The sequence below is a fragment of the Helianthus annuus genome, chromosome 15 (assembly GCF_002127325.2).
Source record: "Helianthus annuus cultivar XRQ/B chromosome 15, HanXRQr2.0-SUNRISE, whole genome shotgun sequence".
NCBI lineage: Eukaryota > Viridiplantae > Streptophyta > Magnoliopsida > Asterales > Asteraceae > Helianthus > Helianthus annuus.
In genome coordinates, this window is record NC_035447.2 from 98,272,985 (window position 1) to 98,328,937 (window position 55,953).

Sequence of the window (55,953 nt, forward strand, 5' to 3'; positions counted from 1 at the left end):
TGCAACAGACACCACAGTGGACGGTGCCGCAAGGAATGTTGTCAAAGATGTCTCAAGTTAGGGCACGAAGCTAAAGACTGCATGAGCTCACGACCTGCGAATCAGAATCAGCAACTCCCACCACCAGCTCCACAAAACCAGCAGCAGCAGCCACAGCGAGGAAACCGGGGATGTTTCCAGTGTGGGGCTGAAGATCATTTCAAACGTGATTGCCCTCAATTGAACCAGAACCAGAATCGCAACAACAACAATCACCATGGCAATGGGAACAACAACAACGGGGGAAACAACAACAACAATGGCAACGAAGCTCGGGGTCGTGCTTTCGTGCTGGGTCAGGGCGACGCAAGGAATGATCCCAATGTGGTTATGGGTCAGTTTCTTCTCGACGATATTTATGTTACTGTCTTATTCGATTCGGGTGCTGATACAAGTTATATATCTTTGAAAGTGAGTAAATTGTTAAAACGTACACCAACACTCTTAACCACCAAACATGTCGTAGAGTTAGCTAATGGTAAGAGTCTAGAAGCCACGCATGTAGTCAGGGGTTGTAATATTGTCTTAGCCGGCCAAGCTTTCTCCATCGATCTTATTCCCATGGTCTTGGGAAGCTTCGATATCGTTATTGGGATGGATTGGTTATCCCAACACCAGGCAGAAATCTTATGCAAGGAGAAGATAGTTCGCATTCCTCGTTCGGGCGAGGAACCTCTCAAAGTTCAAGGCGACAAGAGTGGTGTTGTGGTTGGCATCATCTCCTTTTTGAAGGCTCAGAAATGGTTACGAAAGGGGCACACCGCCAGTTTGGCGCTTGTCACTAATGCATCAGCGAAGGAAAAGAGACTGAGGATATACCAGTAGTACGTGACTTTCCTCAGGTGTTTCCTGAAGATTTACCTGGACTACCTCCTCATCGCCAAGTCGAATTTCAGATCGAGCTCGCTCCAGGAGCAGCACCCATAGCTCGAGCACCGTATCGTTTAGCTCCAACTGAACTGGAAGAACTGTCAAAGCAGCTACAAGAGCTCTTGGAAAAGGGTTTTATTCGTCCAAGCTCTTCGCCTTGGGGAGCTCCAGTGTTATTCGTGAAAAAGAAGGACGGTACCTTCAGGATGTGCATAGACTACCGGGAACTCAACAAGGTGACGGTGAAGAACCGTTATCCTCTTCTGCATATAGACGACTTATTCGACCAGTTGCAAGGGTCGAGTTACTACTCCAAGATAGACTTGAGGTCAGGATACCATCAGCTGAGAGTCCGGGATGAGGACGTCTCCAAAACAGCATTCAGAACTCGTTATGGCCACTACGAGTTTCTAGTTATGCCATTCGGACTAACGAACGTGCCTGTCGTATTTATGGATCTAATGAACAGGGTATGCAAGCCCTACTTAGACAAATTTGTGAAAGTTTTTATCGACGACATTCTGATCTACTCCAAGAGTCAGGAGGAGCACGAGCAGCATTTACGATTGATTTTGGAACTCCTTCGATCAGAACAACTGTACGCCAAGTTTTCAAAATGCGACTTCTGGCTTCGTGAAGTCCACTTTCTAGGCCACGTGGTGAACAAGGATGGGATTCATGTTGATCCATCCAAAGTAGATTCAATCAGGAACTGGCCTGCACCTCGTACACCAACGGAAATACGCCAATTCTTGGGTTTGGCGGGTTACTACAGACGATTTATCAAAGACTTTTCGAAGATCGCACAACCGCTTACACTACTGACACAGAAGGGTGTCACCTACCGTTGGGGTAATACACAGGAAACTGCTTTCCAGTACCTAAAGGATAGGCTTTGCAGCGCACCTATTCTCTCATTGCCAGAGGGCACGGATGATTTTGTGGTCTACTGTACGCTTCAATACAGGGGCTTGGTTGTGTATTGATGCAACGGGATAAAGTTATTGCCTACGCTTCTCGTCAACTCTAGGTTCATGAACAGAACTACACGACGCACGATTTAGAGCTGGGAGCTGTTGTTTTCGCGCTTAAGATATGGCGACACTACCTGTACGGTACCAAGTGCACTATTTACACCGATCACAGGAGTCTCGAGCATATCCTTAAGCAAAAGGATTTGAATATGCGTCAACGAAGATGGGTCGAACTTTTGAACGATTACGAATGCGCTATCAAGTACCATCCAGGCAAAGCCAATGTTGTGGCTGACGCCCTCAGTCGGAAAGACACTACACCTAAGCGCGTACGGGCATTGCAGCTCACCATTCAGTCTAGTCTTCCAGCACAGATACGAGATGCTCAGGTAGAAGCATTGAAACCAGAAAACGTAAGGGCTGAAGCCTTACGTGGCTCAAGGCAACGATTAGAATAGAAGGAAGACGGTGCATACTATGTAACGGGGCGTATTTGGGTTCCACTGTATGGCAACTTACGCGAGCTTGTAATGGACGAAGCTCACAAGTCTCGCTACTCGGTACATCCAGGGTCGGATAAAATGTACCACGACATCAGAACTACTTATTGGTGGCCTAGCATGAAGGCCCACATCGCTACCTATGTCAGCAAGTGCTTGACCTGTGCAAGAGTCAAGGCCGAGTATCAGAAACCAGCGGGCTTACTTCAGCAACCAAAGATACCAAAGTGGAAATGGGAGGAAATTTCCATGGATTTTGTTACAAGCCTACCTAGATCCCAACGTGGGAACGATACTATTTGGGTGATCGTGGATCGACTCACCAAGTATGCTCACTTCTTGGCAATCAAAGAAACAGACAAGTTTTCCACATTAGCAGACATCTACTTGAAAGAAGTGGTCTCGAGGCACGGGGTGCCCACCTCTATCATTTCGGATCGCGATGCACAATTCATGTCAGAACTATGGCAAGCAATGCACAAGGCTTTTGGCTCTCGGTTAGATATGAGCACGGCTTATCACCCCCAGACGGATGGGCAGTCTGAGCGCACGATTCAAACACTAGAAGACATGCTTCGGGCATGTGTTATTGATTTCGGCAACAGCTGGGAAAAGCATCTCCCTTTGGTGGAGTTCTCATACAATAACAGTTATCACACCAGCATACAAGCCGCTCCATTCGAGGCATTGTATGGGCGTAAATGCCGGTCACCTCTCTGTTGGGCAGAGGTGGGGGATAGTCAGATCAGGGGTCCAGAACTTATAGTGGGCACCACGGAAAAGATTGCACAAATACGACAACGCATGGCGGCAGCTCGCGACCTTCAGAAAAGCTACGCGGATAAGCGTAGGAAGCCATTGGAATTTCAGGTCGGGGACCGGGTTTTACTCAAAGTCTCACCCTGCAAGGGTGTGATTCGTTTTGGCAAACGGGGCAAACTCAATCCGCGGTATGTCGGACCATTCGAGATTATAGAAAGAATAGGCAAAGTAGCCTACAAGCTAAACCTACCGGCAGAACTCGCTGCAGTTCACAACGTCTTCCACGTGTCGAATCTGAAGAAGTGTCTGTCAGATGAGACCCTCATAGTTCCTTTAAAGGAACTCACTATCGACGAGCGGTTGCAGTTCGTCGAGGAACCAGTAGAAATCACGGACCGGGATGTTAAGGTCCTCAAGAACACTAGAATACCTCTTGTTCGAGTTCGTTGGAACTCCCGTCGTGGCCCAGAGTTTACCTGGGAACGAGAAGATCAGATGAAACTCAAATATCCCCAGTTATTCACAAACAGTACAACCACTTCTGAGGCTGAAGCTACCACGGAATTTCGGGATGAAATTCCAGATCAACGGGGGGAGGATGTGACACCCCAGGAAAACCAGTAAACAATACAACTTATCTAGCTTCCTCAGTGAGTACGTACCAAATTTCGGGACGAAATTTATTTCAAGTTGGGGATAATGTGACAACTCGTATTTTAGAACCGTCTCTTGTATTACGTGTTAACCTGTATGAACTCTATGTGATTATTTGATATGTTGATGTTAACGAATAAATGCTACATGTTATGCGAATGTATGTGGATATGTATACTTGTCACGCAAGCCTTTAGGGCCGCACACTCCATCTCTTGTTACATCCCTTTCTCGGCCCACTCTATACCACTCGAGACCAATAGGGCAACCCAAGTAAGGGTTCGGCCCACTCACTCCTTGTACGCATACATGAACCTTAGGGGGTTTAGTTTCTCTGGTAACTTGCAAAATACAAACACACACAAACCCTATGAGCTTTCTCTCTCTCTCTCGGACCCGGCGGCAACACCTTCTCCATCGAAGTCCTTTCGGATCACGGCTTCCATCTTGATCTAGTTACACACTTCACACAACCGGTTAGTGCTTTAATCAGTAGTTGCATGATAATGGATGTGTTAGCTAATATGATGATCTAGGGAGGCTATATGTTTGATTATGTTTGGTGTTCATAAACTCGGTCCACATGGGTAATTGATAATGTTCATATAATTTGGAATTTTGCATGATGTTAATCAAGAACAGATTGTATATTACTCGGCTGTGATATGTTAGATTAGACGATTTGTTGTATCGTGATATTGAATGCAAACCGGTAACCCGAGAGCATGAACCGTGTTAATATGGCTTAGTGTTATAAATCGTTGCTATGGTTTAAAGATGATTAGGATTGCATGCTAGATATTGAGACCACCGATTTGAATGGTTGATGATTACTGTTCTTGGTTTGATTATAATTAGAGTAATATGAATATGCATGATTGCCAAATTGAATGTTGTTTGATCTGATTTTGAAACTGCTAAACGTGTTTGCTGATGTTACGGAGATGATTGAGCTGTGAATAAGGAAGTTAGTTACACATACTTAGTCTCGACAAGGGATTTGCGAGTCGAGAACCCACTGTCTCGACTCGAGACCACAACACCGACACAAACAGCACAACCCGAGACCACGGTTGCGGGTCCGGTTGCGACTCGGGACCGTGTAGTCTCGACTAGTACATGATGACTCGAGACCTCCCCAGTTGCGACTCAAGATCTTCAGGCCAACACAACTCGAGACCGCACTGTCTCGACTCGAGATCTCTAGTCTCGACTCGAGACCATGAACACATGCACACCGTTTTGGACTTTGCACGCTATTACGAGCCCAACCGTTTGGGCCGCATACTTGGACCTTATTTACGTGACTGTTATTGATCTGCCATGATTATACGTGTATGCTATGGTCACTACTTGTGTACAATACGTGTAGAAGATACGTGCACTACTTGAATATGAACCTGACTTGTATGGTAACCATGGTAGGACGTGGTTGACCACCCTATAGCTTGATTGACTTTTCTGTGTATCTGCCGAGCAAAACCAAGGTGAGTTCACACAGCCAAGGCATGGGGTTCCCAGGGTGGGAATGGGATTAGATGATTTACTTGTACTTACCAAGCTAATGGAACTTTATGATATGGTCCTCGGGTGAGGAAGGTTATTGATAAGATACTGCTAGACTAGTGATACTAATAGAACTGATTTTCGCATACACGCCGGGGTTGGCTGCGATAATATGACTAATCTTCGCACACATGCCTGGGGTGGCTGCGAACCATACACTAAACTTCGCACACATGCCGGGTGGGCTGCGATACAAATATACCTAGTCTAGAATACTTAAGAAACTTCCCCTAACCTTCGCATACATGTCTTGGAGACCGCGATGCAAACTAATACGATATATGGGTTAACAAACGAACATAAAGCTTATCCTACTATTGCAATTACTGAACTATTAACTGTGAACTCGCTCAACTAGTTGTTGACTCTCTGCTGCATGCCTTGCAGGACCTTAGGTACTTATGGAGCTTGCACGGGAGGCACAGTCGTTGTGGACAGGGATCGTGAATACTATGTTGAACACTTATGACATCTCAAACTATTACTTATGTTGGGTTTACTTACATGCTTCCGCTACTTAAACAAAGTTTGGTTTGAACATCAATTGTATTGATTTGGGTTTTACGAAATACTTTAATTATTATACACTATCTTCAATATGATTGGTGGCTTGATCCTGGTCATGTCACGCCTCCAAGCGGTGGTACTCCGCGTGTGGATTTTTGGGGGTGTGACAGCACATGTGTTTCACCCCAAAACGTTTGAAAAACAGTAAAAGAGGGGACTATGTACTCACTTGAGGATGCTTAGAAGTCTTGAACAACAACCAAGTAAAGCTAGAGGGATCACGGAAATCAAACGACACCTAATATAGGTAACTACATAAATAACCGGACCTAAATCGGGAGATCGGACAGTATGAGGTTTCGTAAACCAAATGAGTATTGGAACTCATATGATATGGTTTAACAAATCCTACATACTAAAATGAAACCTAACCTAAGTGCTTACGACCCATTACGACCCGTTTAGGTAGCTTACGCTACTTTAACGCGTCGTTCGCGTAAAACGTGTTCGGACCGCCTAACTAGCCCTATGGCAAGTATTATATGCCTTAACATGTCTAATATTGTTGCTAAATCAGTTAGATGTCAAAAATTATGTTACATAGGCTTAAAATGAATTTTAGCTTAAAAAGGGCATTTTAGTAATTTTCCTAAGGCATATACATTACCTATCATACAACTATAAACGACGTGACCATAAGGTATAACCTCGGAAGGTTATTCCCTATATAACTATGGTCACCTAATGTGTTTGGTCGGATCCTAATGATCGACCAAATGGGTCGGGTTCGAAAGTATAAGCGATTGATTAGATCGCTTACCTTTACGACCCTAGACAAGCACAAATCTAAAAGTGACGAGCTAAACATGCTAGAACATGTTTAGTTAAGTTAGAAAATAGGTTTAGTATCAAAATAAATGGTTTTGATACCCTAGAGTAGTTTGGTTACAAAATACGCGAGAAAACGCATTTTGGCCGAAACTACGACTCGTCACTGAGCCTAGATAACGTGGTAATCAGTAGATATAGTCACTAGGGAATATAACCATCGTGATTACGCTCACGTTATGAAGTTCACACGAACTTCGCGTTGACCATAAACCGGTCAATGCAGAAAGTCAAACAAAGTTTTACTTTAACGCTAAAAACGTAAAAGAACAAAAGAACACTTACAGAAGGTCCCCGCAAGATTTGATCTGATTCACTCTCAGGTAGGAAGCATATACTTCCACTTAGAGAACATAAATCAGATCAAATTGTGGGTTTGCAAGTGAAAGGGCACATGGTATTTGGATACCATGGGCACTTGAAAACCATCAAATATAGCCCATAGATTGATCAAAAACCATTTGCAAATGTATGGAACAGCTGGATCAAGTTGGAAAACATTTCTGCTGATCTGGGACATGCTTACGGACCGCAAGACCATTCCCATACGGTCCGTAAGGACCTTGCAGGTCTGATACTTTCCAAAAATTGCAAAATGGTCCCTGCACTTGAGAAACATGCATTTCGGCCCATTTTTGACACGTTTAAGCCCCGTTAACCCCATTCAAAGCTCTAAAATGATGTTAAAGTATAGGGAACTTGAAATGTGCTAAAAATATGTCGGATGTTGGCTTGTTTGGTCGTACGGTTGCGTTGTTCGGTAAATTACGACGGAAGTCGTAACGAACGCAAAAACGATCCAAATTATGCGACGAATGGAATTTTATTATGCCAAACACTAAAATAAAAAATTTTAATGCTTACATAAATATTTGGATGTCCGGATATATTCAGAACGTAAGATATGCGCGAAAATGCAAACTTATGCACTTTTTGACGCTTTTGGTCCCTATTGATCAAGAAAGTTTATTTTTGCGCACCAAACACCTCAAAGCCTATTTATAATCTATTTAAAGGATATTTAGGGCATATTTAACTTATGATCAAGTTCTGGAATGTTCGTTACAGTATAAATCAACATACTTTCGCAGTTTGTCGAATTTAGTCCCTGTAAGCGAATAAACTTGATTTCGCCACACCAAACCCTTCAAAACTTATTTGTAAGTTATGTAAAGGTTATTAAGGTATGTTAAGCCTATATCACTATTCCGGAGTGTTTGTTGCATTAAACTGGTTATATTTACGCATCAGATCGCGTATAACCTTCCAGAAAGTGATTTAAAGCCCGAAATCGAACAAGAATTGATATATGCAAACGATACACATATTTTTACAAATTCCAAGTATGAAACACAATATTTCATTGATTTGGTATTTGTTTGATGGTTGCAGTGACACAGGTGTCACAGTCTCCCCTACTTTAGGAAATTTCGTCCCGAAATTTATTCGTAGGAGTCTGTCTGTGACTTTGTGTCAAATAACCACCAGAGATATGCAAGGCATAATCCTGTAATTTCCTTAACGGACATTCTTCAGAAACGAAAATGAACAGACGGAGTCATTTTCCTCAACGAGTACTCTTCAGAAGCGGAAATGAAGGAATAAACAAACTGAGATTCATTTCCTCAACGGACGATCTTTAGAAACGAAAATGAACAGACAGAGTCATTTTCAACGGGTGCTTCATCAGAAACGGAAATGAAAAGGATAAACAAACGGATATTCATTTCCTCAACGGACAATCTTCAGAAACGAAAATGAACAGACAGAGTCATTTTCAACGGTTGCTTCCTCAAAAACGGAAATGAAAAGGATAAACAAACGGATATTCATTTCCTCAACGGACAATCTTCAGAAACGAAAATGAACTGACTGAGTCATTTTCAACGGTTGCTTCCTCAGAAACGAAAATCAAAAGGATAAACAAACGGGTATTCATTTCCTCAACGGACAATATTCAGAAACGAAAATGAGCTGACGGAGTCATTTTCAACGGGAGCTTCATCAGAAACGGAAATGAAAAGGATAAACAAACGGATATTCATTTCCTCAACGGACAATCTTCAGAAACAAAAATGAACTGACAGAGTCATTTTCAACGGTTGCTTCCTCAGAAACGGAAATGAAAAGGATAAACAAACGGATATTCATTTCCTCAACGGAAAATCTTCAGAAACGAAAATGAACTGACGGAGTCATTTTCAACGGTTGCTTCATCAGAAATGGAAATGAATAGGGTAAACAAACGGATATTCATTTCCTCAACGGACAATCTTCAGAAATGAAAATGAAATGACGTAGTCATTTTCAACGGTTGCTTCATCAGAAATGGAAATGAATAGGGTTAACTCTAGACACATGACAAAACTTGCTGTGGTTTCTGTGCACTAAATTCCATAATTATGTATGCATCCATAATTACGTAATTCCTTGCATAGTCCGCACAGTGCATTTCATAATGTGTAGGGGAAGAAAATCAAACCTGTGATGAGTGTGGCTAGACTACCATAGGGTCCTTTTAATTAGATCGACAAATGATCTCTTTAATTAGACCACCAAGGAGTCTTTTCGGCTATATCATCACATGATATTCCTAACCAAATTTTTGGATAAATCTGTTTAACTAGACCACTCAAGGGGTCTAATTATGGAATAGTACTACATAACCCAAGGGACTTAACTACAACGTAGAAGTCCATTAAGGATTTAAGATAGTACCTTTGGATATCCTACTATGAATCCCTTATACGAAGATATGGAGGATTCTACGAGGATTTGGATAAAAAAAATTTGGATCACACAAAAACATAAAAAGGGAACACATAAGCACATAATCACATAATTGATTAACTTAACCTTAATTTGTTATTTTTGGACACGGATATTTAAGGCACACCAGGAATCCAATCCGTGGATTTCATTTGACACTTCAATCATTTTCAAGAATCTATCTATGAAGATAGGAAAATCTTAATAGGAATTCGGCTTTGTCCTTATTGAATCGTAATGTACGTATTGAATCATACAAAGAATTCAATTAAGGACTCCGATGAACGATACCAATCCATAAGGATCTAATTATGAGGATAGAAAGATCCTACATGGATTTTGGAATTTGTGTAACGAGAGGTGTTCCGACACCTTGCACTAGGCGTGCTTAAGTCGATACACAAGGTAGAAAGTTCATGAGGTTGAGGCGCTAGATATGCCAAGGCGACATATGAAGCAGAATTTGAAGGTTAGAACAGCAGCAAGATTCGTAACAGCTTTGCTTTGGATTGCAAAGCGGCACATGTTAACCAAATGTCCCCATCGTCCACTGTGGGTACATTTGAAACAGTGTATTTGATTCGGATGATGACGGTGGCATTGACGGTGGCATTGATTGCACCAAGGAGCAGTTCCCTTATACAGCTTCATCCTTGAGGAGAGTCATGGTGATAGCTAAATCAACGGTCCTCTGGAGTACGACGCCTATCCGCCGGGTAATTGCAGCACCTGGTTCGGACATTTGAGTGTTGTTGCGATGAAGAGGCATCTTGAAGATAATGGAAGGCATAGGAGGAAACAAGCGAAAGATAGTCAAAACAGAATGGCAACGCATGAAGATCGTGACCATTTGTTTGTTACCGAAGGCAAACAAATGAGACGGTGACTAATCAAAGTAAATGGGTCAATATAATGTATCGCGAAGACATGCTCTCCTATAAGTGGACACTCACCCCAAGAGTTCCCAGGTAAGAGTGACTGGTCCGATACTGCGGATTTGTACGAACACTCTAGCCTTAGACAGAAGACCCAGGGTACAAGCACCCACCCTTTCAGTTTGCACGTGTTTACATTAATGAGACCCAAATTTTGATGGGGTCTTGAAAGCTTTGAAGGTTCAAAACCTTATAATAAATCATCCTAGAACAGATGATTAGTTTTCAAAGCAGATTCAAAATTTATGTTCTTATTGTGGTTATCACTTAAGGATAAGTAACGGTATTTTTTAAAAATCTAAACACAAGATAACTTGTGTTAGGGTCCTAGGAAGGTTATAGTCTAGGTCAAAGCATTACTAATAACCTAATTCCCTATAACTATTGGCTCTGATACCAACTTTTATGTCACACCCCGACCACGTAAAACAACAAAACGTGGCAGAAACGTCAAGGAGTGTTGTAACAGAATCATTGTTTCACAACCATGGAATAAATAGTTTCGTTTTATTAAATCAAATGTATTACATTACATTGGAAATTGAAACAAAATATAAACAAATAGTCTTTCATTGTTATTAAGTCACTAAGGCCTCGTCCATCCCTATGTGAGCATACACCAATATCATCATCAAATGTCATCAACTATTGTACCTGAAACACATGTGAAAATACATCAGCATAAAAATGCCGGCGAGTACATAGATTTTGTATGAGTGTCAGATTCATGGCTCGTTTTACATGTTGCAATGCTTATTTAAAAACAAACCTTATTTTGAAAAGTATAGCATAGCGACATAATTAACCAACTCAAATCAAGTTGATTATAATTTATAAAAATCTCGTAGCCATGATCCTTAACTCCAAAACATTTGTTTACTTAAACCCAAATTTGAAATAAAAACTCGAATAATATATATATATATATATTGTTAGAAAAACCTTGTAGTATAACTTTGTTTAGATAACCTTGCCCAAGTGATCTAGATAACGCAACGATATATAACGTGTTAAAAGCACTTATATATAGGAAGTACCAGCGGTGTATCCACCATGCTTTTAGCACATTACACCCACCCCGTTACCTAATCACTTCCCTAACCCAACGGTTCAAACAGTTACAAACGGTTCATGTCAATCAACAGATACAAACGGTTCACACGGTTCAACAGTTACAAACGGTTCACATAATTCAATGGTTACAAATGGTTCACATAATCAAATGGTTACAACGGTTCACATAGTCAAATAGTTACAAACGGTTCAAAATGTGATTCAATGTGTCCATATGCTGGATGAGCATATGCAGCAAAATATAATGTAAAACAATGTACTAAGTATGCTAAGTTAACATACAAAGCAGAAAAGTCATGCAAATCAATGTGCTAGCATGTTAAGTAAACATACATAGCAAAACATAATGAAATCATGTACTAATAGTGTACTAATGAACATAGCAAGTATATGATATGAAAACATGAAAAGCACGAAAGTAACAAGTAGGCACATGTGTTTCACCCCAAAACGTTTAAAAAACAGCAAAAGAGGGGACTATGTACTCACTTGAGGGTTCTTAGAAGTCTTGAAAAACAACCAAGCAAAGCTAGAGGGATCACGGAAATCAAACGGCACCTAATATAGGTAACTACATAAATAACCGGACCTAAATCGGGAGATCGGACAGTATGAGGTTTCGTAAACCAAATGAGTATTGGAACTCATATGATATGGTTTAACAAATCCTACATACTAAAATGAAACCTAACCTAAGTGCTTACGACCCATTACGACCCGTTTAGGTAGCTTCTGCTACTTTAACGCGTCGTTCGCGTAAAATGCGTTCGGACCGCCTAACTAGCCCTATGACAAGTATTATATGCCTTAACATGTCTAATATTGTTGCTAAATCAGTTTAGATGTCAAAAATTATGTTACATAGGCTTAAAATGAATTTTAGCTTAAAAAGGGCATTTTGGTAATTTTCCTAAGGCATATACATTACCTATCATACAACTACTTAAACGACGTGACCATAAGGTATAACCTCGGAAGGTTATTCCCTATATAACTATGGTCACCTAATGTGTTTGGTCGGATCCTAATGATCGATCAAATGGGTCGGGTTCGAAAGTATAAGCGATTGATTAGATCGCTTACCTTTACGACCCTAGACAAGCACAAATCTAAAAGTGACGAGCTAAACATGCTAGAACATGTTTAGTTAAGTTAGAAAATAGGTTTAGTATCAAAACAAACGGTTTTGATACCCTAGACTAGTTTGGTTACAAAATACGCGAGAAAGCGCATTTTGGCCGATTTGGGACATGCTTACGGACCGCAAGACCATTCCCATACGGTCCGCAAGGACCTTGCAGGTCTGATACTTTCCAGAAATTGCAAAATGGTCCCTACACTTGAGAAACATGCATTTCGGCCCATTTTTGACACGTTTAAGCCCCGTTAACCCCATTTCAAAGCTCTAAAATGATGTTATAGTATAGAGAACTTGAAATGTGCTCAAAAATATCTCGGATGTCGGCTCGTTTGGTTGTACGGTTGCGTTGTTCGGTAAATTACGACGGAAGTCGTAACGAACGCAAAAACGATCCAAATTATGCGACGAATGGAATTTTATCATGCCAAACACTAAAATAAAATATTTTAATGCTTACATAAATTTTTGAATGTCCGGATATATTCAGAACGTAAGATATGCGCGAAAATGCAAACTTAGGCACTTTTTGACGCTTTTAGTCCCTATTGATCAAGAAAGTTTATTTTTGCGCACCAAACACCTCAAAGCCTATTTCTAAGCTATGTAAAGGATATTTAGGGCATACTTAAGTTATGATCAAGTTCCGGAATGTTCGTTATAGTATAAATCAACATACTTTCGCAGTTTGTCAAATTTAGTCCCTGTAAGCGAATAAACTTGATTTCGCCACACCAAACCCTTCAAAACTTATTTGTAAGTTATGTAAAGGTTATTTAAGGTATGTTAAGCCTATTTCACTATTCCGGAGTGTTTGTTGCATTAAACTGGTTATATTTACGCATCAGATCGCGTATAACCTTCCAGAAAGCGATTTAAAGCCCGAAATCGAACAAGAATTGATATATGCAAACGATACACATATTTTTACAAATTCCAAGTATGAAACACAATATTTCATTGATTTGGTATTTGTTTGATGGTTGCAGTGACACAGGTGTCACATGTGAAAACAAATTTTCAAGGTTCTTTTTAATAAAACCCATTTAATTATAAAAATCATTAATTTTAATAACCTTTTATTAACCAATTTTAATGATTTTGTTAAGAACCAATTTTAAGCTTGTTGTTGATTATTAGTTTTTTTTTGGGTAAAGGGTTACCCTGGTGATTCTATTAAAAACTGCAAATTAAGTACAAGTAGTGAGGAAGAGTTCCACACTAGTTCATATACAGGACATGCCCCATATATGTAAGCCATACAAACAAAAACCTATTCCATCACTTAACCTAGCCTACTATACATCACATAACGATATCTAGCAGACAAGACAAAACAAAAAATAACCAAAACATCATCCTCCATCATCAAAAATGAAGTTGCCACCGACCGACAGCCCCTTCACACGAAGCAGAATCAGACTATCCATTGGATAACTTTGTGGAAGATGTGCTTGCCTCTACTCTCGCAGACGAAGAAGTCATAAAATCATTCGTTTCATTATAGACTTCGCGAACCTCCTCATCTTCCGAGTCCAGCTGGTCCTTGTGAGCCTCGCTAGTTTGACCTGACTGCCCTCCATCCTTCCTTAAAACATCAAACGGATTTTTGGATATGACACTAGATGGAGTAGCCGATGTGTTAGTCCCCCCATGTGGTTTGGGTCCAAGCGGCCTATATTCAAACTTCTGCTTCTGTTTATTTATAGGAAACCCTGGTTTCCTAGCCATTTTCTTGCGATCTACATCCATAAACCCATCTTTATCAACAACCGGCTGATTTACTTGTTTTCGATTATTGTTTTTATCTTGTTGCTTCTGTCTGGTGACCGGCCCCTTAGGAGCCCTCCTAGTTTGTCTCGGGCATGTATCATCTGAATGACCAAACACCTTACATTGAGCACACCTAAGAGGACTCCATTCATATTCTACCAACAATTTTACTTTAATAAAACCTTCCCCCTCAAGCTTTTTTTTTTGGGTAAAGGGTTACCCCGGTGAATTTTATTACCATCAACAATTAAACAAGAGGGGGTCTTAAGCAACACCCTATTCTCAAGTATGACATGCCATACCCAAGTTAACCAAACAAAACAAGCCAAAGCAAACAAAGTCACTCGACAAACAACTTAAACAAGAAAAACAATCGACCAAAAACCACCACTCTTAGCCGCAATTATCATCAGTCACAAGCAGACCCCTAGGGAGGCTCCAAACTTGAAGAATACCCTCAACCTGAATGGACGCCCTAAACCGCAAAGTATGAAGCTTCAATCGAACCGTTGACAAGATGACCTCTATAAGCTGGGCCGGAGTGCGTTTCTTGTTTGAAAACAGACGTTGATTCCTCTCTTGCCAGACAAAATAAGCCGCTGCCCCAACAGTTAACTTGCCAATAACATGAAGAGCCTTTTTAGAATTCGATCGCTGAACCAAGTGGTCCAGTATTTCATCCAGCGAATTACGAACCTGCCCCATATTAGCCTTCTCCTTTACACCATTCCATATCTGAGTAGCATAAGAACACTCGAAAAACAGGTGATCGTGAGAGTCGGGACCAGCCGTGCATAGCGAACAACATAAAAGATTAAAATTCACGTTCCCCGAGGCAGACCATTTACTCATAACATCCTGCGTCTTCAATTTTCTGTTGACCAGTAGCCACATAAAAAATGAATGCCGAGGTATCGATTGGGTAAACCAAACTATACCAGACCACGGAACCTCATCATAGATTAAACGGATATCATCCCACACTATAGCAGCACAGTACTCCATGAGATCACCGGATCTAGTTCGCCACAAGACTTTATCCTGAACCGCCTCATCAAGGTTAACAATCGGCAAGTTTAAGAGAGCCGGAAACCTTTGAACCCAACTAGTAGGCCAACGCCACTCCCCTTGGTCGCACATATTCGCAACCGTCATGTTTCTCGTGAAGCCAGCATCACGTATCATCCTAGGGGTGATGAATGAACTTAATGGACAAACATTATCCCACTTGTCAAACCAAACAAGCGTTTTTGAGCCATCCCCCAGCTTTACCCACACATGTTGTTGAATAATTGGCCTGAGATTCAACATTTTCCTCCAACTCCATCTGACATTACCCCGTAGCGGAATATCCCAAAAGCTTCTATCTTGGATACGATAAGCATGCATCCATTTCACCCATAGAGATTCCCTTAGCGTAAGCAGGCTCCATATATGAGCAACCATAAGAGCATTGTTCATATCTACAACCCTACGAACACCCAGCCCACCTTCAGCTTTCGGCTTACACACCCTACTCCATTTCACCTTCGCCTTTCCCTTAATGTTATTCCTTTGAGCCCAAAGGAACCTTCTCATTTTATCTTCTAGGTCGGAAATGATCCTTTTTGGTAAAATAAAAACTGACACCCAATAAATATGCATGATGACATAACTGACAGAATAAGTTGAAGTCGTCCAGCAAAAGATAAGGATTTCGTCTTCCAGTCTGTGATTCTGGATTCCAAATTTTCCACGAGCCTTTTACAATCGCTATACAAAAGACGCGTAGAAATAAGCGGCACACCCAAGTAACGCACAGGTAAGACACCTTCATCAAACGGAATAATCCCCCTTATGCGATCTTTAGTAGCATCAGATACGTTACCAAAGAAGACAATACTCTTACTCATACTCGGAACAAGCCTAGACATGCTTGAAAATGTGTTAATAGCTTGTAAAATAACACTTGCCGACTTGTGATCCCCACGCGCAAACAAAAACAAATCATCCGCAAAGCAAAGGTTTATAATACGCTGCTTCTCACATTTATGATGGAATTTAAAATCAGCAGAGAATGAAACCTTATGCTGCAAAATCAGAGTGAGAACCTCCATAACCAACGTAAACAAATACGGGGACATTGGGTCACCTTGACGCAACCCTTGCTTCCCACGAAAATACCCGTGTAAATTCCCATTAATGGCTAATGAGAAAGACGTGGACGTGACACAAGCCATAATCCATTTAATCATTTTACTGTCAAACCGAAACCCCATCAAAGTATGCTCAAGAAAATTCCAATCTACCGTATCGTAAGCCTTTTGAATATCCACTTTAAAAGCGCATCTAGGGGGCCCATGATTACGATGATAATTGTGCATTAGCTCCTGGTTAATAAAATATTATCTGAAATTCTTCTGCCAGGAACAAACGCCGACTGATTAATACTCACAATCTCAGCTAAGCCCTCCTTTATACGGTTTGTAATAATTTTGCTAATACACTTATATAAAGTGTTGCAACAAGAAATCGGCCTGTAATCCATGATCGAAGAGGGCGTACTGACCTTAGGAATAAGAGAGATAACCGTATGGTTTAATTGCTGAAGGAGCTCTCCATTATCAAAAAAATCCCTTACGGCATGACAAATATCATTACCCACAATATCCCAAGACTTTTTAAAAAAGACCGAAGTGTAGCCATCCGGACCGGGAGATTTATTACCAGCTATGGAGAACATGGCTAGTTTAATCTCATCATCAGTAACCTGCCTGACCATATTAGAAGCTTTCTCGACCGAAAGGACATTACTGAACAAATCCGGAGCCGGTTGCAAAAGATTACTCCCCACATGACCAAAAAAATTAGAATAATGATCCACCAAAACTTGAGGAACCGAAACTCCTTCACGAAGATTGCCACCACCATCTCTAATAGAAAAAATTCTACTACGATGGTTCTTAGCTTTGATAACATTATGGAAGTACTTCGAGTTCGAGTCACCTAACGAAAGCCACTCCACCTTCGACTTTTGTTTAAGAAATAAACTTTCATCCTTAACCGCCTCTTTGTATGCCTGCAATAAAAGATCATGTTGCTCTTTTAGGTTAGCATTTAAATGGTCGCCATCCAAAGCCGTTTGACAATCATCCAGAGCTTTCCTGGTCACCTTAACTTTCTCATGAAGATTTCCTTGCTAGAAAAAAAGTTTGCGTAGTGGAGTTTTGTAACACCCCCAAAATCCCACCTGCGGAAATCCCGCGAGGCGTGTTACGCATCAGAGTTCGAGCCACTAATCATATCGAACCAACAATTAATATTTAATTAAAACATTTGTTTCATTGCATAAGATAAATCCAAGTCAAGAGTTAAAACCAAAGAAAACATTCAGCAGAAGCATAAGGTGAATTGTTTAACAGCAGTTGCAAAATAAGTGTTTAAAAACCAATGCGTCAAATATCCAAGAGTCTCGATCCATGACTACTCCAGCACTCCCAGATAGCAAGTCCATATCAAACACCTAACGACCTGCAAGCATGCAGACAAGTGTGTCAGACGACGCTGGTGAGTTCAAAGTTTTGTTAACGCGTTTAGTTACCAGATGTGTGTTTACAATAGTTCAACGTTTTGTTTTGATGTTGTTATTACTCGCTTACCGTATGTGGCGACTAGATGTGAATGCCCAACCCCAATGCCTCCATTTAGGCATTGGTCATGATGTCAAGGTATCAAACAACCTTGAATAGATGTAAGGGGTCTTATATGTACACGATAAGAATGCCCAACCCCAATGCCTCTAACTAGGCATTGGTCATGAAGTCCAGGTAATTAGTTCACGCCCGTCCTTTCGGCCCGGTGTGAGGGTGCCAAACCTAATAGCGCTATCAACTAAATACCTCGTTGCTTCTTCAGCAACACGGTAGATGTACGGGGTCTTACATGATTTATACTGTGTTCAATAACCAACATCCCAATTAAACAGTTTACCCAGTATTCCCTTCAGAAACAGAAACGTTTACCAGATGTCCCAAACCACCGGGACGCATGCTTAGAAAAGTGCAGTGAACTCACCTTGGTTTGCTCGGTATACAGTGTTACTCGTTCCCTTTAGCCCAACAACCCTACCGTGGTTCACAATCTTATCAGTTTCGTAGTAAATTTCTTTACGACGTTTCACAGTTTATGTTTAACACAACGATTCATAATTCAGGTATACATATCACACAATGACACAGTTAACACATAAATCTAATTTCTCTCACAGCTTATCCCATTGTAAGTTCTAGTTTGAATTAAATGTGCCTCCCTAGATTCTGATGTAATTGGACCTCTCAATGTTGTATATCAATAATCACATACTATCATAATCTATTCTAATACATCAATGATAATAGTGCCAATTGCCTTAGTGTGGATAATGTCAATTTAATGAAACCAAAGACAATGGCCGACAAAATTAGATCTAGTGTTAAAGCTTCATTGGGCCTCTCAATTTTTATCACATGGCAGACAACACTCCATCCTAATTGGACCTCTAATTTGAGTCACAAATTTGTTTTTAGTGGAGCATATGATTTCTGATACATTTAATTTTTGAGGTATACATATAATCATATTAAGTCATTCCAATTTACATGATGTTTGTGAGGTGGCATAATAGCTGACAAAACTTCTTGACCTTCGTCGAAGGGATGGCCGACGAACTACATCTGTTTCGTCGAGTTTGTTCCATCGATGCCCTATCATTTGCTAACCCTACACAATACCATGTCTGCAACAGTTTCTAACCATGATAATGCGATCAATTGTAATCATCACCCACGTTCCACAAGTTACATCAAATTATATTTTAGTTTGCATCAGAACTTCAATAATTACTTACTGAAAACACTTAGCATATTATATTTATTCTAGGAACACATAAATAATCACATGATACTGAAAATCTCATACAAATGTGAACACAGTGGCCGACACTTCTTTAATGCTTACATGTTTCACAGTTCATGTGATTGGACCGATTTCTAAGGCTCACATGCTTGGACTTCATATGGCCGCCATTTATAACTTCAAGGTTAACAGTAAACCATCCACACAATTGTATTGGACCGATCAAATACTTTACACACAAATCCTCACATAAATTAGCGCACAAACCTCACAACCATGGCCGCCATCTATTAACGTTTTCATGATGCCATTGAACCGATTTTATATATTATTCAGGTAGTGGGCCGATTTCTATTATCATCATATATAATCACATGCAAAGAAACAACACAATAACCGCCATGTAATGATATAGGATATTGAGCCACAAATATAAAGCAAGTAATGATATACTAACCTAGATGTATAGTGACCGGAACAAGGGATCCGAATGATTAAGTGATGATGATAATTGCCGTCAGTTGCAGAGAGAGATCTAGGGTTTCTAAACCGTGACTACGTAACTGACTAGTAGGTTGTATAACATAATCAGTGGTTGGGCCAGCGAATCACTCTTGGGCCGAAGCCCATACCCGACGAAACGGGAAGGTAACGGCGAGACACAGATGTGTTTCGTCGCCTAGTGTCTCGTCGCCTAAGGTCTCGTTTCATTGAGTGACAATAGTTATGTTACATATTTACAACTCTAGGTTTCCGACCTTTAGTTAAAACATTATAATAGTATTTAATAATCGGTAACAACATTCATACATCATCTAGGTGCACGCAATACACATAACAAATCTTGAAAACACAACCAGCAGTCAAGTAACGTATTACAAAAAGGGCCTTGAAAGCTAGGGTTATCACATCATCCCCAACTTGAAAGAAATTTCGTCCCGAAATTTGATAGACCATCCAAACTAGCAAGGCGGTAACTTAGGATGACTGTGGATTTTCCACGGGTACCACATCATCCCCAACTTGAATAGGAATTTCGTCCCGAAATTCGCTAGTTGCAGCAGCCTTAGGGTTGTCTGACTTGGACTTGTCGTTGGGAAACAAGTGTGGATACTTAAGCTTCATCTGATCCTCACGCTCCCACGTGAACTCCGGTCCACGTCGTGAGTTCCATCGAACTCTCACAATTGGAATACGACTGTGCTTGCGAACCTTAACTTCCCGGTCCATAATCTCGATTGGTTCTTCAACGAACTGCAACTTGTCGTCTATCTTCAGCTCTTGAAATGGTACGACCAGTATTTCGTCCGAAAAACACTTCTTTAACTGCGACACATGGAACACATCGTGGACGTTACCCAACTCAGCAGGTAACTTCCACGTGGGTATCTCTGGCTGTTGAAGTAGACCCGAGGGCTTCTGATGCTCTGCTCTGACTTTAGCACAAGTCAAGCATTTACTCACGTACGTGGCGATTAGAGCTTTCATATTCGGCCACCAATACAAAACTTTAAGATCCTGATACATCTTATCCGATCCCGGATGAATAGAATATCGTGACTTGTGCGCTTCGTCCGTCACAAGCTCTCTGAGTTCACCAAACAGAGGAATCCAGACCCTTTTCATAAAATAATAGATGCCATCAGATCTCTGCTCAAGCTGCTTTTTCATACCTCTCAAACCCTCAGCTTCAATGTTTTCTTCCTTTAATGCCTCGGTCTGTGCCGTACGAATCTTATCAGGAAGGTTAGAATGAATAGTGAGTTGCAATGCGCGAACCCGTTTAGGCTTCGTCTCCTTTCGGCTAAGTGCATCAGCTACTACGTTAGCTTTACCCGGATGATACTTGATAGCACACTCATAATCGTTCAAAAGCTCTATCCAACGTCGTTGCCGCATATTCAACTCTTTCTGGTCGAAGATATGTTGAAGGCTTCTATGATCGGTGTAGATGGTGCATTTGGTACCGTACAGATAATGCCTCCAGATCTTCAACGCAAATATCACAGCCCCTAACTCCAAGTCGTGAGTCGTATAGTTTTTCTCGTGAACCTCCAACTGTCGCGAAGCATACGCTATCACCTTCTCGCGCTGCATCAACACGCAACCGAGACCCTGAATTGATGCATCACAATAAACCACAAAATCTTCGGTACCCTCTGGTAGAGAAAAGATTGGTGCGCTGCATAATTTCTGTTTCAAAAGCTGGAAGGCGTCCTCCTGTTTCGTTCCCCAAGAATAAGCAACATTCTTCTGAGTCAAGGAGGTAAGAGGTTGAGCAATCTTTGAGAAATCCTGAATAAACCGACGATAGTACCCCGCAAGACCCAGGAATTGTCGCACCTCCGAAGGATTCTTCGGTGCCGCCCAATTCCTAATAGCATCGATCTTGGCAGGATCCACATGTATTCCCAACTCGTTGACAATATGTCCTAGAAATGCACTTCTCGAATCCAAAAGTCGCACTTGGAAAATTTCGCATACAGCTGTTCCCTTCTCAAAAGTTCCAAGATGAGACGTAGGTGACGCTCGTGATCCTCCCTGTTCTTGGAATAGACTAGGATGTCGTCAATAAACACTATAACAAACTCGTCGAGATAAGGCTTACATACGCGGTTCATGAGATCCATGAAAACCGCTGGTGCATTTGTCAATCCAAACGGCATAACCAAAAACTCGTAGCGTCCATAGCGCGTTCGAAAAGCCGTTTTGGGAATATCCTCTTCCTTGACCCTTACCTGGTGATAACCCGATCTCAAATAGAAACTTGACCCTTGCAGCTGGTCAAACAAGTCGTCGATGCGTGGTAACGGGTAGCGGTTCTTAATGGTCACCTTGTTGAGCTCTCGATAATCAATACACATGCGGAATGACCCATCTTTCTTCTTTACAAACAGTACTGGGGCTCCCCAAGGCGAAGAACTGGGTCGATAAAGCCCCTGTCCAACAACTCTTGCAGTTGATTAGACAGTTCCTGCAACTCACCAGGGGCCAACCGGTATGGAGCTCGAGCAATTGGGGCCGCCCCTGGCGCCAAATCAACCTGAAATTCCACTTGACGGTGAGGAGGTAACCCTGGTAACTCCTCTGGGAACACATCAGCGAATTCTCGCACCACTGGTAGATCCTCGATCTTCCTTTCTTCAGTCTGAGCGTTGGTAACTAACGCCAACATTGCAGGATACCCCTTTTGTAGTTACTTCTGCGCATGCATGGCCGAGATAATACCAACCATCGTCCCACTACGGTGTCCTTGAACTAATAATGTCTCCCCATCAGGGAGAGGGATACGCACAATCTTCTCTTTACACAAAATTTCTGCTTGGTGCTTAGACAACCAATCCATGCCTACCACTATGTCAAAACTACCGAGCGTAACAGGAAGGAGGTCAATGTCAAACACCTGACCCACGAGATCTAGTTTACATCCAAAAAGGACATTCGAGGCTTCTATCATTTTACCATCTGCTAGTTCTACTACTTGTTTAACTTCTAAAGGTGTTGGGGTTATCCCTAATCGTTGACTAAACTCTAGGGACACATAACTCCAATTGGCACCCGAATCAAATAATACAGAAGCAATACGATTGTTAACAGGAAACGTACCAGTTACAACGTTGCCGTCATTCCTGGCATCCCCTGCTCCAAGCTGGAATACTCTGCCTCGAGCACCATTTCCCCCATTGTTGCCGTTGTTGTTGTTGTTTCCAGCATTGTTGTTATTCGGGCGGTTGTTGTCGTTAGCGTTCTGGTTTAACTGAGGGCAATCCCGCTTAAAGTGACCCTCGTCACCACACTGATAGCACCCCTTCCTGAAACCCTGGTTCTGCTGGGGTGGTTGTCCCTGTTGTCTCTGATTCTGCTGGTTTTGTTGCTTCTGGTGTTTGGGCTGTGGGGCCCTACAATCCCTGGCCTCATGGCCCGCCTTACCACACCTGTTACACATCCGACTACACGACCCGAAATGATGGTAGCCACACTTGTTACATCGTGGCTTCTTCCCTGCATACGAACCCTGGCTGTGGCCACTTCCCTGGCCTTGATTGACAGAAGACGATTGGCTGATGCTGCGGTTGTTGTTGTTGTCTGGCCTTTTCTGAGTCTGACCAGCACTGGGTGCTTTGTCGTAGTCGCTCCACTTCCGTTTGTTATCATTAGCAGATGTAGTAGCAGTGGGTGCCGCAGCAGCAGTGGCTGAAATGCGCGGGGGTAACGAATTGCTCTCGACCTCTTGGTCCACAATTTTATGAGTCAGACGAACAATCTGTGTCAAATCATTGAGATGGGCTGCAGTGACCAAACTCTTCACACGCGGAGGCAACCCTTTGATGAATAACTCAATCCTCCGAGACATAGGCCGGGACAAGTTCGGGCACATGTCGGCCAGTTCATACGATCGCTTCACATACGCTTCGACTTCAGATCCAACCATCTTCAAGTCGTAGTACTCGTTTTCCAACTTCTGGACCTCGTCCCGAGGACAATACTCTTCCCGAATCAACTCTTTAAAGTCATCCCAAGTTGTAGCATTCGCTGCCTCGATGCCCAACAACTGTACCTGGGCATTCCACCACGTTAGGGCACCATCCGCCAAGGTACCCGCAGCATATTTCACCCTGTCCCCAGCGGGACAGTTACAGATGGCAAACACAGACTCTGCTTTCTCGAACCATCTTAGAAGTCCCACAGCCCCTTCAGTCCCGGTGAAGGTCTGTGGCTTACAGTCCATAAACATTTTGAACGTACACGCAGGCTGGTTAGGTTGGGGTTGCGCTTGCTGACCTAAAGGACGAAAGGGAACACATTATAGGAGTGAAAAGACATGTACGTGGTATAAGAGGAAAAAGTACTTGGTACATTCCGTACCAGCTTGATAGGCTGCTAAGGCTTCAGCCACACGGGTATTGATTAAGTCAGTCAACTCAGCCTGAGTCATGTTGATGTTGCCACGTCCGTGTCCTCGTCCACTCATGATTCTATATGTGGAGATGAACCGATTTAGAAATTCGAAACGAGATGGAAGTCAAGTATCATACTGATATCTATGTACTACCAAGTTTACACATAGTAAGGCAGAACCCTTCTCACGCTCGATAAGCCTCACTGGGACTTGCATGCACCCCACGTTATTATTAAGTGTGCACCCATAATAATAAGGCAATTTGCATGCTTATCTCAGTGCCTCTTAGCTTGCGCTCAAAGTTTCCCCCGTTCAAACAACACAACAGATGGTATCACAAGTCTATGGTTCGCATGGGTCGAAGAGTAGTGTCACACTATCAAGTCACTATGGTGTTAAATGTTTAAGTTCATATACGTTCTGAGTGTGTGACTGCTAAGCAAGTAGTGTATAAAGTGAGAGAGAGAGAGAGACGAACCTTGCAATCTGGAGCTGAGTGTCATGATCGATCTTCGAAGTTGTTTGGTTATAGTCTGGTTTTATAAAACGTTTTAAAACCTAGTTCACTATAACCAGTGGCTCTGATACCAAACTGTAACACCCCCAAAATCCCACCTGCGGAAATCCCGCGAGGCGTGTTACGCATCAGAGTTCGAGCCACTAATCATATCGAACCAACAATTAATATTTAATTAAAACATTCGTTTCATCGCATAAGATAAATCCAAGTCAAGAGTTAAAACCAAAGAAAACATTCAGCGGAAGCATAAGGTGAATTGTTTAACAGCAGTTGCAAAATAAGTGTTTAAAAACCAATGCGTCAAATATCCAAGAGTCTCGATCCATGACTACTCCAGCACTCCCAGATAGCAAGTCCATATCAAACACCTAACGACCTGCAAGCATGCAGACAAGTGTGTCAGACGACGCTGGTGAGTTCAAAGTTTTGTTAACGCGTTTAGTTACCAGATGTGTGTTTACAATAGTTCAACGTTTTGTTTTGATGTTGTTATTACTCGCTTACCGTATGTGGCGACTAGATGTGAATGCCCAACCCCAATGCCTCCATTTAGGCATTGGTCATGATGTCAAGGTATCAAACAACCTTGAATAGATGTAAGGGGTCTTATATGTACACGATGAGAATGCCCAACCCCAATGCCTCTAACTAGGCATTGGTCATGAAGTCCAGGTAATTAGTTCACGCCCGTCCTTTCGGCCCGGTGTGAGGGTGCCAAACCTAATAGCGCTATCAACTAAATACCTCGTTGCTTCTTCAGCAACACGGTAGATGTACGGGGTCTTACATGATTTATACTGTGTTCAATAACCAACATCCCAATTAAACAGTTTACCCAGTATTCCCTTCAGAAACAGAAACGTTTACCAGATGTCCCAAACCACCGGGACGCATGCTTAGAAAAGTGCAGTGAACTCACCTTGGTTTGCTCGGTATACAGTGTTACTCGTTCCCTTTAGCCCAACAACCCTACCGTGGTTCACAATCTTATCAGTTTCGTAGTAAATTTCTTTACGACGTTTCACAGTTTATGTTTAACACAACGATTCATAACTCAGGTATACATATCACACAATGACACAGTTAACACATAAATCTAATTTCGCTCACAGCTTATCCCATTGTAAGTTCTAGTTTGAATTAAATGTGCCTCCCTAGATTCTGATGTAATTGGACCTCTCAATGTTGTATATCAATAATCACATACTATCATAATCTATTCTAATACATCAATGATAATAGTGCCAATTGCCTTAGTGTGGATAATGTCAATTTAATGAAACCAAAGACAATGGCCGACAAAATTAGATCTAGTGTTAAAGCTTCATTGGGCCTCTCAATTTTTATCACATGGCAGACAACACTCCATCCTAATTGGACCTCTAATTTGAGTCACAAATTTGTTTTTGGTGGAGCATATGATTTCTGATACATTTAATTTTTGAGGTATACATATAATCATATTAAGTCATTCCAATTTACATGATGTTTGTGAGGTGGCATAATAGCCGACAAAACTTCTTGACCTTCGTCGAAGGGATGGCCGACGAACTACATCTGTTTCGTCGAGTTTGTTCCATCGATGCCCTATCATTTGCTAACCCTACACAATACCCTGTCTGCAACAGTTTCTAACCATGATAATGCGATCAATTGTAATCATCACCCACGTTCCACAAGTTACATCAAATTATATTTTAGTTTGCATCAGAACATCAATAATTACTTACTGAAAACACTTAGCATATTATATTTATTCTAGGAACACATAAATAATCACATGATACTGGAAATCTCATACAAATGTGAACACAGTGGCCGACACTTCTTTAATGCTTACATGTTTCACAGTTCATGTGATTGGACCGATTTCTAAGGCTCACATGCTTGGACTTCATATGGCCGCCATTTATAACTTCAAGGTTAACAGTAAACCATCCACACAATTGTATTGGACCGATCAAATACTTTACACACAAATCCTCACATAAATTAGCGCACAAACCTCACAACCATGGCCGCCATCTATTAACGTTTTCATGATGCCATTGAACCGATTTTATATATTATTCAGGTAGTGGGCCGATTTCTATTATCATCATATATAATCACATGCAAAGAAACAACACAATAACCGCCATGTAATGATATAGGATATTGAGCCACAAATATAAAGCAAGTAATGATATACTAACCTAGATGTATAGTGACCGGAACAAGGGATCCGAATGATTAAGTGATGATGATAATTGCCGTCAGTTGCAGAGAGAGATCTAGGGTTTCTAAACCGTGACTACGTAACTGACTAGTAGGTTGTATAACATAATCAGTGGTTGGGCCAGCGAATCACTCTTGGATAGAAGCCCATACCCAACGAAACGGGAAGGTAACGGCGACACACAGATGTGTTTCGTCGCCTAGTGTCTCGTCGCCTAAGGTCTCGTTTCATTGAGTGACAGTAGTTATGTTACATATTTACAACTCTAGGTTTCCGACCTTTAGTTAAAACATTATAATAGTATTTAATAATCGGTAACAACATTCATACATCATCTAGGTGCACGCAATACACATAACAAATCTTGAAAACACAACCAGCAGTCAAGTAACGTATTACAAAAAGGGCCTTGAAAGCTAGGGTTGTCACAAGTTTTAAGCAACCTAAGTTTCTTGACCACTTGGAACATACGGTACCCGGGAATATGACTACTCCAAACTTTCTCTACTTCATCCTGAAAACCCGTTTTATCCGCAACCAAATTTACAAACTTAAAAGGTTTTGGTTTGTCTCTCACCACATTAGGAAGCTTGAGAACACAAGGGCTATGATCCGACACCCGATACGGAAGAAAATTAGCGGAAGCAGCTGGAAAGGCATCGATCAAGCTGGCATTACCCAGGATACGATCGAGCTTTGTCACACCCCCAAAATCCACCCGCGGAGTATCACCGCTTGGAGGCACGATTGACCAGGATCAAGCCACCAATCATATTGAACATGTAAGTAATAAGTAATTCAACCAAACCAATATGAAAGGTGTTCAAAACTTAGGTATAATATCAATATTTAGCGGAAGCGTAAAAGTAAACCCAACATAAGTATAAGTATGAAATGTCATAAAGTTTAACAATACATTCACGATCCTTGTCCACAACGACCGCGCCTCCCAGTGCAAGCTCCATGTATTCCTAACGACCTGCAAGGCATGTAACAGAGAGTCAACAACTAGTTGAGCGAGTTCACAGTGGGTTATTTAGTAATAACGTTCGTTTCATAAACTGTTTGTTTGTTGAGTAACCCATGTATCATTTATAATTACATCGTAGCCCTCCAGGCATGTTTGCGAAGATTAGTAGGAGTTTTCCCATGTATTGTAGACTAGTTATGTATGTATCGCGGCCCTCCAGGCATGTGTGCGAAGTTTAGTATCAGTATCGCGGCCTTTCCAGGCATGTGTGCGAAGATCAGTATCAGGATCGCGGCCATTACAGGCATGTGTGCGAAGAGTAGTATCAGTGTCACTAGTCTAGTGGTATCTCTAAGTGACCTTCCCCAAATGAGGTCAGTAGTGCGTAATGCCCATAACTATGTAAGTACAAGTAATCAACCAAACCCCATTCCCTACCCCGGGAATCCCATGCCTTGTTAAGAGTGTGAACTCACCTTGGTTTACTCGGTATGTTAAGGTATGTTCTCACAGTTAATCAATCAAGTCCTAGAGTACACATGTGTACATAATCAGTTTATATTTTCTAAGCCCATGTATGCATATTCAATCACAGTGGTATTAAATCAGCAACCATGATTAATACAAAGCACGTATACGAGTTCATACAAGTTATGCCTAACATTTAACAGCAGTTAGCTAATTCAGTTAACACTTAACAGAGTTAAATTAAGTTACTGTGCAAAATTCCCAATTGACGAAACACTCCTGTTTCGTCGTATAACCCTTCGACGAAACACCCTGGGTTTCGTCGTGATGTCCTCGGCGAAACACACTTGATTCGTCAATTTTGTTTCGTTGAAATTGGTTTTGACGAAACACATTTTGTTTCGTCACGTTTGTTTCGTCACACATGTTTCGCCACTAGGTATCAGTTACGTCATTCTAACAATCAATCACAGAAACCCTAGCAGCCGTCAACATCATACACAGATCATATAGTCATCATCATATAGAAATCATTCAACCAAATCATTGAATAACATACTAGTAAACTTTACCCTTGGCATAACAGTTACTGAACAAGCATGAAATCCACACAAATCATAAGGCATTTATACGGTTTATACTAGTTTAGATCTGTTGGTCCAAAGAACCATCATATGATTGCGTTCCAAGCAGTTTAATCAGGTGTGCAACGGATGATCATACGTAAGCCTCATGAAACCCTAATCATAGATCATGTTTCGTATAAAGTTATGTAACCAATCATTCATGCATAACGAAATCAGAATCATCATACTCATATACTCATATCTAATCCAGAAATCAACAAGCATATGCACAAACATGTACCAAATAATCAAAGCATCATGAAACAGATTTAACGAACACACACTAACCGAGATAGATGAGAGTTTGATCGCTAAAGAAATCTTGGGGAAACACACACAGTTGTCGTCGCCCTTGGGAAAGAGTTCTAGGGTTTTCTATTTGCCAAAGAATGTTGAGTGTGGCAGTTTCACGCAACGAATACCCGTAATAACGTACTGGGCCCTTAACTGGGCTTCGCGAATCACTGGGCCGGCGAAACACTTGGGTTTCGTCGAGATAGTGGTGATGAAATGCCCACTTGTTTCGTCGGGTGAGCTTATGGCTAAACACTACTTGTGTTTCGTCGGGTTGTTTTATGGTTTACTAGTCAAGTCTTTCAACAAGTTCCATATTATATCACCAAGCACATAAACATGTAATAAACACAATACGTTTTATCATATCACAACGTGAATAAATACAAAGCAAACAAATCAAATGAACCACCAACTTAACAATTAACGTGCATTTAATGCGAAAACAGAATCTTGGAAACTCGAGTTGTCACATTATCCCCAACTTGAAAGAAATTTCGTCCCGAAATTTAGCATGCGGTTACTGAGGAAGCTAGTTAAGTGGTATCGTTTACTGGTTTTTCCTGGGGTGTCACATCATCCCCCCGTTGATTTGGAATTTCGTCCCGAAATTCTGTAGTAGCTTCAGCCTCAGTAGTAGTAGTTGCATTGTTTTCGAACAACTGGGGATATTTGAGTCCATTTGATCTTCTCGTTCCCAGGTATACTCTGGGCCACGACGGGAGTTCCAACAAACTCGAAAAAGAGGTATTCTAGTGTTCTTGAGGACCTTAACATCCCGGTCCGTGATTTCAACTGGTTCCTCGATGAAATGTAACTGTTCGTTGATGGTGAGTTCCTTCAAAGGAACTATGAGGGTCTCATCTGACATACACTTCTTCAGATTCGACACGTGGAACACGTTGTGAACTGCACCGAGTTCTGCTGGTAGGTTTAGTTTGTAGGCCACTTTGCCTATTCTTTCTATGATTTCGAACGGTCCGACATACCGCGGATTGAGCTTGCCCCGCTTACCAAAATGAACTACACCCTTCCAGGGCGAAAATTTGAGTAGCACTCGATCCCCAACTTGGAACTCGAGTGGTTTCCTGCGCTTATCAGCGTAACCTTTCTGACGGTCACGAGCTGCCGCCATGCGTTGTTGTATCTGTGCAATCTTTTCTGTTGCGTCTACTACCATTTCTGGACCTGTGATCTGACTATCACCCACCTCTGCCCAACAAAGAGGTGATCGGCATATACGCCTGTATAATGCCTCGAATGGAGCGGCTTGAATGCTGGTGTGGTAACTGTTGTTGTACGAAAACTCCACTAACGGGAGATGCTTTTCCCAGCAGTTGCCGAAATCGATAACACATGCCTAAAGCATGTCTTCTAGAGTTTGGATAGTGCGCTCAGACTGCCCATCCGTCTGATGGTGATAAGCTGTGCTCATGTCTAATCGTGAGCCAAAAGCCTTGTGCATCGCTTGCCACAGTTCTGAAGTGAATCGTGCATCACGATCTGAAATAATAGAGGTTGGCACTCCGTGCCTCGAAACCACTTCCTTCAAGTAGACGTCTGCTAAGGTAGAGAACTTGTCTATTTCTTTGATAGCCAAGAAGTGTGCAGACTTAGTGAGTCTATCCACGATCACCCAAATAGTGTCGTTACCACACTGAGATCTAGGTAAGCCAGTAACAAAATCCATGGAAATTTCCTCCCATTTCCATTGTGGTATCTTTGGTTGCTGAAGCAGGCCTGATAGTTTCTGGTATTCCGTCTTGACCCTCGCGCAGGTCAAACACTTGCCGACGTAAGTTGCTATGTGGGCCTTCATTCTAGGCCACCAATACGTAGTTCTGAGATCGTGGTACATTTTATCCGAACCTGGATGTACCGAGTAGCGAGACTTGTGTGATTCATCCATCACAAGTTCTCGTAAACCGCCATATAGTGGGACCCAAATGCGTCCTGTTACGTAATAGGCGCCGTCTTTCTTTTGTTCTAATCGTTGCCTTGAGCCGCGTAGGGCTTCAGCCCTGACGTTTTCTGGTTTCAATGCTTCTACCTGAGCATCTCGTATCTGTGCGGGAAGACTAGACTGAATAGTAAGTTGTAGTGCTCGTACGCGTCTAGGTGCCGTATCCTTTCGACTGAAAGCGTCAGCCACAACATTGGCTTTGCCTGCATGGTACTTGATGGCGCATTCGTAATCATTCAGCAGTTCAACCCATCGAAGTTGACGCATGTTCAATTCCTTCTGCTTGAAGATATGCTCGAGGCTCCTGTGATCGGTGTAGATGGTGCACTTGGTAACGTACAGGTAGTGTCGCCATATCTTAAGCGCGAAAACGACAGCTCCCAGTTCCAAATCGTGTGTAGTGTAATTCCGTTCGTGGATCTTAAGTTGGCGCGAAGCGTAAGCAACGACTTTATCCCGTTGCATCAATACACAACCAAGACCCTGAATTGATGTGTCGCAGTAAACCACAAAGTCGTCTGTGCCCTCTGGCAATGAGAGAATAGGTGTGCTGCAAAGTCTATCCTTTAGATGCTGAAAAGCGGTTTCCTGTGAATTACCCCAACGATAAGTAACACCTTTCTGTGTCAGTAGCGTAAGCGGCTGTGCAATCTTTGAGAAGTCTTTAATGAACCGTCTGTAATAACCCGCCAAACCCAAGAATTGGCGTATTTCCGTTGGTGTATGTGGTGTAGGCCAGTTCTTAATCGAGTCTACCTTGGATGGATCAACATGAATCCCGTCCTTGTTTACCACGTGGCCTAGAAAGTTGACTTCACGAAGCCAGAAGTCGCATTTCGAAAAGTTGGCATATAACTGTTCTGTTCGAAGGAGTTTCAAAATAAGTCATAAATGCTGCTCGTGTTCATAAGATCCATAAAGACTGCAGGTGCGTTTGTTAGCCCGAATGGCATGACTAGAAACTCGTAGTGTCCGTAGCGAGTTCTGAATGCTGTTTTGGAGACGTCCTCGTCTCGGACTCTCAACTGATGGTAACCTGACCTCAGATCAATCTTCGAGTAGTAGCTCGACCCTTGCAACTGGTCGAATAAATCATCAATACGTGGAAGAGGATTGCGGTTCTTCACTGTCACCTAGTTGAGTTCACGATAATCTATGCACATCCTGAAGGTACCGTCTTTCTTTTTCACAAATAACACTGGAGCTCCCCAAGGCTGTCACACCCCCAAAATCCACCATGCGGAGTACCACCGCTTGGAGGCGTGACGTGACCAGGATCGAGCCACCAATCATATTGAACAACGTATTTAAGTAAATAAAACCAACCACAATACAATTGGTGACCAAAAGCCAGTTAACCAAGTTTTAATTTAAACAGCGGAAGCATAATACGTGATATCAAAATATAAGTTCGTAGTCCATAAGTTTAAAGTTCAAAATGCAAGTTTAATAGGTTCATAAGGATTTAAATATTAAGCACGGAACATAACAGTCCGTACACCACAACGACTCCTTCCTCATGCAAGCTCCAAGCATCTAACGACCTGTAAGGCATGTAACAACGAGTCAATAACAAAGTTGAGTGAATTCACAGCTGGTTGTTTAGTTATAGCATTCGTTTCATAAATCATTTGCTTGTTTTGTAAATCATGTATCGTATAAATTCGTATCGCGGTCTTCCTGACATGTTTGCGAAGATTGGTGGGGCTTCCCATGTGTTACTAGACCACGCGTATCGACTGCTATGAAAATGTAAGAGGTGCCCTAAGTCAATGTCTATCAGCATTGACCCTTTGCCCATAGTCCATTAGTACACGCCCGTCCGACTGGCACGGTGTGAGGTTTGTTAAACCTAATAGCGCTATTAACTAATGACCCGCTCGCCATAGGCCTCGGCGATTAAGTCGATAAATGAGGGACTTAAATTGATAGAGATGATGGTCTTATGATCGTGTACATAGGCTTTACGTACGTGCCCTTCAATCCGAGGACAGTAGTAAGTAGTTTAATAGTAATGATAGTTCGAGTAGCCATTCAATCCCATTCCCAACCCACCGGGAACCCCATGCCTTGGAAAGAGTGTGAACTCACCTTGGTTGCTCGGTTTGATTCTCAAATATAGCTAATAGTCAAGGTCGGTCAATCATGCCCTAGTATAATTATCACTTAGTTTATTAGTGATTTCAAATAGAACACAAAGTCCCTACACGTATCTATCACATAACATGCATCACTTTAACGGTTTATGCCCATATAAGTTTCCCATCTATTCCCCACTCATAGACAAACATACAACATTGCACATAACACTTTTATTGACATATAACTTGTTGTATCATTCTCGGATAACCTACTCGACATTTAGACACGCAAATCACTAATTATGTCGTTTCAGATTTATTAATCGAAACTGGACTGTTTTCGAGCATTTTAATAAAATAGTTAACCTTTTCCAAAAATTCTCAAATTTTTACAGAAGGTTCTACATGTTCCAAAATTTATTATGTAAAAATTTCAGAGTCCAGTTCGTTACCTATTTTTATAGAAAATCATTTACCCGACTGAAATCAGATTTGTTACTTTCTGATTGCAGTTTACGGAAATATTCACTAAAAATTAACCGTAGGTCTGTTTGACAAAATTCCAGATGGAGGGTCGTCCTGACAACGGTGACCAACTACTGTAGAAATTCCATGAGTTGATTTTACTCAGGCTTCAAGTTATGACTCCAAATATGACACACTTTTTCTGCAGTAAAAATGCAGCTTGAGCTGCTGTCCAAAAACAGTCTTGTAAAAATAGTAAACGGTTTCGAAAAATTACGATTCCAGTGCCATTTGTTTAGTTATTCCATAATACACATTTTAGGCTTCAGAAAATCCGTTTTTCGATTTAAAATGATCCCGTTACAGCCTGTTGAAGTTGGCTGAAAATTCAACTCAGCAAGCTGTTTACATTGTAGAAGTGACTAAAAGTGCATAAACAAAGGTCCTAACCATGGTTTATCGATGATTTAATGTTCCAACCTCAATCATGCTTTAACCAACCCTAAACCACCCAGATTTCAACTTCACACAAACTTTTTATGTGGGGTTTTTATGCAGAATTTCATGTTCGTCTTTTTAGTGTTTTAGCTTTTGAGTGCCATGAACATTAAACAAAACATAACAAAGAACAAGATGGAACAATGGTGTGAAGGAACTTACTACTAGCACAAGGCTAGGGTGAAAATCTTAGGGAAGATGATGGAAAATGATGAAGAAGAAGCAAGAGACAAGTTCCTTTGAAGTTCCACAAGTTGCAACTTCCTTGAATCACTTCCTAGGCTTAAATGGAACTGATGAATGTGGTGGACTTGGGGTGGTGATGGTGGCGGTTATGGGGGTGGCCGAGAGAGGGAGAGAGAGTTGAGAGTGAGAGGGAGGTGATGATGAGAAGTAAGGTGTAGAGATCTTGGACATGATTTTATAAGTTACTTCACATATCTTGTCTAGCTCTACAAGTTACTAATCTTAATAAAATAATAGGATAAAATCTAAGACATGATTTCATAAGATACTTCACATATCTTGTCTAGCTCTACAAGTTACTAATCTTAATAAAATAATCGGATAAAATCTAAGACATGATTTCATAATATACTTCACATATCTTGTCTAGCTCTACAAGTTACTAATCTTAATAAAATAATAGGATAAAATCTAAGACAAGATTATGGCATGGTGTAAAAATATTGTGGGTCCCCTTAGGGTGACCGAATTCGGTTGGAGGGGGGGAGGGGTAAATTGTAAAATTTGAGGATTAGTGGGTAGATAATTTGGAGGTTAAGGGTATTTTCTAGAATGGTGAGTGTATGACATATTTCTATAGTGTGTGGGGAATTTTTGAGACCATAATTATTTAAGAATAATAAAATAATATTTCTGACAAAATTTCGGTGTCCCGGGTAATGTCCGGTTGTTCGGTCGGATACTGTTTCGTTAATTTGTTTAATTGTTCCGTAAGGTGTCTTATAGGTATATTTTTGTAACATAATTAATTCCTAACACTTAGGAAAATATTCAGGACTATCTAGTCAAGTTTTCTGCATACTACTAGTATGCTAACACACACATGTAAGTATGACACAGTAACTAGAAACAATTAAGTAATTCAACACGGTCACTAAGCACTTTAATTATCATTAAATAATCGTACGGATACATGCAAATACGAGGGTTGTCACATTCTTCCCCTGTTAAGAAAATTTCATCCCGAAATTTAGCACGTGGTTACTGAGGAAGCTAGTTAAGTTGCGTTGGTTTCCTGGTTTTCCTGGGGTGTCACATCATCCCCCTGTTAATTTGGAATTTCGTCCCGAAATTCTGCAGTAGCTTCAGTCTCAGTAGTGTTTGCACTTTTCTTAAACAGCTGGGGATACTTGAGTTTCATTTGGTCTTCTCGTTCCCAGGTATACTCTGGGCCACGACGGGAATTCCAACAAACTCGGACGAGAGGTATTCTGGTGTGCTTGAGAATCTTAACGTCTTGATCCGTAATCTCCATTGGTTCCTCGACGAATCGCAGCTTGTCGTCGATTGTGAGCTCTTTGAGAGGAACTATGAGGGTCTCATCTGACAGACACTTCTTCAGATTCGACACATGGAATATGTTGTGAACTCCACTGAGTTCTTCAGGTAGGTTCAGCCTGTAAGCGACTTTGCCAATTTTCTCAATGATCTCGAATGGTCCGACGTAACACAGATTGAGTTTGCCTCGTTTGCCAAAACGAACTACACCTTTCCAAGGTGAGACTTTGAGTAGCACTCGATCCCCAACCTGGAACTCGAGTGGTTTTCTTCGTTTATCGGCATAGCTTTTCTGACGGTCACGAGCTGCCGCCATTCGTTGTCGTACCTGAGCAATCTTTTCTGTTGTATCTACTACGAGTTCTGGGTCAGTGATTTGACTGTCACCCACTTCTGCCCAACAGAGGGGTGATTGGCATTTACGTCCGTACAATGCCTCAAACGGAGCGGCCTGGATGCTGGTGTGGTAGCTGTTGTTATACGAAAACTCCACTAACGGAAGATGCTTTTCCCAGCCATTGCCGAAGTCGATTACGCATGCTCTAAGCATGTCCTCAAGGGTTTGGATGGTGCGTTCAGATTGCCCATCTGTCTGTGGGTGGTAAGCGGTGCTCATATCTAAACGTAAGCCGAAAGACTTATGCATAGCTTGCCACAGTTCAGAAGTAAAACGCGCGTCACGATCAGAAATGATGGAGGTTGGCACTCCGTGCCGTGATACTACTTCCTTTAGGTAGATGTCTGCTAGAGTAGAAAACTTATCCGTTTCCTTGATAGCCAGAAAATGTGCGGACTTGGTCAGTCGATCCACGATCACCCAAATGGTATCATTTCTGCGTTGAGATCTGGGCAGGCCAGTAACGAAGTCCATGCAAATTTGCTCCCATTTCCATTTAGGTATCTCTGGTTGTTGAAGTGGGCCTGATGGTTTCTGATATTCGACCTTGACCCTAGCACAAGTCAAGCATTTACCGACGTAGGTTGCTATGCTGGCTTTCATACCAGGCCACCAGTATGTAGTCTTTAGGTCGTGGTACATCTTATCCGAACTAGGATGTACTGAATAACGAGACTTATGTGCTTCATCCATCACAAGCTCGCGTAGGTCTCCATACAGTGGAACCCAGATGCGTCCGTTAACATAGTAGGCGCCGTTTTTTTTTGTTCTAGTCGTTGCCTCGATCCTCGCAGGGACTCAGCCTTGATGTTCTCAGCCTTCAATGCTTCAGCCTGAGCATCGCGAATCTGAGCGGGTAGGTTAGATTGGATGGTAAGCTGTAACGCACGTACACGCTTAGGTATAGTATCCTTTCGGCTGAGAGCATCGGCCACAACATTGGCTTTGCCCGGATGGTACTTGATAGCGCATTCATAATCGTTCAAGAGTTCTACCCATCGGCGTTGTCGCATATTCAATTCCTTTTGCTTGAAGATATGCTCAAGACTCATGTGATCGGTGTAAATGGTGCACTTGGTACCGTATAGGTAATGTCTCCATATCTTAAGCGCGAAAACAACTGCTCCTAATTCCAGGTCGTGCGTAGTGTAGTTCCTTTCGTGAACTTTAAGTTGGCGCGATGCGTAGGCAATGACCTTGTCACGTTGCATCAGCAGACAACCAAGTCCTTGGATGGAAGCGTCGCAATAAACCACAAAATCACCTGTGCCTTCAGGCAATGGGAGGATAGGCGCGCTACAAAGTCTATCTTTTAGGTGCTGAAATGCAGACTCCTGTGCATCACCCCAACGATAGGTGACACCCTTCTAAGTCAGTGAAGTGGGGGGTTGCGCAATCTTAGAGAAATCCTTGATAAATCTTCTGTAGTATCCTGCCAAACCCAAGAATTGGCGGATTTCGGTTAGTGTACAGGGTGCAGGCCAGTTCTTGATCGAGTCAACCTTGGATGGATCCACATGAATCCCATCCTTGTTTACCACATGGCCTAGAAAGTGGACTTCGCGAAGCCAGAAATCACATTTTGAAAACTTGGCATACAACTGCTCTTTTCGAAGAAGTTCCAGAATAAGCCTCAGGTGTTGTTCGTGTTCCTCCCGACTCTTAGAATAGATCAGGATATCGTCGATGAACACAATAACGAACTTATCCAGGTAAGGCTTGCATACTCGGTTCATGAGGTCCATGAAAACTGCAGGTGCATTCGTTAATCCGAAAGGCATAACTAGAAACTCGTAATGGCCGTAACGAGTTCGGAATGCTGTTTTGGAGACGTCCTCCTCTCGGACTCTCAGCTGATGGTATCCCAATCTCAAATCAATCTTAGAGTAATAACTCGACCCTTGCAACTGGTCGAACAAGTTATCAATGCGTGGAAGAGGATAACGATTCTTCACTGTTACCTTGTTGAGCTCGCGGTAGTCAATACACATCCTGAAAGTGCCGTCTTTCTTCTTCATAAACAAGACTGGAGCTCCCCAAGGTGAAGAGCTAGGATGTATAAAGCCCTTTTCCAAGAGTTCTTTTAGTTGCGTGGACAGTTCTTCAAGTTCTGATGGAGCTAGACGATACGGTGCTCGAGCTATGGGCGCTGCTCCAAGAGCTAGCACGATTTGAAATTCAACTTGGCGATGAGGCGGAAGACCAGGTAATTCCTCAGGAAATACCCCGGGAAAGTCGCGCACAATAGGAATGTCTTCTATCTTCTTTTCCTCTGAGGATGCAGCAAAAACGAGGGCTAGAATAGCGGTGTGGCCCTTTCGCAAAAACTTGTGGGCCTTAAGGAAAGAGATGATGCTCACAACAGCACCACTCTTGTCGCCATGAATTATGAGAGGTTCTTTACCAGAACGAGGAATACGGACGATTTTCTCCTTGCAAATAATCTCCGCTTGATGATGAGATTGCCAATCCATCCCGATCACGACGTCGAAACTACCCAGAACGATAGGAATAAGATCGATGGAGAAGGTCTGACCAGCTAGGACGAGGTTACAGCCCTTAACTATGTGTGTGGCTTCAAGACTTTTACCGTTTGCTATTTCTACCGTGTGTTTGGTGTTCAAAAGAGTTGGAGTGCGCTTAAGCATTTGGCTAACTTTTAAGGACACATAACTAGTATCGGCACCCGAATCAAATAACACAGTAACAAAGAAATCATCCAGAAGAAACTTACCCATCACAACGTTGGGATCGTTCCTTGCCTCCCCTTGGCCAATCACGAACACACGACCTTGGGCGCCATTGCCATTATTGTTACCTCCATTGTTTCCTCCGTTGTTATTTCCATTGTGGTTCCTGTTCCTTTAGTTGCTATTCTGATTCTGGTTCAGCTGGGGACAGTTCTTCTTCAATTGGCCTTCAGCGCCACACTAAAAGCATCCCCTGTTGCCCTGTTGCCGTTGCTGATTCTGCGGTGCTTGCTGTTGCTGCTGACGATTCTGATTTGCAGGCCGTGAGCTCCTGCAATCCTTGGCTTCATGACCCATCTTGAGACTCCTCTGACAGCGTCCCTTGTGGTACTGACCACTATGGTGTCTGTTGCATTTGTTGCACTTTGGGTGGTTTCCTCGATATCCACCCTGTCCTTGATTACCGGAGGATTGCTGACCAGGACTCTGGTAGTCTTCAGTCTTTCGCTGCTGAGACTGACCCGAAGCAGAACCCTTACTGGAGTTTCTATCCCATTTTCGCTTGTTGTCGGTAAGAGCATCAGAAGTAGCTGTGGCACTGATTTGTTTGGGCAGCCTGTTTTGCTCCACCGCCTGGTCAGTGAGTCGATGGGCCAACTTGACGATTTGTTGTATAGTGCCAAGGTTAGCTGAGGATACGTGGCTTTGAATTTCTGGCACCAAGCCCTTAAGGTACAGCTCAATGCGTTTGTAGGGAGGGTCCACCATAGTAGGACACAAGATGGCTAGCTCATTTAACCTCTTCGTGTATGCCTCAATTTCAGATCCCGTCATTTTCAGATTGAAAAATTCCACTTCCAGCTTGTGGATGTCATCACGACTGCAGTACTCTTCTCTAATCATTTCCTTGAAACCGTTCCATGGGGTGGCATTGGCAATCGCCAACCTAAGCAATTGAACCTGTGCTTTCCACCAGGTTAATGCAGCTCCTTCGAGTGTTCCAATAGCATATTTCACCCTTCGGTCTTCGGGGCATTCACACATCTCAAATACAGACTCAAGCTTCTCGAACCAGTGAAGTAGACCTACAGCTCCTTCTGTGCCGCTGAAGGTGCTAGGTCGGCAATCCATGAATGTTTTGAACGTACACACAGGAGGCTGAGCATGTGGACCTAGGGTGCGAGAATAAAGGACAAGGTTAAGCATAAGAGTTGGTTCGCGGGAGTAGGATCTAAACATCCTAGGATAGGTCGAAATAGCAGGTGATACCTCCTGCAGGAACAGCTGCGAGTGCCTCAGCAACTCGTTCGTTGATCAAAGCCGTCAACTGGGCTTGAGTGAGGTTGATACGTCCTCCGCGTCCGCTCATGATCTTCATAACAAAGCAGCGTAAGTGAGGAAAGTGTCGCGGAAGTGCGTAAGTGTGGGACGACAGTAGAGAGTAAGCACACAAGGTTCATATAGCAATTATCATGTTATCTAATGCATAGTGTAGACTATCTAACCGACAATATAACATAGATCATACCACCTATTGCGTCGAGTCTTGCACGTGGAGCGAAGTGTCGTTGTGGATCGTTGAGCACTGTACAGGTTATAGTCTGGTTTTATCAAAAAGCTTTTCCCTTTTTAAAACCAAGTTCACTATAACCAATGGCTCTGATACCAATCTGTCACACCCCTAAAATCCACCATGCGGAGTACCACCGCTTGGAGGCGTGACGTGACCAGGATTGAGCCACCAATCATATTGAACAACGTATTTAAGTAAATAAAACCAACCACAATACAATTGGTGACCAAAAGCCAGTTAACCAAGTTTTAATTTAAAAAGCGGAAGCATAATACGTGATATCAAAATATAAGTTCGTAGTCCATAAGTTTAAAGTTCAAAATGCAAGTTTAATAGGTTCATAAGGATTTAAATATTAAGCACGGAACATAACAGTCCGTACACCACAACGACTCCTTCCTCGTGCAAGCTCCAAGCATCTAACGACCTGTAAGGCATGTAACAACGAGTCAACAACAAAGTTGAGTGAATTCACAGCTGGTTGTTTAGTTATAGCATTCGTTTCGTAAATCATTTGTTTGTTTTGTAAATCATGTATCGTATAAATTCGTATCGCGGTCTTCCTGACATGTTTGCGAAGATTGGTGGGGGCTTCCCATGTGTTACTAGACCACGCGTATCGACTGGTACGAAAATGTAAGAGGTGCCCTAAGTCAATGTCTATCAGCATTGACCCTTTGCCCATAGTCCATTAGTACACGCCCGTCTGACTGGCACGGTGTGAGGTTTGTTAAACCTAATAGCGCTATTAACTAATGACCCGCTCGCCATAGGCCTCGGAGATTAAGTCGATAAATGAGGGACTTAAATTGATAGAGTTGATGGTCTTATGATCGTGTACGTAGGCTTTACGTACGTGCCCTTCAATCTGAGGACAGTAGTAAGTAGTTTAATAGTAATGATAGTTCGAGTAGCCATTCAATCCCATTCCCAACCCACCGGGAACCCCATGCCTTGGAAAGACTGTGAACTCACCTTGGTTGCTCGGTTTGATTCTCAAATATAGCTAATAGTCAAAGTCGGTCAATCACGCCCTAGTATAATTATCACTTAGTTTATTAGTGATTTCAAATAGAACACAAAGTCTCTAAACGTATCTATCACATAACATGCATCACTTTAACGGTTTATGCCCATATAAGTTACCCATCTATTCCCCACTCATAGACAAACATACAACATTGCACATAACACTTTTATTGACATATAACTTGTTATATCATTCTCGGATAACCTACTCGACATTTAGACACGCAAATCACTAATTATGTCGTTTCAGATTTATTAATCAAAACTGGACTGTTTTCGAGCATTTTAATAAAATAGTTAACCTTTTCCAAAAATTCTCAAATTTTGACAGAAGGTTCTATATGTTCCAAAATTTATTATGTAAAAATTTCAGAGTCCAGTTCGTTACCTATATTTTGTAGAAAATCATTTACCCGACTGAAATCAGATTTGTTACTTTCTGATTGCAGTTTACGGAAATATTCACTAAAAATTAACCGTAAGTCTGTTTGACAAAATTCCAGTTGGAGGGTCGTCCTGACAACGGTGACCAACTACTGTAAAAATTCCATGAGTCGATTTTACTCAGGTTTCAAGTTATGACTCCAAATATGACACACTTTTTCTGCAGTAAAAATGCAGCTTGAGCTGCTGTCCAAAAACAGTCTTTTAAAAATAGTAAACAGTTTCGAAAAATTACGATTCTAGTTCCATTTGTTTAGTTATTCCAAAATACACATTTTAGGCTTCAGAAAATCCGTTTTTCGATTTAAAATGATCCCGTTACAGCCTGTTGAAGTTGGCTGAAAATTCAACTCAACAAGTTGTTTACATTGTAGAAGTGACTAAAAGTGCATAAACAAAGGTCCTAACCATGGTTTATCGATGATTTAATGTTCCAACCTCAATCATGCTTTAACCAACCCTAAACCACCTAGATTTCAACTTCACACAAACTTTTTATGTGGGGTTTTTATGCAGAATTTCATGTTCGTCTTTTTAGTGTTTTAGCTTTTGAGTGCCATGAACATTAAACAAAACATAACAAAGAACAAGATGGAACAATGGTGTGAAGGAACTTAGTACTAGCACAAGGCTAGGGTGAAAATCTTAGGGAAGATGATGGAAAATGATGAAGAAGAAGCAAGAGACAAGTTCCTTTGAAGTTCCACAAGTTGCAACTTCCTTGAATCACTTCCTAGGCTTGAATGGAACTCAAAGATGAATGAATGTGGTGGACTTCGGGTGGTGATGGTGGCGGTTATGGGGGTGGCCGAGAGAGGGAGAGAGAGTTGAGAGTGAGAGGGAGGTGATGATGAGAAGTAAGGTGTAGAGATCTTGGACATGATTTTATAAGATACTTCACATATCTTGTCTAGCTCTACAAGTTACTAATCTTAATAAAATAATAGGATAAAATCTAAGACATGATTTCATAAGATACTTCACATATCTTGTCTAGCTCTACAAGTTACTAATCTTAATAAAATAATAGGATAAAATCTAAGACATGATTTCATAATATACTTCACATATCTTGTCTAGCTCTACAAGTTACTAATCTTAATAAAATAATAGGATAAAATCTAAGACAAGATTATGGCATGGTGTAAAAATATTGTGGGTCCCCTTAGGGTGACCGAATTCGGTTGGAGGGGGGGGGTAAATTGTAAAATTTGAGGATTAGTGGGTAGATAATTTGGAGGTTAAGGGTATTTTCTAGAATGGTGAGTGTATGACATATTTCTATAGTGTGTGAGGAATTTTTGAGACCATAATTATTTAAGAATAATAAAATAATATTTCTGACAAAATTTCGGTGTCCCGGGTAATGTCTGGTTGTTCGGTCGGATACTATTTCGTTAATTTGTTTAATTGTTCCGTAAGGTGTCTTATAGGTATATTTTTGTAACATAATTAATTCCTAACACTTAGGAAAATATTCAGGACTATCTAGTCAAGTTTTCTGCATACTACTAGTATGCTAACACACACATGTAAGTATGACACAGTAAATAGAAACAGTTAACTAATTCAACACGGTCACTAAGCACTTTAATTATCATTAAATAATCGTACGGATACATGCAAATATGAGGGTTGTCACAAAGGAGAAGAGCTAGGAAGAATAAAGCCCTTATCCAAGAGCTCTTGTAGTTGTTTGGACAGTTCTTCCAGTTCAGTTGGAGCCAATCGATACGGTGCGCGAGCTATTGGTGCTGCTCCTGGAGCTAGTTCAATCTGGAATTCGACCTGGCGATGAGGCGGTAGCCCAGGTAAATCTTCAGGAAACACTTGAGGAAAATCGCGTACAACTGGAATATCCTCTAATTTCTTATCTTTCGTTGATGCATCAGTAACAAGTGCCAAGATGGCAGTGTGACCCTTTCGTAAACATTTCTGAGCCTTGAGAAAGGAGATGATGCCAACCACGGCACCACTCTTGTCGCCTTGAACTTCGAGAGGTTCTTTACCAGAACGGGGAATGCGAACTATCTTTTCCTTGCATAAGATCTCTGCTCGTTGTTGGGATAACCAATCCATACCAATAACGATGTCGAAACTCCCTAGAACTATAGGAATGAGATCGATGGAGAAAGTCTGACCCGCTAAGACGATGTTACAACCCTTGACTACGTGCGTGGCCTCTAAACTCTTACCATTGGCTAATTCTACTACATGTTTGGTGTTTAAGGGCGTTGGTGTATGTTTTAACATTTGACTAACTTTTAGAGATACGTAACTGGTATCCGCACCCGAATCAAATAAAACAGTAACATAAAAGTCGTCAAGAAGAAACTTACCCATAACCACGTTAGGATCATTCCTTGCATCGCCCTGCCCCAGCACGAACACACGACCCCTAGCGTCGTTGCCATTATTGTTCCCCCGTTGTTGTTTCCATTGCCCTGATTATTGTTATTGTTGTTGTTGTTTTGGTTCTGGTTTAGCTGGGGGCAGTCACGTTTGAAGTGGCCTTCAGCACCACATTGATAGCATCCCTTGTTGCCCCGCTGCTGTTGCTGTTGCTGGTTTCGTGGAGCAGTTGGTTGTTGTTGCTGGTTCTGATTCGCTGGTCGTGAACTCCTGCAATCTTTAGCCTCATGACCCATCTTGAGGCACCGCTGACAACGACCCTTGTTGCACTGGCCGTTGTGGTTCTTGTTACAAGTATTGCACCTTGGGAGGTTTCCTCGATATCCACCCTGTCTTTGATTACCCAAAGCTTGCTGACCAGGGCTCTGGTAGTTATCAGTCTTTCGCTGCTGAACCTAAGACTGAGCTGTAGTTGAACCCTTGCTGGAACCCCCATCCCACTTCCGCTTGTTGTCACTGGGAGTAGCGGAAGTAGTAGCATCGGTAGCACTGATATGTTTAGGCAGCTGTTCTGATCCACTGCCTGATCTGTGAGGCGATGAGCAAGACGTTGAATATCCTGGATATTATCAAGGTTGGCCGATGTCACGTGACTTTGGATTTCTGGTGCTAGCCCTTTGAGATACAACTCAATACGCTTAATAGGAGGGTCCACCATAGTTAGACACATGACGGCCAGCTCGTTTGACCTTTTCGTATAGGCTACAATTTCCGACCCCGTCATTTTCAAATGAAAGAACTCCACTTCTAACTTGTGGATGTCATCGCGAGTGCAGTATTCCCATTTGATCAGTTCCTTGAAATCTTTCCAAGGGGTGGCGTTAGCAGCTGCCAATCCTAAAATCTGAACTTGCGCATTCCACCAAGTCAGCGCAATGCCTTCTAGAGTACCAGTGGCGTACTTCACCCTGCGAGCCTCTGGGCATTCACACATCTCAAATACGGACTCGAGCTTTTCAAACCAATGGAGGAGTCCCACTGCTCCCTCCGTGCCACTGAATCTGCTAGGACGACAGTCCATGAAATTCTTAAAAGTGCAAACAGGTGGCTAAGCGTGTTGACCTGTTGTGTATAAGAACAGGACAAGGTTAAACACGAGAGTTGGTTTAGGAGTGTAGGATCTAAGGATCCTAGTGTGAGTTACGACTGCAGGGTATACCTCCTGCTTGTGCGGCTGCAAGTGCCGCAGCAACTTGTTCGTTAATGAGAGCCGTCAACTGGGCTTGTGTCATGTTAATGCGTCCAGCCATGATCTTCATAGCAAAGGTAACATAAGTGAGAGAGGTTCGCGAAAAGTGCGATGACAGAAGAGAGTAAGCACACAAGTGTTCTCAAGCAATAGTTGTTACATTATCTAAGCATACCACGAGCAAATTTCTATGTAATCTAGCAAGTAGGTAATGTAAACATGAATAGTAGTACCTAATGTGTTGAGTCTTGCACGTGGAGCGAAGCGTCGTTGTGGATCACTGAGCACTGTACAGGTTATAGTCTGGTTTTAATAGAAACGTTTTCCCCCTTATTAAAACCATGTTCTCTTTAACCAATGGCTCTGATACCAATCTGTCACAGCCCCAAAATCCATCCTTTGGAGTATCACCGCTTGGAGGCGCGACTGACCAGGATCAAGCCACCAATCATATTGAACATGTAAGTAATAAGTAATAAGTAATTCAACCAAACCAATATGAAAGGTGTTCAAAACTTAGGTATAATATCAATGTTTAGCGGAAGCGTAAAAGTAAACCCAACATAAGTATAAGTATGAAATGTCATAAAATTTAACAAAACATTCACTATCCTTTTCCACAACGACCGCGCCTCCCAGTGCAAGCTCCATGTATTCCTAACGACCTGCAAGGCATGTAACAGAGAGTCAACAACTAGTTGAGCGAGTTCACAGTGGGTTATTTAGTAATAATGTTCATTTCATAAACTGTTTGTTTGTTGAGTAACCCATGTATCGTTTATAATTACATCGCGGCCCTCCAGGCATGTTTGCGAAGATTAGTGGGAGTTTTCCCATGTATTGTAGACTAGTTATGTATGTATCGCGGCCCTCCAGGCATGTGTGCGAAGTTTAGTATCAGTATCGCAGCCATTCCAGGCATGTGTGCGAAGATCAGTATCAGTATCGCGGCCATTACAGGCATGTGTGCGAAGAGTAGTATCAGTGTCACTAGTCTAGTGGTATCTCTAAGTGACCTTCCCCAAATGAGGTCAGTAGTGCGTAATGCCCATAACTATGTAAGTACAAGTAATCAACCAAACCCCATTCCCTACCCCGGGAATCCCATGCCTTGTTAAGAGTGTGAACTCACCTTGGTTTGCTCGGTATGTTAAGGTATGTTCTCACAGTTAATCAATCAAGTCCTAGAGTACACATGTGTACATAATCAGTTTATATTTTCTAAGCCCACGTATGCATATTCAATCACAGTGGTATTAAATCAGCAACCATGATTAATACAAAGCACGTATACGAGTTCATACAAGTTATGCCTAACATTAAACAGCAGTTAACTAATTCAGTTAACAATTTACAGAGTTAAATTAAGTTACTGTGCAAAATTCCCAATCGACAAAACACTCCTGTTCCGTCGTATAACCCTTCGACGAAACACCCTGGGTTTCGTCGTGATGTCCTCGGCGAAACACACTTGATTCGTCAAGTTTGTTTCGTTGAAATTGGTTTTGACAAAACACATTTTGTTTCGTCACGTTTGTTTCGTCACACATGTTTCGCCACTAGGTATCAGTTACGTCATTCTAACAATCAATCACAGAAACCCTAGCAGCCGTCAACATCATACACATATCATACAGTCATCATCATACAGAAATCATTCAACCAAATCATTGAATAACATACTAGTAAACCATACCCTTGGCATAACAGTTACTGAACAAGCATGAAATCCACACAAATCATAAGGCATTTATACGGTTTATACTAGTTTAGATTTGTTGGTCCAAAGAACCATCATATGATTGCGTTCCAAGCAGTTTAATCAGGTGTGCAACGGATGATCATACGTAAGCCTCATGAAACCCTAATCATAGATTATGTTTCGTATAAAGTTATGTAACCAATCATTCATGCATGACGAAATCAGAATCATCATACTCATATACTCATATCTAATCTAGAAATCAACAAGCATATGCACAAACATGTACCGAATAATCAAAGCATCATGAAACAGATTTAACGAACACACAATAACCGAGATAGATGAGAGTTTGATCGCTAAAGAAATCTTGGGGAAACACACACAGTTGCCGTCGCCCTTGGGAAAGAGTTCTAGGGTTTTCTATTTGCCAAAGAATGTTGAGTGTGGCAGTTTCACGCAACAAATACCCGTAATAACGTACTGGGCCCTTAACTGGGCTTCACGAATCACTGGGCCGGCGAAACACTTGGGTTTCGTCGAGATAGTGGTGACGAAACACCAGTTGTTTCGTCGGGTGAGCTTATGGCGAAACACTACTTGTGTTTCGTCGGGTTGTTTTATGGTTTACTAGTCAAGTCTTTCAACAAGTTCCATATCATATCACCAAGCACATAAACATGTAATAAACACAATACGTTTTATTATATCACAACGTGAATAAATACAAAGCAAACAAATCAAATGAACCACCAACTTAACAATTAACGTGCATTTAATGCGAAAACAGAATCTTGGAAACTCGAGTTGTCACAAGCTTCTTCATAACACGGCTCCTCTGATTATTCGTCCACGTAAACTGTAATCCCGATCTGTTAATATCAAACACTTCGATATCATGAACACACTCCTTAAATTCCCTTGTCCCTACCCCTTGGGTAGACGACCCAGCTAGAGTATCATCATGAAACAGCGATTCATTGAAATCTCCCATGATTATCCATAGCTTGTCATGCATTACCGAATGATGAGCACATAAATTCCGCCACAGCTCCCTCCGATCCTTATAATAGTTATGAGCATAGACAAAAGAACAAAATAACGATTTTCGATCCATTTTGAAAACAATCTGGGAATGAATAACCTGTTCCGAATGAGCCAAGACCATCACATCCACCAGACTAGGATCCCACCCAACCATTATACGAATACCTTTATCACAACAGTCTTCATTAGTTGCCCAATGCCAGCTTTGACACACTCTCTTACAAACATTAGCCACATTAGACGAGTCAACATGGGTCTCCATAATCGCACAAACCTGCACTTGATTCTCTACCAACATTTGCCGAACCTCCTTTTGTTTTAGGGAGCGGTTCAACCCCCTTATGTTCCAAGAAGCGATACTACCCATGGACACCCGCTTGGCCAGGTGTGCTTGCACACTCAGAATTATCATTCTTTTTATCCATGAATTTCGGTATATCCGCAAGGAGTTCGTCGACCTCAAACCCATCCGAAATAATCTCTTTGAAATTTTTTGTGTTTCCTTTAGCTTTCGGCTTTTGCCTTCGAACCCCATCACCATCCGTATTCGTATCCTGCTTATAAAATGAGGCATCCACCTGGTTAACTCCTTCCTCGTTTTGCAATACATCAAAAGGGTTGGAGACATGCACCTGAATAGAAGACGAAGTCGACTTATCCCTATTAGTTTTACTTTTATTCACCGGCCGATATACCATCTTCGGTTTCTAGTTTTTTATATGGATACCTTGCTGGCCCCCCTTTTTGTTCTTCACTTTAGCTCCCTTAAACTCATCAGCATCAGTTTTTGTCTCATAATGATCCTTTCCAATCATCTCTTCAGTTTTCGGATTCTTTGGGCAAGAACTCCCATCATGCCCAAACACACAACAAGACGGACATCTCAATGGAACCCAATCATACTCCACTTTTATCTCTGATTTAGTAAAAGTCTTCCCATCCAGCAAAGGAATTGCCATAGTTATACTCGTCCTTAACTCCATACTAGCATGAACATCAACTAGAGCCCTCGCAAAGCTACTTCTCCCCTATGACTCCACACACATTGTTGCCGTATAAGAGTCCAACATCTTTGGAGTTCCAATCTTTGATGCTAGGAGACTAAGACCATCTTCTATAAACGCTGGAAGAGGAACCTCATGCATCTTAATCCAGGAAACGTTGTAATATCTTCTTTCTCAACCGTGATAGACGGAGACCATTCCTTCAAGATAGTAGGGACATTTCTTATCATCCACGGACCATCTTCCAATAACTAATCAATACCTTCTTTTGTCTTAAATTTGAAGAAGAAAAAACCCTTTGAATTCATCATAATCCTCGTCAGCCCATACTTTGCCCAGTTATGTTTTACAAAATAATCCACAACCGGGAAAGCTAGACGTTTCCCCAGAAAATAACCATATAAAGTATTAACATATCTCTCGGTTACCTGCTTAACCGATGATAATGGGATAACCACATCAGCTCCATCCATAACTTCATTCGATTCCAGCTTCCTAAAATTTACACGAACCTCCTCCTTCTTGGATTGAAGCACCGTTGCATACGACAGAGCCTCCGGACCCTTATTAGCCAATGATTGCTGATGAGTGGACGATGAAGCATCTCCACCCGAACTAACCGAGTAAATGTTTTCCACAAATAGATTACCAAACTCCGCAATAGGCACATTCGGATTCTTAGAAATCACAGTAAATGGATTTTCAACAGGCTTAGAAATGTTTGCTAACCCATCCAGAATTGAAACATTGGATGTAGAGTACAAACCACGTCTAGCCATCAGATTATTTCCCTCAATATTTGTTACCTTTAACCCTATTCCCCGAACCGGGACAGAACCAGGCGTAGATCCCCCACCATCAGGATCCAGATCATAGTCACTATTCCTCTCCATGCAGCCAAATCCCTAGAACACCCAGAAAAATCACGTCGGCACCAAACACATGCACAAACCCTAATAATAGCTGAAAATCCTTAAACCCTAGGATCAATCTTCAACCCTTAACTGATTAAACCAGCGTATCAATCTAGCTAAATTAAACTCAGTTAACCGCAATCAATAACAAACTAGTTTAATTAATAGGGTTTCGTAAAGATCACAAAAGGCGGCGATTGAAAGAAACGAACAAAAGCAAAACCCTAGTTCTAAATCGGTCACAACTGCTAACGAGTTCGTTATAGAGATTTGAATAATCAAATCTCTAATCACAGACTGTTATACAGGAGATCACAAAGAAAATCTAGGGTTTCAAGGACAACCAAAATCGCCTAAGGAAGAGTACATGTTTAATAAAAGAGTTGCACACTTACACCACACATGTAACATGGTTAAGGGTAACGAGTTTAATAACATGGTACAACATGGAACCGCAATAACTATCTCCTCCTTAAACCCATTTTCAGCTGAAATTTCTACTAGAGCTCTCGCATAGCTACTCCTTCCCCAATTACCCGTGCACATTGATGAGGTGTACATGTCCAACATCTTAGGCTCACCAATAGCCGAATATCATCCAAACAATAAAATAAGCAACCACACAAGCACAAACCACATATCAATAGGTGCATAACCATAGCCAACTATTTTGACCACACTTGTTAGCCGAAACAAGTGTGTCAAAAGGTCCTTCCTAAAGGGTGAATATAGACACAAATAATGTGTCGTTGAACTCCCACTTGATCCCGCATCCAAATGCTTCAAGTCTTCTTCTTGTTTGTGATTTCTCCACTTTCTTTGTGCTTCCAAAATGTGTTTTGGTTATCGGGCTAAAATCCCGTTAAGAACTATGAAGTCCTTTAGGCCCGAAATTAGCCAAAACCAAAACCGCATTTTTGTGTACATCTTCTTTTACCAAAAAAAAAAAAAAATTATCCTAATACATTTTTTCTAGTAAAATAAAATGCACCTAATCTATTTATTTTACATACCAAATGAAAATAAATAAATTACATAACTTTACAAATGGAAGAACAAAAATAATAATTATTACAACCTTTGAAATAGTTAAATATACATCACAACCACAAATATTCAACATATTCACATAAGGTCATGGCTAGGTTATGAACACCAATATATATATATATATATATATGTAAATATATATATATATATATATATATATCCAAATATAAAAAATTCAAGAAGCAAAATGGTTCCCTTTTACATCCTACAATTTTTCGGTCAAGAATGAAAAAACCGAAAAAGTGGGTTTTTGTCCAAACAAACAAATCACCCAAATGACATAATTTTTCAAGATTTATTTATGCATGTAAGAGTATAATCTTGAAAAACAAAGGGATAACCATGGTGAAAATATCGGCCATAGGGTTTTACCCAAACACGAAACCCGAAAATTTCATATCCTATGAAGCATGCACTCATATAAGCGGCTCTAGATGCCATTGTTGGGTTTTTCACTTGTTTATCAAAGTATTTTATCCATATAGAATAAAAACGCAGCAGAAAATATTATATAAAACATGTTACTTACAAGAGATAAAACCCATTTTATATGTAAAACCCAATCCCTGGATCCATATACGAACATGCATGCTATCAAAAATTAAAACACAACCATAGGGTGTTTAGAACACTACCTTTCAAGGAGTAAAGGATATGAAGAAGATGATGCTTCTTGAACGGTTGCCTTCAAGTGTAGAAGACCTCAAGCTTATATACCCCAAGCCTTCCAACAAACACTTTATGTTTAGCTAGGATTTTATACTCAAAACTCACTTGAAAATCCCTCATAAAACCACCATCTTGGCCGAAAATATGAGAGACAATTTAAGAGAATTCTTGAACTAGAAATTACAAACTTGAAAAATCTAAATCCACCATATGTTGGCCGATTTCTAGAGAGAAATCTATAGTATTCTCAAGTTCATAATTTTAAAATGATCATCCATCTTTTAGTCTTGCAACAACTTGTCTTAAAAGAATGAGAGAGAACTTGGCCACCCATCTTGCCCAATGAGAGAGCATCTAACACATGTAAGTGCATGTAACCTCATTCGACCAAAACATTTTGTGAGTTCCCATGAGGGGGGCGGCCTAGCTTTATTTTTTATAAAAAAATTTCAAAAATTTTCTTATAATAACAATTTAAGTCTTATATAATTTTATAACTTTATAAAATTATAACATCACATGTTTTAAGACTTATACAACTTTTATTAAGTTATTTAACCCATTAAATAACATAATAAAATATTCTCTCAAAATAAATTATCCATATAATTTATTAGTTTGTCAAGTGCAATTATTTAGAAAACCGATTTCTAAATATTATAAGTGTTAATATTTATTTGTTTGATCATATCACAAATAAATATTCTAAGTGTTTGTCTAGCTTGTATTTGGGTATGACTCGACTTAGATCATAACGTACTAGCCACATCAATTTAATATGTGTCTTGGGCATACAGAGTCCAAAAGTTTCACGAATCGTATAGCATCTGTAGTTAGCTACATTAAGATAGCATCCATACTCGGTTTAATTCGGATCCTATAACATCACTAATCAGAAGGATTCACAATGGGCGGTATCTAGATTCTATTTCATCTAGACTCGGTTTAATTTGGATCATTCAACTTCCCTAGCATGAGAGATTCAGTATGGTTGTTTTACGAATCGTATAGCATCCAGATTTGGATACATTAAGATTGCTTCCATACCCGGTTGAATTCGGATCCTATCACATCACTAATTAGAAGGACTCACAATGGGTGGTATCCGGATTCTATTTCATGCAGACTCGGTTTAATTTGGATCATTCAACTTCCCTAGCTTGCGAGATTCATAATTGTTGTTTTACGAATCGTATAGCGTCCAGGGTAGGCTACAATCAGATAGCATGCATACTCGGTTAACTTCGAATCCTATCACAGCAATAATCAGAAAGACTCACAATGGGTGTTATCCGAATTCTGTTTCATCTAGACTCGGTTAAATTTGATCATTCAGCTTCCCTAGCATGCGAGATTCAGAGTGGTTGTTTTACGAATCGTATAGCATTCAGAGTCGGCTACATTCAGATAGCATTCATACTTGGTTGAATTCGGATCCAATAACATCACTAATTATAAGGATTCACAATGGGTGGTATCTAGATTCTATTTCATCCAGACTCGGTTTAATTTGGATCATTCAACTTCCGTAGCATGCGAGATTCAGAATGGTTGTTTTATGAATCATATAGCATCTAGAGTTGGCTACATTAAGATTGCATCAATTCTCGGTTGAATTCGGATACTATAACTATTGGGTTTTTCACATGTTTATCAAAGTAATTTCATCCAAATAAAATTAAAACGCAGCGGAAAAAGGATTTAAAACATGTTACTTTACAAGATTTAAAACCATTTTTAAATGCAAAACCCAATAACCGGATCCATATATGAATTGCATGTTATCAAAAATACAACCATAGGGTGTTTTAGAAAATTACCATTCCAAGAGAAAGGTGATATGAAGATGATGATGATCTTGAATGAAATCTTCAAAGGAGAAGACCTCAAGCTTGCATACCCCAAGCTTCTAATGAACACCTTATGTTGCTAGGATTTGTACACTAGTAAACTCACTTAAAATCCCTCTTGGTCAACCTCCTTTGGCCGAAAATATTGAGAGGGTTTCTAGAGTTTTTGCAACTTGAATTACTTACTTGTTAGTATGAGAGAGAATATGCAATCTTATAAGATCTTCTATGAGACATTTGCATGTATAGGAAAATGGGAAAACCCCATAACAAATGACATTCATGAGCTAAACCCTAATTCTCTTTCTAGCTAATGGCGACATCTGCTTTTCTTGAAACCCTTGATTTTTCATCGTGATTTTTCAAGATCAGATCGGCTATTAGAGGTTCTTACATCTAATACGTAATTTGTCTTTGCAGATTGTTGGATTCTCGGCTAGGGTTTCTATTTCTTTTTAATTGCCGCCTTCAAGTTCTGATTAGAGCATATTGGATTGCATTGTTGGTAAATCGGTATTGATTTATCAGTTTTTCTTTCTGATTTGTAAGATTCATGGGTTAGGGCTTCAGCTAGTTTAGGGTTTTGATTCTGTTCTTCGTTCAATTGGGTTTGTCTGGCCGACTTTGCTTGTGTGTTGCCTTCTGTTGCTTATTTCGTAGGGTTAAAGAGAGTTTGTTAATCACCGAATGGATGAAAAATCTGGTGGTAATCCACAAGGTTTTCATGGCAAGCCTACTTTGTCGTTTCAAGATTTGGCGAATTGGGTTATTGATGTTGATGGGAATACCCTAAAGCCGAGACGTGGAATCCCGTTGAATGAGACTAAAAGTTCAAGCATCATTGATGAGAATTCTAAGGGTTTAGCTCCTGATCTGGATGCGAATTTCTGGGATTCTCCGGGTATGGGATACACGCCAATTTCAGGTTTGGATAAAGCGAAGTTGGTGGCCAATCAGGGTTTGGAAAAATCGATCGGAACTGCGGATCCTATCTCCTTTGCTAATGTAGTGAAGAACACTAAGGAAAACATTAAGGTGAACTTTAGGGCAATGGAATCTAGTGAAGTTGTTGATGGAGCAGACGTAGTTATTCCATTGACATCGGTTAAACAAGTCACAGACAAGTATGCTAACACTTTGTATGGGTACTTTCTGGGTAAACGATTGGCATACCCTGTGGTGGATTTCTTTGCAAAGAACAACTGGGTTAAATATGGTCTATCTAGATTAATGATGAATGCAAACGAGTTCTTTTTCTTTAAGTTCAAGACTAAAGAAGGGATGGATCAAATGTTAGATGGAAAAAGAGGATGTTAGAGTTGTTCCAGTTTGGGTCAAGATGCATGATGTGCCGTTAGCGGCATTTACTGAGGATGGTCTTAGTTTGGTTGCATCCAAGATAGGGGTTCCAAAGATGTTGGATTCGTATACAGCCACGATGTGTGCTGAGTCTTAGGGTAGAAGCAGCTATGCTAGAGCTCTCATTGAAGCGCAGGCGGGGACTGATTTAAAGAAGAGTGTAACGGTCGCAATCCCATCTTTAGATGGTGGTGGTCATTCTAAAGTAGAGGTAAAAATCGAATATGATTGGGAGCCTTTAAGGTGCTCATCTTGCTGCGTGTTTGGTCATGAAGATAGCTCGTGCCCAAAGAACCCTCAGGTTGTTTCGAGTGGGGATTCTGGGAAGAAAAATGATGATTTTTAGGTTGTGGGTGCCAAGAAGAAGAAAGCTACTAACCAAGGTCTTCATATGAAAAATCAGAAGCCTAAGTTAGTGTATAGACCAGTTGTAAACCCTAAACCAAATTCGTCCTTGAGGAAGCCAAGGAACAGTCAGGTATCAACGTCAAACCCCTTTGATATCCTAAAGGACGATGATGGTGGTCAGGGAGGTAGTACTGTGGGTCGTCTGGAGAAGAAGGGCACGCAGACTTATGACAAGCAGGATTCAGATGAGGAGGAGGTCGTTGAAGTCTACAATGAAACTAATGAATTTATGACTTTGGGAACACATCCTTCATCTTCTAGAGCAAGGGGAAGCAACTCCTCCACAAAGGGTTCCAATGGCTAGTCATGATGTGATTCGAGTCAAGGGGTTGCCGGTTTGTGGCAATTTCATCTTTGATGATGGAGGA

General features: G+C 41.3%; 1 protein-coding gene across 1 annotated transcript; it reads right to left on the reverse strand.

The window, feature by feature from the left end:
* Positions 1-14,098: 14,098 nt before the first annotated feature.
* Positions 14,099-48,593, reverse strand: LOC110913945. Its single transcript, XM_022158761.1, has 5 exons — positions 48,429-48,593; positions 16,998-17,507; positions 16,109-16,818; positions 14,905-16,052; positions 14,099-14,604 (listed from the first exon to the last, which is right to left on the reverse strand). The coding sequence occupies exons 1-5, from the start codon at positions 48,591-48,593 to the stop codon at positions 14,099-14,101; spliced, it is 3,039 nt and encodes a 1,012-aa protein (XP_022014453.1).
* Positions 48,594-55,953: the final 7,360 nt, after the last annotated feature.

Bases quoted from the DNA above. Each gene is read 5' to 3' on its own strand.
- LOC110913945 (XM_022158761.1), bottom strand. From the start codon at position 48,593: ATGGAGACCCATGTTGACTCGTCTAATGTGGCTAATGTTTGTAAGAGA. The intron at 17,508-48,428 runs GTTATTCATTCC...CTTTTATTGCAG, and splicing joins TCTTGGCTCATTCGGAACAG to GCATACAAAGAGGCGGTTAA. The intron at 16,053-16,108 runs GTCAGTTATGTC...TTTACCAAAAAG, and splicing joins GGACGACTTCAACTTATTCT to GATCATTTCCGACCTAGAAG.